Source organism: Channa argus, chromosome 14 (genome assembly GCF_033026475.1).
Source record: "Channa argus isolate prfri chromosome 14, Channa argus male v1.0, whole genome shotgun sequence".
Taxonomy (NCBI): domain Eukaryota; kingdom Metazoa; phylum Chordata; class Actinopteri; order Anabantiformes; family Channidae; genus Channa; species Channa argus.
Genome location: NC_090210.1, coordinates 24,705,947 through 24,777,820, shown reverse-complemented (window position 1 = coordinate 24,777,820; position 71,874 = coordinate 24,705,947). Strand labels below are relative to the sequence as shown.

The 71,874-nt window shown below is 41.3% G+C and overlaps 3 protein-coding genes across 9 annotated transcripts; 1 reads left to right on the top strand and 2 right to left on the bottom strand.

Moving 5' to 3' along the window:
* Positions 1-20,582: 20,582 nt before the first annotated feature.
* On the bottom strand, positions 20,583-33,418 carry LOC137098417 (prohibitin-2-like). Its single transcript, XM_067474641.1, has 10 exons — positions 33,274-33,418; positions 32,400-32,529; positions 31,801-31,885; positions 31,548-31,627; positions 30,015-30,199; positions 29,483-29,612; positions 28,054-28,157; positions 22,933-23,010; positions 21,533-21,609; positions 20,583-20,866 (listed from the first exon to the last, which is right to left on the bottom strand). Exons 1-10 carry the CDS (start codon positions 33,292-33,294, stop codon positions 20,848-20,850), a joined length of 909 nt encoding a protein of 302 aa, XP_067330742.1. The 5' UTR covers positions 33,295-33,418; the 3' UTR covers positions 20,583-20,847.
* A 4,365-nt stretch (positions 33,419-37,783) lies between these two features.
* Positions 37,784-50,396, top strand: LOC137098389 (CYFIP-related Rac1 interactor B-like). Of its 7 annotated transcripts, none has more exons than XM_067474602.1 (12): positions 37,784-37,967; positions 38,173-38,241; positions 43,134-43,207; positions 43,804-43,958; positions 44,160-44,265; positions 44,924-45,060; positions 45,168-45,245; positions 46,256-46,372; positions 46,962-47,041; positions 47,152-47,278; positions 47,439-47,509; positions 48,012-50,396. In XM_067474602.1, exons 3-12 carry the CDS (start codon positions 43,135-43,137, stop codon positions 48,079-48,081), a joined length of 1,014 nt encoding a protein of 337 aa, XP_067330703.1. In that variant the 5' UTR covers positions 37,784-37,967; positions 38,173-38,241; position 43,134; the 3' UTR covers positions 48,082-50,396. The 7 variants fall into 7 exon arrangements, with proteins under 7 accessions (XP_067330703.1, XP_067330705.1, XP_067330702.1 ...); XM_067474601.1 differs by having other exon boundaries at positions 37,785-37,967; positions 38,176-38,241; XM_067474605.1 differs by having other exon boundaries at positions 37,791-37,967; positions 38,176-38,241; positions 43,837-43,958.
* A 15,726-nt stretch (positions 50,397-66,122) lies between these two features.
* Positions 66,123-70,451, bottom strand: LOC137098747 (transcriptional regulator Myc-B-like). Its single transcript, XM_067475302.1, has 3 exons — positions 70,071-70,451; positions 67,839-68,484; positions 66,123-67,049 (listed from the first exon to the last, which is right to left on the bottom strand). The coding sequence occupies exons 2-3, from the start codon at positions 68,473-68,475 to the stop codon at positions 66,538-66,540; spliced, it is 1,149 nt and encodes a 382-aa protein (XP_067331403.1). The 5' UTR covers positions 68,476-68,484; positions 70,071-70,451; the 3' UTR covers positions 66,123-66,537.
* Positions 70,452-71,874: the final 1,423 nt, after the last annotated feature.

The following is a 71,874-nucleotide window of genomic DNA, read 5'->3' as shown; positions in this document are numbered from 1 at the left end:
AGAGCCTGGTTCTGGACAGGTGCTTGAAAGATTCCCTGACGTGTGGATGAAGTGACTCTGACTGAAACCTGTGGAAGGACTCCCTGTTGGTACAGACATCAGAACCATCTTCAGAACGGGGTGGTCTACACACTGTCCCCCCAGGGAACAACCTGTCCACAGATTCTGTACAAAAACAAAATACAGGAGAGACTCAGGGCGAGTATTAAAGTCATAGGTGAGTGTGAACTATCAGTCAAATATTAAAGTCAACTTATTTTTCTGGATCTTTCAAACTGTCACTTTCCATAAAAAACATAATGCACTTATTTTCTTTACTTTCTTTCATCATGTTTTTAATTCATGGTATTAATTAACACAAACTTATATATGAGGAAAACATTTAAAAAGAACAAGTTTGGTTTACATTATCACGATCTGTAAACGCGATGTACTTATTCTACATTTTCTACTTTATATTCATGACAATCAGTGTATGAATATGGAATTGTGATGGAAGACAAACAAACGTGTTCTCACTTTCTTTCCTGTGTGATGCTGAATGTAAATTCAGTTTTGAGCGTCTCACACAGCTAAAGGGGGACAGTTTGCAAACCTGCAGCCTGTGGTGGGTTTTAGCAGCAGGTTCACTGTGATCGTAACAGGCTGAACATGAGACAAGTTTGCAGTGTCTATATATTATTCATGTCCTCCAACAATGGACAGAGCAGCAGCTCTGAGAGCCTGAATACGTCCAGTCACCACAGTTTGTTTTACAACCGATGACTTTTACTTCTAACAAATGACATTTTATTCTGTCTCATAAATATTAAGCTTTAATAGTATGTAGAGAATGCAGTAAAAGTATGTGATTATCACAGCTACATGTTTGGGAACTGATTACATCTCCAAATGGACTTTGGGAGCAGTAGTGAAAGATGTACTTTATTATTTTATAAGTATAAAAAACTCTGTGACAAATGTATTCAGAACTACACTAAAAGTACTAGTAAATACTTGAAGTACCAAAAGTACTCAATAGTGGATCATGGTTGAAACCATGGCCCAGTCTGGAGCAGCTGTGTCTTAGAATGATGGTTCCACATGGTGAGTGTGTGTGAGTGTGTGTGTGTGCATCTGCTAAATGACCACAAATATAAAACAGATTGTAGATTGAAACATTGTCCTGTATAAAACAAACACACAGAAGCAGATTATTCCCACTGATACTCAGCCAGACGACCACATGCTGCCTCACTCATTTACTGTCCTCCGTCTGAATTTTATACTACATCATTCATATGTACATGTATGTACATGTTACAGCTGCATCCTGCAACAGACAGAACTAAATTAATGCAAAAACTTTAGAAATGATCATCACTCCTAGAGTACTCGAGTAAAAGTACTACAGTATTACTGCGCTGTGTGTGCTGAATGCTGCAGCCTCTAGATGTCACCAACACGACTTCTTCAGTCTTTTGTTCTGCTCTGCTGATAAATGCATGTGTGGGTTAAAGTACAGTGTTCGCATTCAGTCCAGTGGAACAGTGAAGGGCTGGTATTCCTGCCATTTACCCCCCACCCCCCTCCATCTCCCTCACCCCCATCTGCTGTCGTCTGTCTGTCTGTCCCCTCCCAAGCCCCCCATCCCACCCGACTTTAACCAACTGGCCCACACCGACTGACATCAAACACTCCTTTGATGCGGGATTGCCTTTATATATGTGTGTGTGTGTGTGTGTGTGGAGGGGGAGTTGCAGGCGTTTCTATACCATGGCATGTAAAAAGCTTTTATTTTTTGGGGGGGGAGGATTTATTCTGGTGGGTTCAGGTGAAAAAGGAAGTAAATGTTTTAATGAGCATCTGCAGGAAACAACTGTGTTCAGGGAGAAATGGTCATTTTAAACTGAACCTGTGGAAAATGGAGATAATATTCAGATACAATCAAACGTGGTCAAACTATTAAAGATGTTCGTGAGCTCAGTTCTATTTTCATGACAAGTTTGAGTTTTGTTTTGGAAATTATTTTACATTGTCATAAAAAAAGTCCAATAAATATGTGTGTAAATATGACTGTGTGTGTGTGTGTGTGTGTGTTTCTGACCTTTCCACTCATTTTCTACCCCATGTTTAAGCTTTTAATTATTTCAAAACCCTGACAGCGTGCTCGCCCGTCGCCGTGCACGTGTGTGCGCGTGCTGCACGTCTCTAAATGTAAAGGCTGCGTGTGGAGCAGAAGCTGCAGACAAAGACAGAGCTGCTTTTGTTCTTCCATGACAGAAAAGGCCTCTGCAGCTCCTGAAATGGCGGCTGCAGAAACCGGCTGAGCGGGGAGGATCCAAAGCCCGGAGCGGAGCCTCAGCTCAGGGTGGATCTGGATCCTGATCCGCTTTCAGGTCAAATCAACCTCATTTCTAAAAGCGAGGGACAAACAGATCCAGTGTGATGCAGGTCTGAGGGTCGATCCGATAATAAATAACAGAAAATTCAGAGTTTGGACAAAATCAGTGAACTGACAATTAATGAAATTGAATCACGACTCTGTGAGTAAACAGCTCCAAGGAAGGTTGTGAAATACACACACTACTCATGCAAATACTTCACAACATGTAAAACTCTGCATTTCTAATGAGAAAACTTTACTTTTCTCTAAATGTGTATTTTGCTCATTTTGTTTCCATATATTTCTACTGTCAGTAACATATGTAGTATTTTAATTTGTAGCCTGATGTACTTCAGTTTTATGAAGATTATCTTTATATCTTCTGACAGTTACAGGTTCCTGCTCAGATTCAGATTCATGGTAATAAATATGGTAAATTATGAAGCGGTATTTCAGATTAAGATAAATCAGACTGAATGTCCGATGCACCTTTATCCGTTGCATCATTAAAGTCACGTATCAGTGATTATTATCCAATAATATATATTACTCTGAAAACCAAATCATTTTACTTCTGGTTATACTTTTGTTATACTAAAATAAAAGTTCTTCTAGCAGCACTGTCACACGGTCCTGTTGTTTAGTTTGGGTTCAGTTTCTAGTCAGGTTTTAGATATTTTGGAGTCCTGATGCTGCTGAACGTGATGGTTGCTGGTTAAAGACAAGTCAGCAATGTCATCACTGTATGTACGTTATCTAATCCTTTAACGCAGCTCATTAAAGTTGTTATTATTTTACCCATCAGAAAGGCTGGATACACAGTTACACTCACTGATGTTCGGGTTTTAAGTCACTGTCAGGCGACGTCACCAACAACACGCTGCTGTACAAACAGCCCATAGAGCTGCATTTTCCACAATACTGATAACTCAGCCGTTGGAAAGTGTGTGTGTGTGTGTGTGTGTTTGCTGCTGAGCAGGTAGTGGACAGCTGCTTCCTGCTGCAGTGAGAGTGAAGCACAAACTGTGGTTCAGACACGGAACAATGAGCCAAAACTGTTGAAACTCATTAAAGCCGATCGACTCTTAGGTTACAGCTGCTTTAATGTCAGGTGAAGAAGAAGAACCAACTGTGACTCCGAGCACCTGATGCTGCTGGTCCTGCAGCCTTTTACTGTCACACACAATAAAAAATTCCAAATCAAAGTCAGACTGAAACAGGGATCAGACTCAGACCAGAGGTTTAGTCTGAGTGTGTCGAGGTGGATTTTAGATTTTAAAGTGTGAGATTTCACGCTTTCACACATTTTGCACTTTAATAAAATAAGAACAGTCGCAGCAGATTTTAAATGTGAACTTACTTTAAGAAAGGATTTAAAAACTCAAATGAGTATTTTTAGCAGCTCAAAGTGGAATATTTGAGGGTTTGAGGATGTGGCTGTTGGTTTAAATGTAACTGCTATTAGAAAGTCATTAGATTGAGTGCAGCTTCACTGTGGTAAAAATGCTGCAGGTGAGCGCTGCTGTGCAGAACGTTTGAATCGACAGGAAACAAACAAAAAACAGGAACAAATAACTACAGTAAACTGCTGAACTTGGGTGAGTAGAGTTTTTGTTTTGAACCTCATCCTCCAGCTGTTTCTGCCCTGCATTGCTACAATAGTGAAGGACTGTGAAGTTCTGACGACTTGTTCTGGTCCTGTTCTGTCGGCTTCGTACTGGGATCTTGGGCTGAAGACTCTGACACCACCTCTCTTTCTTTTCCCTTCTTCACATGAGCGTTCCTGTCACTTTTCACGTGATCGGCTGAGTTTACCACAATGAAACTGAAACAAGAACTTACAGAAACAATCCAACTGAAGATGAGGTCCAACAACTCTTTACGATGTCTCACTTAGTATGGGTTTTATCGACTGCGGGAAATTCCAAAGTCACTTACAGACACAGGACATTTTAGCTCATGTCCACTGCACAAGACAAACTCCATCTTGTCCTACGTGGCCACGACCGGCTCTATCAGAACAGGCGATAAAGACAAACGTATCTCTGCCAGATAAAGAGCTCAGCACAGTGACGGCAGCATTGCAACAAAGTTCCTTTTGTTAAAACATACTACGATGTGGAGCCCGTGGTTTCATATTCACACACTCTCTGGTTTTCAAGTTCAGTTTCCATTTGGATGCAACCAAAAGCTTTCCGTGGTAATCAGTGAGCAGCGTTTCTATGCACTTTAACCCGGTTAGTGCAAATCCATGTATACATGCAGCAGTAGACTGACCTGATTTCCTGACATTGGACTTAGTTTGGGGACCAGGTTCTCAGGTTTTAACTGTACAGAAAACGCTGCAGGGGGAAAGGAAAAAAAGAGGGAGACACACACGTCCGATCCACAACAGGAACTGTCTGAATTTAAAAATCTGCAGGGAAAAGTCACTTATTCAGACGTCTATGAAAGACTTTGTGCTAAATGATCTGTGGGACTTTAGACAGACTTTTAAAAATGAGGCGGCATCGCCTGGTTCAAAATCTCTACTTCCATTCATTCTTTCACTCAGGCGCATGTTACTGTCTGAAGCCACATGCAAAGTTGGAGAAACACTATTAGAAACCCGGTTACATGTTTACATGATAAAGAAATCTGCGTTCTCTGACACGAATCTACCAGGGAAACCAGGTTTCCCAAATCCCCTCCATCTTTTTCAGAAACCAGTTTTCCTGAGGAAGCCACCTGTAACCTGGTTCCTTAAGTCTATGAAAACAGTGAAAACACTACACCTGTGTGTATTTTCAACCAATCACTGGTCACACCCACACAGGCACCTCCCCCCTGCCCCTTTCAGGTTCCTGGGACTTGATTTAGTACCTGAACCAAGGGGGTGAATTTCAGATGTGGATCAATGAGTTACTGCCTTTGAAAAACCTGAGGCGCTAAAAAGTCCCAGCTTGAGGAAATGAAGTCCGAGTCAGTTTCGTCATTCGGGAAAAGAACTGTTTAATAAAACCTCTCTAATTACTTTTATTTCTCTCCACTTAGAACTATAAATATTTCCTGATGCTCCTGTTGCCGACAGATGAAACCTCCCACGTGCTCCATTCTGCATTGTTCTCTCAGGGGTGGGAAACTCGAAACTCTGATTTTGGGAATTTCCCTCGTTTCACATCAATGAAAGAAGAATTGAAATATTAAAAGCAAAAGAAACAAAGAAAAAAGCAGGCAACATGTCATCATTCTACAAATTACCCAGTAAATACAAATGCTTCAGAGTGTAATTCAAGTTTGTACAGCAGTGGAGTTTCTTATCACCTCTGCCTGTTCTGAAGCATCTGAATCAGCTTCAAGAGTTCAGCAGCCAGAGTCTGAGCTTCAGCAAACATGAAGAGACATGATGGTCTATCTATCACCGTCTCTCTCTCACACACACACAAACACACACGCCCTCTTTCAGAAAAGCCAGTAAGTCTGCGTTTCTAAAAATACAGGACTCGCCCTCTGAGACTCTGGGGAAGCAGATTTACTCCCCGCTGGAGGTTTTTGGCGGCTGGAGGATTGAAAAGTTTCCCCCCAGACCATACATGGAGTCCTGGCTGCAGCAGGAGGAGGAGGAGGAGGTGATGAAGGGCGAGGGAAGGGGCAGAGTCCTGAGAAACACACAACGATAGACAACACGAGTGTTGATGGCCACTCTGCTGCAGGTTGAGCTGCTTCTGTCAGTGAACGTCACATTTCCCTTCTCATTTCCTGTTTGCTTTTAAATTAAGGGTCAGAACCTCACCGGGCGTCTGTGTCAACGTGAGCATTTCAATGTGTGATGTCTAGTTTTCAGACCCAAAGACAAAGAGTCAAAACCAGATTTTGTCCCTCTGTGCAACACACCTCAGAACAGACTGTGGACTATTCCGTCTCTTTCTGGCTAGTTTGTGTCTCCGTATGGTCAATGTGATGGTTGGTTTTGTGTCTCTGTGATTATTTCTATTAGTTCTTGATTCATTTAAAGTTATTTTGTGTCCTTTTAAAATTCTTTCAGGCCTTTAGAAACCTGTCAAACTGCTCCTACACTGATCCTTGACAGCCCTCACACTCCCTCAGGAAGCTTGGGAACTAGAAAGATAAAGGATATCGGTGTGAAGGTTTAATTCTAAAGAGTAAAATTATTTTACTTGGACACAAACCACAGGAGAAACTGACGTTTTTCCTTCTTCTTTCAAATAAGTCACAAAAGCGTCACAGCGGATTTTTAATTTCTCAAACCTTTTTTCTTTCTTGTTCCACTTCCTGACTCATTTCTTGTGAAAAGCATAGATGTGTAGTTTTCCCACCCAGTGGCACAAACAATGACCCGTAGCGACTTTCTGGGGTAAATGTGAACCCACACATGTTCCAGCAGCTGAAGTCGAGCTCACGACGAAAACAAATATTTTCCCTCTTTTGGCTTCTGGGCGGAAATGTGAAGAATGAGGAAGTGCTGGTGTGTTTGTGAGACGGCCTGCAGGCTTTCCAACATGTCGGCCGGCCAAGATCCCTCTACACACTTCCTGTTTTTCTCTGCAATTTCGCAGTGAATCTGAAAACAGAACCCTGAAAGTCCCTGCTGAGATTGTTGAAGCAACAGCAGTGAAAGTGATGACGGACACGAACAGCCTGTCGATCTGATCCAGACCTAAAATAGAGCTGCACGCACTTTATTACCTATTTATATCACCTAAAACAATCTTTCACTAACAAGCCACAGCAGAGTCTGCTAGTGTTAGATTCTCTCAGGTTTTGTGTTTCCAGTTTAAATTTTCAGGATAATTAGGTGTGAGTCTGCGTTGATTTGGAGTAAATTCTGGACAAATTAACCTGTGGATGTGCAGGTAACCGTGTCCGATCTGCTGCTCCTCTAAACTGACTCTAAACTTCAAGGCACTGCTGCAGAACATTGAGGCAAATTTTCTCTAAAGCTTTAAAAAGATGATTAAACTGGCCCCAGTTCTCCCTCCATTCCCAGAGAGCCCACAGTCCGGCCAGTGCCTCCTACAGGCTGCAGATATAAAGACGCTGGACAGAAGGAACAACGTCCGGCGTATTTTCCATTTTAAGTCCGGTGGTAGACCTACAAGGAGCCTAAGGCCACCAGCAGCAGGCTGGGACCACAGTAGCCCCTCAGAGCCAGCTCTCACATCTCATCCTGTTAGAAACAGGAGCAACATCAATCAAAGGTTTTGTGTGCAGAACATTGAAGGTAACTTTATGGCTGGAGTTTAGGAGAATCCAGATTTTTCCCGGTTCCACAGGTCTGAGTTGGGCTCAGTCAGTGCAGTCACAGTGGCTGCACTGACTAACACCTGCACAAACAGGCAGCAGGTGTGTTGGAGGTCTGCTCACAGAAGCTGACAAGTGTTTCCATATGATTGTTTTTTCAGAAGGTTTCTGCGGATTGTTTCTTTCCATCCATCTAACACTCACTGAGATATTTCAATTTTAAATCAACCTAAGTCTTTAGGACTCTTCAGGAAAACATCTGTGTTTATGCAGTCCACCTAAACCCGAGCTGTGGTTTGATCAGATTTAAACAAACATGTTTGCAGCACAGTTTGTATTTCCATTCATTTTTTAATTTCATACATTGCAGTGTCTTCTTCACAGGGAAATATTGTCCAGCTGTGAACAGATGCCCCTCTGGACGTCAGGTGTTTGCTCGGGGGAACAGACTTTCGTAATACAGGCGCTGAGGGAAAAGGTCACGAGGTCACGACTCACATTTATTTCCTTTAGTGTAAAAGTCACATTTTAACGTGCGGAGGAACAAACTGCCGCTGCAGCTCGCATCACTGAGACAGAGCTTATCAATCGATACCATCTCCTTCCTCCACGTCTGTCTACACACACACAAACGATTCATGGTGGGGGGAGGACGTAACCTGAGATGCATTTCCTGAGTCCCGAGCTGCAGACTGAAGACCCCTGATTGTTTCTGCTGGGTCCTACCGTCTGTCACACACAAAGAAGAAACCTTCAGGTGACCACAGGGATCACTGTGCTTGGATCTCTGACCTCTGGTGTCTTCAGTCGGCTCAGACCAAAGTGGTTCTGGAAGAGGGACGAGATGTCGTAAAACTGCCAACATGTATTTTACTGACCAACAGTCTGAGAATTTAAATATGAAGCTAATGAAGAAATGTCTGTCCAGACCCTGAAGTCAGATAAAAAGATGGGGTACACATTAACTTAAAAATTCAAAAGCATATCATTCATTTCTTAAACTTGATACAAGTTTGGAGGAAAAAGAACATTTGCACAAGTTGAAACCTGAACTGCTTTGACTGACTTAAACAGACATGAACTGTCTCTATTTTGGCCAAAACATTTCAGTTTATTCCAGGAAACTAGAAGCAAATTACCAGTGGGGGAATGTAACTGCAGTACTTAAGTACAAATTCCAGGTATTTGTCCTTTACTTAAGGCTTTTTCATAAACTCCAGGCAATGTTCCAAGAATTGGGTCCAAACTTTATCCAGAGCTGTAGTTTTACACACGTAGCTCAATGGGAGATGGTCCAAGACCGAAGTTTCCTCACAATGAAAAACTCAGCCTGACTTCAGTGAGGGGAGGGTCCTGGCCTGAGCGTACAGGAAAAAGTATACTGAGGTCTGTCGCCCAGAATAACGACATAATCCAGGTTCATATGGGGATTGTAGAGGCCCCAACATACACAAGTCCAAAATCTCAACAAGCTGCTTTTCTACCAGCTGATTGGTTACTGTAGTAAAGTTGGGTCAAAGGTTACTTCACTGCAGTAATTCATTTACGCTGCTTCCTGTTTTATTCTACTTCTTCGGTAAATGTTGCTTTGCTAAATGCTACACTGCCCCTCTTGAACCCTAAGACTAAGGTGGATGTGAACTAAAATGAAGAAAACAGCTCCTGACCAGCAGCTGGATGGAGAAACAGCTGGAGGGGGTCACTCTCCTCCTACCACACTCCTATGGTGCTTAGTATGTCAGAGCTGAAATGTTGGCCTGGGACGGCTCAGAGCTGCCACAGCCTTTTGGTTGAGATGATAACTTATTTTTGAGTCAGACACAGAAAAACAAAGCTGGAGTTCTGCTGGTTTGAACCTTTGTAAAGTCAGAGGTGTTTGTGGTGTTTCAGAGTGAGCGCGTTCAGATGGAAAACCCCTCAGCCCACAAACGGGGCCTGCTGGTTTCCCCTGAAACCGTGATCTCTGCTCCCAGCAAACCTGTGTCACTTTCACCAGCGTGTACAGAAGCAAAGAGCACGACGAGACAACAGAAGTCACAACTTGTCCAACCAGTGCAGAGGAGCAGAAGTTCAGGTTGCACTGGAGACACTGGATCTGAACCTGAACCATAGAACCAAAGTTTGGAAGTTCTTAAAATATTACAATCCAGATTCCTGTTCCTGGAAACGACAGGGGACAAGACACACAGTCCTTATTTGTGCACAAATACATTTCAAATTGTATCTGATGCCAACCAAACAAACTGGTCCTTCATTGCAGCTCAGCAGGGAAACAGAGAGATTTACACTGAAAACACGTCCGTTAGACGTGATCCTCTCAGATAATAAATGTGGATTTTGTCCCTGTCACTTACATTAAAAGCACATTGTGAAAGGATCAGAAGGATTTGACGCCGCTGCTGCGAAAGGACCAATCTGTGAACTCGATAGGTTTTTACTCTTATGGGTTTGGATGAAGCCGGATGAACCAACCCGTGTCACATAGGTAAATAGATAAAATAAATAAATATTAGTGTATGTGCTGATTTATTCTGTTGTGTAATAAAGATCCTACATTTCCCATAATGCATCTGTATAGTCTTCACCTGCTGTTTGTTACCACTGCAGCAAAACGAGGCAAAGTAACACATTGACGAGAAGGTCATGGGTCTGACTCGCATCTCCTCAGTTTCCAGGCTGCTGTGTCAGCTGAAACAGGAAAAACAAAGTGTGAATTTGTGGCTTTGTGGTACAGCAGCTCACACTCTGCTGATCTGAGGTCAGCTATCCTTGTTTCCTGAGGCACGACTGAAGATTGGTGAGAACCAGAAACTCTTTTTAGAGAAAACAAAGTCAGTCGGACCAGTAGCTGCTGTGTGTGGATTAGATTCGTGTTTAATGGGTTAGTTACTGATGCATTTTGTTCTAAACAGGATGCACCTGAAAATGTTACAACAAGGAAGTGGTGCTGCAAAAAGCACTCAGATACTTTACTAAAGTAAAGTACTGTGCAAAGGCCTTAAGGCCGTGATACACCAAGCTGATGGTTGACAAAAAGGGGCAGATGGGGATCTGACTGTCGCCGACGGTGCAATTTCAACACTGGGCAATCGGTGAAGGGACCTGTCCTAATGGCTGTTCAGCATTTGGTGCACGAGAGGAGACCACAGCATTAACAACCACATTAGTTTTGGAACCTGACACATCCTCGATTAGAAGTAGATATAAACTGTCTGCTCTGAAAATGCTAAGCTAACGAACACGTGCAGAACGTGCAGCACTACCTGCTCATCAGCCCTGACAAAATGGAAGTGAGCCAATGCAGCAGTCGGTCTTTATTTGTCTGACATCAGATCGGCGATTAACAGCCCTTTGGCCAACAACAGCTTTGCTGTTTTATCAAGTCTGGAGACGCAATTGAAATTTTTGTGTGTGGGTGTGTTTTATTAAAATATAACCAGAAAATAGAAATATGAGAACAAAGTGGGTTCTCCGGTCAAAAGTCAGTTTTTAATGTCACAGGCAGTTAGCAGAGGCTATGAGGAGAGATCAGTAAGTACTGCATTCAGTACTTCCCAGAGTTCTCCTCTAGACCTGGGCTTTCTTTATTGTCTTCCTCTGTCCAGATGACCCCATGCTGTCTCTATAATATTCAAGTCTGGACTTTGGGGACCAGTCCAAGGCTGCTAGGTTGATCAGCGGTTTGCTCCCTGCATTTGCAGTTTACTTGGAATCGGTCCAGTTGAAAACAGTTCCCAAGCAGACGCTTTAAGAAGAAAGACATACTGAAATCCAGAAATGCAGCCCCAAAGCAGGACAGACCCTCAGCCATGTCACCAGAGGCTGCAAGCACTCGTCCTTCCACCTGGACGATTGGACCAAAAGTCATTATAGGGTGGAACATACCATCCTAGGTGACGGTGGAGTGTGGGAAGACAAAGTTAGTTGGTGTTTTCCAGCTTGTGACTGACTGAACACAGCTGTGGGTGCAGGGTTAGTTGGAAAACAAGCAGAGCAGAGGCTGTTGTGTTTTCTAAATACTGGTTATATTTTTCCTATATTTTCTATATTATGTTCTAATAAAGTGACTGAGAAATGTATGCATGCTTATCAAAGCACTGCAGAAACTATACATCTGACAGTGGCCTGAGACTTTTGCATATTACTGTATGTAAAACACCATTACAAGTATAAGTCCTGCTGTGTTGCTAAAGTATGACAAATCTGTGGACTCTATCATTGGGTGTAGAGATGGATGAAAAGGAAGATGTTGATGAATAAATACAATGATTCTGTTCCTGCCGCTGCACAGAGACGACCAGTCACTGCAGATACTGGTGATTTACAGTAGGTTTTTAGTCTTTACTGGACAAGGTTTGTGGATTATTCTGAACCTTTCCTCAAATTTTAGTGTGTAAAACCTCTGCAGACAGAGAAACAAAGGTTTATTTTACCTGAACACCTGTCAGCCACAGAGCAGGGATTTCTGAGTCTAGGACCCAGACTTGAATTCTCACACTGAGGCACAAAGTGATAGCAGCAGCCCTGTTTACGTGTCAAACGCACACTATTCAGTAGCTGCTGAACAGGACGGGAGCAGACATGCGTGACAGATATGCTGCCGTCCCTGAACTGGGACAGCGTCCCCGCGGACCTTGAGCAGAAAAGAGAAGCAGGTTAATTAGCTCAATCAGATCAGCACATTAACAGCAGAGCTCGGATTCAACAGGAGACACAGAAACAGACCTGGACTCATAGAATCTGATCACAAAGAAGCTGAGGTCTGAACTTGATGCACACTGGAGGTTTACGGGTACTGTCAGGGTCTGTGACCTTTGACCCCCCCTCCCCCAGCTGGTGGTCTGAAGCAGTTCTTCCTGCACTTTCAGGATCTTCACCCCTCACTTTGTTAGTACTAACTGTTACATACATGCAGAACTCATCCATTCTATTCTATTTGCTATTTAATTTATACCATTTAATGTCCCCTTAAAAATGAATGGATGAAGTATTAAGGGCCTCAAATGGTGATGTGAGAACAATGTTCCTGTCTGAGCAAACAGGTCTGCACATTTTGTCAACGAGCATCAGGGGATCGAGAGGAATAAACATAAGATATGAGCAAGTATCTACTAACAGCTGCAGAAATGAGTGAACGGGAGTTAAGCCGACCTGCAGAAACATTGTATAATCAGACTTTCAAACAACACTGACACTGGCGCCGATGTAGATATTTGCAGCCTGGTAAAAGGACAAAAAGAGAAAGTGGTGGAACTTCAGAAAGGATGTTAAAGTGCAAATATTCATCAAAAAGTACGTTGAGAAGTTGCTGTGCTGCAGTCATTGAACTTCAACTGTGAACCAACTTAACTGCAGCTCTCTGACGTTTAACAGGTCTGAAGTAAAAAAAACAAAAAAAAAACACAAAAGTTCCCAGCATAGAGTCGGAACAAGTTTCAATATAATCTGATGGTGACTTTTAAACTAACTAAATGTAAGTGGTTATTGTACGAGGTTTAGCCTCCTCCTACACATGCAAACTTTACATTATACCGTACAAATGTATAATGTAAAACAAAAGGCTGGTAAATAGTGAAGTAGTTTAGTAAGTTAGTGCAAAAGTTTGCATCCCCTCGGTAAACTGACTAAACATTGACTTTCATTTCTGATGAAACTTATAATAGCGAACTGTGCATCACATAATATGTTGATGAAATAAATTCTCTCTTTTCTTTTATAGGAGGAGCTGTATGTGTGAACGAAAATGTCTGAGTGAGACCCAGCTGACATTATCCGGATCATTTCCTTTGAGCCTCCATCGTGCAAAGTCCGTATTATGCACGTGAGCTTGTGCACGTTGCTCTGCCCCGAATCGTTTGGAGGATTAAAAGTGATAGAGTGGGCGATCGGGTGTTAATGATGTTTTTATCACTCGGCTGCCACTGTAGTTCAATGATTGAACCTTTTTATTAGTTTATAAAACGCTGTGTCTGAAATGTAACATTTTATATCATGTTGTGCCTCCTCTGCTTCTTCTCGAGTGATTTCCCACTGTGAGTTGCATGTCTGCAATTCCAATCCAGCTGGATTCAGTTTATGTCTGAAAACAGGCTTAATTTTAATAAAGCTTTTAAATGAACACAGAAAAGGTGGTTTCCTCGTCTTTTCTACTCTAGAAGAACTGAAGCACCCAGCAGCAGTGTTTAAAGGACCTTGGACTCCTTCATGGAACCTTGGATTTAGTGTGCTACAATTTCCTTGTGAGTTGGGACAAAGTGCTTAATTGTACACTAGTTTCAAATAACTGTAAAAACAATATTTCTGTAGATACAGTTCCCTGTGGTTGAAGGGACGAGGTCGGCAGAGGGTGTGTGGATAAAACCAGAGAGGAGCAGAGACAGCAAAGGCCTCTGGGAAACTGACCCTCCTTCACGCTCTGCATCGTCCACACAACACGTCCCCGCACTTCACTGTGATATTCATGTGTAGTCGTCTTGTTGCAGACTTAAAATGGTCCCCGTCCTTAAAAACTGCTGCAGTAGGGACGAACACGAGTCCAACTCTGCATCATTAGCTTGTTGTTTTCTCAGGCGACTCCTTTTATCTTTCTGTAAACTGAAAACATGGCTCACTTTTCTCTGACGGCGAATACACCCGTCGGCCTCTGTCTGAATAAAGGTAAATGGTTTTATGGACGGGGCCCAAAATTGTCTCTGTGAAATTAAGCAGATTAACACATACAGGCCACAACTGTGGTCATTTTCCTCAGTATTGACACATTGGAACTTTGGATTGTTGCATTAGCTTAGCTTTTGCTACAAAGTTAGTCAGGTTACCAGTGATAGGGGCCAATGCTGAATGAACAGACACTTTTTTTTGTATTTTTAAATTTTACATGTGCCCATCAGCCACAGCATTAAGACTGATGTTTTTATTAATGACATCGAGGTCAAGGTTCAGCATGGACACTGATCAGTCTGCAGCTACACAGAAACACAAGTATACAAACTCAAGACTCAAGTAGAAGTGCAAGTATTGACCTTGACATTAACCACTGCAAATCTGTTACGCACAGAAAAGTACTAAAGCAGATTATGTACATTTTGCTCCAAGGAGAAAACAATGTGTTTAAAACAATAACAACAAGTATTGTGATTATAACAAAACATAAACAGGTCAGTAAGGTCAAAGGTCACTGTTGTTAAAGATGGGGTTGATTTAAACCACTTCATGAGCTGATGATGAGGTGCTTAAAACAATGATACATCAGTATTTAGTACTTCATATTTTTATAAAACTAACATTTTTTTAAATAAAACAGCAGTGCAGGCTAAAAGCTACACGTCTTCTAATCAGTTCATTCTCCATCAGCCACAACTGCTAATGAGAGCAGGAAAACCTGCAGTAAACATCATAACACTCTGTGTTCATCCATTGTTCCAGTTACAGCAGCTACACAGAAATCATCGTCTGTATGACGCACGTAAAAACGAACACAACTCCCCGACAGTCAGACCCAGATTCCACCCTGAGCGCCCTCTGCTGGTCTGCTCTCTGAACACACTGCAGAGAGCCGCGGGCCCTGCTCCCCCCTCCGCTCCCTGGCAAGGCACGGCACGGCACTGGCAGCGGATTGCCATGGCGACAAGCCCAGATTGCCGGTCACCACAATGTGAGGTCAGTGTTTCCATGGCGATGGAGCAGATGAACAGTAATCCGTCCTTGTTTTTGCACCGTGGAAACAGGATGGGCGGGTGGAAGCAGGGACAGACGGGAGGGGAGGGGAGGTGGGGTGGACTCATGAGCATGTGGTAGCATGTGTGTGTGATCTCACTCACTAAAGCTGCAGCCTGCCCCTCCTGTCTCCCACCTCCTCCTCCCCTGCCTTCCTCCTTCCTCCCCTGCCTTCCTCCTTCCTCCCCTCACTCTCAATAGTGAGTCTGCAACCATGCACTGCAGATAAAACGGGAGCCAGCAGAAGATTAAAAGGCGCCGATGAACTGGAGCAAAAACGAGGTCACTGCACTTCACTGCTGCAGGAACCAGAGAGAGCTGCAGCACAGACGCATCACAGGACATGATGGGAAGGACACCAAAGGACAGACACATTAACCAAACACAGTGATGTGCAGCCTCAGGTCTCCGAGTTATTTCACACCAACATTTCCTCTTTCATATTTTCACTTATGAAGCACTTTGGTTCATGAACGTCACCATCATTTGTACTTCGTTGCTGCTTTTTCTTACGTTGTTTTCCAGTGATAAAAAATGTCTCAGTCACATGATGACGGCTCAGCTTTGAATGTGTCTGTCAAAGCAAAAATAATCAGGGCTTGTGGACCTGCAGTTGCTTGTATCTGCCACTAGATGTTAATAAAGAGTAATAACTTGCTAATTTACTTAACCGGTGATGTGACTAATGACAAAATGTGTGTGTGTGTGTGTGTAAGTGAGTCGTGTGATTAGTGCAGAAGCCCCAGAGACGTTTTAAAGCCCATTTTAAGCTGCAGAGTGGTGAGTTGTCCGCCGTCATTTTGAGTTTGTGTGTCCCCGATTAATCTGGGACGGTGATGTCAGAGTGGACCATATGGTGGAGACCACGACCCCTTTACAGCGTCAAGCAGCAGCTGCAGGTGTCCTCAGCAGGAAGGAGCAAATCTCCAGAACGTGTTTCTGTTTTTACAAAGTGCAGCCGCTGCACGTCGACGCCAGCAGCACATTCATCATCTCTGACTCCTCTGTTCTCCTTCACCCTCCCCCCTCCTTCTCTCCCCATCCTCCTTTACTTTTTCTTTTTTTCCTGGCATCTTTCAAATGGTGCAGAGGCTCCTGATTGGCCGGGCGACTGCCTTGGTGTGAGGTGTGTGGGGGCGGGGAGCAGCAGCCAATCACCTGCTTTCTCCGTCTCCCAGCCCCCTGCTTTTCCCTTTTTTAAACTCCTCCATGAATATTCACCCAACCATACCCTAATCCCCCCCCACCTCCTCCTCCCAGAGTTAAAAAATCCCCTCTTGAGATTTAAATCTGCATCCGCCCTCCCCACACCTCCTCCTTCCTCTTTCTTATGTAGACGAAGAACAGCAGCCTCTCTCAACATGGAGGGACGGCAGCTCGCTGTGCCGCTCATACAATGGACTCCAACACCCCCTCCCCCAGCCACTCCTCCCCTTCCTATTCTGTCACCCCCCTCCCTGGGTTGCAGTGCAGCAGGCTGGGCCAAACTGCAGCCTCTCTGCTGTTGGCTCAGGCTATAAATAACTTGGCAGCCATCTTCTCTTTTGTCTTTTTGTTGAAGCTCTGTAGAGGAGACGAGGGGGGGGAGATATGATGAGGGTCATGTGACGGAGGAAATTAGCTGAAGGCCTCAAATCATCAGCATTAGCGAGCTGTTAATCAGGAATAAATGGCTGAAAAACTGAACGGGCAGTGAGGAAGGTGCTGGGCCTCAGTCGCTTCCTGCTCTCAGCAATCACTTTATCAATACTTTATCAAGCCCAAAGGGAAACTTCATTCCACCTCCGCTTTCTGGCCACGAGTCTCTGCTGGAAAAACAACTTGACTCAGCGACTAAAACCAGAATCTGACATGTCGTACGTAGCGTCCATCCTTTTCGTGTCAACAGATTGGACTGGCATCATCTTGTCTTTGTCTCAGCATTTCCTGCCTTCTGAATTAAAGAAGTTTGCTCCTGCCATCATCTCCTCCTCATCACGTTTCCAGTCTTTGTTGCCTTCAGGTTCCTGACACAAACTGCTAATCACAGATGTTCCTTCAAGTGATCTGATGCCAAATTGCCTCCAAGTGGCAGATGAAGCCCTTCATGTCAGAATCCATTCTTCTTCCGACTCTTGGTTCTGATGGTTGGCTCATGTGAACTGCCCATCATCACTCAGTTTGGCACAAGCCTGTGGCCAGAAAGACGTAGATGCAAACAGCTCTACTGTTGTTTCAGGATGTTTTAGGTGGCAAAAAGCCCCTCTACCCTGCAGGAACTGATTTTTCTGCACGTGGCAAACTGCCCCTCACTCTTGCTTTTAGGCTGAGAAAAGATCCACATACAGCAGTTTGTACGAGAGTGTTGAGGTTTCACTAAATAAGCCGTCAAACGTGGTTTTGCTTTGTAAGCACATCAGCTCTAACATAAAAAACATCAGTTTGAGAGGATGCAGTCGCTCATGTGTAACCAGGTTCAAACAGCTTGTTCTGCTTTTACTAATACCGACATATTTTACGCTGCGCAGTTTAAGGTTTTTTCCCCCTCAGTTTCCAGTTGTGTTTGATCAGGACAGAAACATGTAAACAGCTGTTCAGTGTTTTCCATCTTCAAGCTTCTGTGCAAAGGTTTGTGGATTCATCCTCTAAATACACATAACTTAGTACAGCGGCCTGAAGCAAACCAGTCAACTCAGCATGTTGGATTTTTATTATGGTGATTCAGAGCATTTAGGGCAAAAATTTCTGAAACTACTTTGACCAAGCGTTTGGGAATTAAGCAACATGTCACTGAACAACAGAGCTCTGCATTAGACTAAATGTGAGCTTTAGCTTCTGTTTGGGGGGTTTGTTAGAAATGTGATTAATTTAGAGAATGACTAAAGTTTCTTAAGTTAAAAAATAGGAACTGATCTTATAACGTCCCTGCAGTGGAAGTGAGGGGACAAAAACGCACGTGTTTTGCACAGAAAATTATAAAACAAATATGCAATGTTTACTAAATCCAATGGATATTGTTAAAAGTAAAGCTAGAAAAAAGGGAACAGTGTAAAAAGAGGGAGTTTTGTACCAAAAAAGGCTCTGATGCTAGAAGACATCCACTTCCTGCACTGTGGCCCCTTGTTACTTACACCGAGTCTCTGTTAAAGACCAGTATGAGCAGGATGGATGATTACAGCAAGAAAGAAAGTGAAAGAAAGCATCTGACAGTTGCTTTGAAATTGTAACATTATAAAAGTATTCTCACAGTTTGCTTATTTGTACTCTTGATGTCTGAGTACTTCGTCCAGCTGGACATTCTCTTTAACCAAACAAACCAAAAATGGACACTGGCACAATGTTAAAATAAAAAGAAATCTATGGAAGGAATTTGTGATCAAAGTGCAAACAGCTTGTACCAAACAAACTGAGCTCGTGATGTCAGATCCTTAAGCTGATCCTCAGGGACCTAAATATGTTGTGATCACATCCATGGCTACAACTCCGTTACCAAGAAGGACTCGTGTCTTCGTCAAGTCTTCTGGGACTCTAAGGAGGAGGTTGAGGCCAAATCTCATTTTGTTTTGAGTTAAAGTCTTTGCATCTTACAACTAAAAGATAGAAACTAATGTCACTGATATGTTCTAACCTAAAATACATTTGTAGCTTTAATGCATCAATGAACTGAGTCTTTTGAATAAGCACAAAGTCAAATCCATTTTGATTTTCAGAGAAACTTATTTATTAGACATACATTTAATTAGTGCAGTGGGATTCTGCGTGTTTGTTTCACATCAGTGTTTTCTGGTGTTAACAATGAGCAGAGGCTTTACTCTATGTAACATTTCCTGAAATGTTTGAGTCCTGCGTCACTTGCAGCTTCTACCTGCTCAGATCTGAATTTCCCACCTGTGCTACTGTCCATCACACCAAACGCACCTGACATACCCTACTTCTACCTGCATGACAGCACTTACACTACTTCCGGTCCCATTTATGAGTATGATCTTATCATTACTACAGATTAAAGGAGCAGTTTTATTTGTCTGGAAACCTTCTGTTACTAGTTGAAGAGTAAAGACAGATTTATACATCTGCATCAAATTTATGACATTGTGAGAATTTCTATTGGTAACTCTGCAGTCACACTAACCAACCACTAGTTGGCTGTTTGTTTTTAGTTAGTGGAGACAGTCTGTTTGAATCATTGTAAGCTAGAAATGTGATGCTACCAAATTGGACCAATCCCAGTTGTTACAATCTATGGCAAAGTTCAATACAAACCATAAATCGAGCTTTAGATGGAGATACATTTAGCCTGCTCAGGTTTATGCAGTAAACGAGTCCAGTAAAGCAAAATCTACCTTCCAGCTACAGCTGTCACCGCAAAAGGTGAATAATCCAACAAAAACAAGAAACAAACGACAAAATAAATCAGGTTTTACAGGATTTTGTTGCCTTAGAACAGAATCAAGCGGTTTCCCTCCGTTTTCAGTCTTTATGCTGGAACAAGTGGCTGCTTTTACTTAATACTATACAAGCGTGTGCTGTGCATGTGATGCCCACAGGTGGAGGCTGCTGCACAGACAGATTAGATAAACTCTTTACTAGAAGTTAATATGAATGGTCAAAATGAAATGCAGCATCACACCAGTCAGAAGTGTCCAACGGATTTATCCATTTATATTTCAGTTACGTTTCTATGGGTTTTTACATACCAGGAAAAAAGCTCCAGATTAAAGCGTCTCTTTAATTATTATTCATTTAAAGGGCCATTTCATCCAAACCACTAACATTTGTTGGCTGTTGCACGTCAGAAGAAAATCCTGTAGTGATTTATGAAAACTTGTTTTTAGAAAAAAGTTTTCTCAGTTATTTCTGCAGGAAGTTATTTTCGAGTTGAAGCTTGAAGTTTGTTAATTTGCCAATAACAGAAAATAACCAAGTGTGCTAATTAAATCTTCTGAGATATTTAGGACAAAAAGTTACAAATACTATTTGCTAGTCTGAACCTGTTTGGAAGCACAGAACCACCATAAAGAGCATTTTTCACAGTTTGACATTTTAAAAACCATCAAATAGATGATGAAAATAATCACAGCTGCGGCTCAACCACATTTTTCTACAATACATGAAGATATAGGAACAATGACATGGTGGTTTCTTAAAAGGTCTTAAAGCGTTTTAGAAAGATCTCAGCAATGACCCTTTAAGAGAGTCCTGTGGTGCCTTCTGTGAACCAGCCAGTGTCCTGAATTTTATTGTGATTACTTTAACTTTTGAATAATGAGACTGGACAGAAAAGTCTCAGGTAAATAAATCATCTTTAATACCTAAATGGAGCTTACAGGATGTTGGTTTGATTGAGTTAATGTGTTGGAAAGAGATCATCTGTCTCTCCTAGTCTACAAGTTCTTGGTGAGAGAGCTCCATCAGCTTATCTTAGGTGAACTCGGATGAGACTGAAAACCTGATTAGCAGTGGGTGTGGCAAGAAATGACCGGATTTCCTTTCTGCAGGACTGGAACTGAAGGTATGATGATAAACAGATGACAGGAAGACAGGTCCTCTTACTTCGACAACAACAAACTGAAAGAAAGATGAGAGACTGGAGATTAAAAACACTTTACAGCTCATTGGTTCAGTATAAGATCTGACATTCAGGTAAATCCTCCTGTTCAGATCGACGACTTGGGTCCAGTGTGAGAGGGGTTAGTCTCAGAGGGGGGGAATGATTAATTTGATAAGGTCATGATTTCCAAATATATCACTATAGAAGATATTTTGCTGTGTAGAAATAAGCCAGGAACAGTACAGGACCTCTAGCACAGTCAATACAGTATGTACCACAACCACTAACCCACTAAACAAAACAACAATATGATCATGTTATCATGAGTCCACCAGCAGATCGGATTAAATCCAGATGCCTTTGCCATTTGTTTCTCAACAGAAAGCAAAAGAATTTAGAGAAAAAAAAAGTTTAAAGGTCTGAAACAAACGTTGGACTCAAAACTCGATACTTTAACACTTTGAGACTTTGATCAGTTCCAGACTTCAAAGTGGTGCAAATTTTACAATTGTGTTTGTTTTGGACACAGTTCTTGTTCCCCTCATGTTCTCTTAATTATCCCGTAGAACACCATGTTTATATATTTCTAGGGAATCGGGTGAGATGAACATCTAACAGGAACATCCCCAAATCTGGAGATGACCAACATGACACGTGATAAAAGCTGCTGTGTGAAGACTCACTTGAAGTTGTCTTTGTCCTGCAGGTTGAGCACCAGGCTGTCAGCACTCAGGTACACTTTGTTTTGGGACTGTGCCACCTGTAGGACACACACACACACACACACACACACACACACACACACACACACACTGAGCACAGGTGGAAAGTTTCTCAGCCTCACTAAGCTGCTGCTGTCGGCCACAATGGGAACATTGTCAGAGCTTCGACACTGAGCTGATTCACTGAGGCTCGTTCAGCATCAGTCCAGGAAAAACATGGCCTGGTCCCGATGATGTGACTGACCTGCAGAACCCTACACTGAGCTGAGGGGTCAGGAGAAAGCTGCTCAGAGAGCAAATTAATTCAGGTAAAGCTGCTGATTCTGAGTCTGAGCACAAAGCATCACGAGACAACTTCATCCAGGCCCAACACTCATCAGGTGTCACACTGCACCTGATGTCTCGTTTGAATGCTGACTGTTTCTCACAATAAAACACTATCTATTCAATGAGAAATTCATTTTTTTAAATTTATCCTGGATGCAGGTGGATATGATCAGAGGTCAGGAGAGAATTCAAGGAGGTTCAGTGACAGTTTGGTTCCATCTTTGACATTTCATGTTCATTTGGCGCCATCTAGTGACGCCCTCATTCACATTCCCTGATAGCATCTGATTTCTGGATGTTTTCGGATGATAAAAAGAGATGAAACAGACGCTCTTTACCGAGACGTAACTCAATTTGTCTACCTGAAAAGAATCAAATCAGGGTTCTGTCATGTGTGTAACATGTCTGGGGTTTGTCACAGGTTCTTTTATGCAGCCTTGAGGCAGCAGAGTGTTTGCTGTAGTTAGAGGATGTCACAGCAGAAGCAGCAGCTGCGAGGTATATCCTCAGTGTTAAATTACAACCTTTAGGTTGTCAGGATCAAATGTCCTGTTTCTGCTCAGGGTTTTGACCAAGTCATTGACTGTGTTAGGAAAATAAGTGTATGTGCATATGTATGATCATTACATTTGTGAGGTTTCCAATTTGATTAGTATTGTCCTCCATGCATGTTACAATACATTTTTGCTCTCATGCTGCAGAATGTCAGACTTTAATCACTGTACGTGTTTTTACACAATCTTTTAATCTCCATCAGATCCCTGAGCAGCTACTGTTTGTTCTCAATTATGGTTATGAATGTGTGTGTGCAGGTGAGTACGCTTGTTTGCTTATAAAGGGCAAGCATGTGCATAGACTGTGGTAATATCAAGCAGAAGAGTAGGGAGAATGACTGGAATGTGCATGTGAAAGATTTTAAGTTTTGACTCAAAAGCTGGACACAAACAGGAAGTAGCAGTTTAAACTGTAGCCAAATTCCTTCTGTTTGCACTCATGATACTTGGCGCTCAAAGTAGCTACAAATAATTTCTCACCGTCTTGGCGATGTTTTGTGCTGCCCGGATCTTCCTGAGTTTCAGGTAGCCTGGGTTCTTTGTCAAAGCCTCGCCCAGCTGCAACAATCACACAAACATTTACAGTGTCAGTGTATTCAGTCAGATATTGTTACACAGGTACAGTAGACAACATAAACCAGCCTGAGGCTGATTAGCAGCAGGCTGAGCCAGTCTGAAAGTGATGATCTGTGCTAAAACAACAGCAATGGCGATGAGGATCAAAGCCGCAGGCGTGTCGCTGCACAGCTTTAACACTCACGCATGTTGACACACAGCAAAAGTCATTACTGCATTTTTGTGTGAAGTGTTTGCTTAACATCAGGAGGTGAAGTGTGTTCACATCAGCAGGAATTTACTGGGAGGTAAAGGTTTGACGTGGTTTCTTGTGTTAATGAGCTTAAATTAGATCGTTTTACATCAGCAAAATACAGTAAAGCACTTTATCACTGTGCTGTACCCGCAGACACAACATACGATATATCGATCGGCCATAACAGGGTTTATAATTGAACTTTTCATACCACATGCTACTTTAGGCAAGTTGCTGCTGAGATGTTGTACTTCCAAAGTCAAACCTGCTTTTCCAAATTAAAAAATGTAGGCCTATTAAAACAAACATACATTTTTTTGATAGGACTTCGCTTTGTTGTTTTTTTCCCTTGACTTAAGATTTTTGCTGCTTTGTATCTCACTTGTAAGTCGCTTTGGATAAAAGCTTCTGCTAAATGACTACATGTAGTCATTAACATGTGACCGGAGGAGCTGGAAATTTAACCAAAAACCCTGGTGGATAACTGCTCTACCTCCTGAGCCACAGATGGCCAGTTATTAAACAAAAAAAAGTTGGGGAAACTGACTCAACTGGTAGAAAGCGCTGTCCACTAATATTAAGGTCATTAAAGTCAGTGTGTCAAGTGTTACAGAGGTATAAACACTGATGACTGGTCAGGAGAAAACCAGAGAATGAGATAGAAAATGAGCAGAAGACATAACATGTTAAATGTGTATTCAGGTAGGAGTATTATTCCATTGTTTTATCTAAACTAAATTAAGACCACACTGAAAATTTAAGAAGTTAATAGTAACAGGAAAAAAAATGCATTCTTGCTGATTTGTTTGCAGGTTTTTCATCGTCACAGATCAGTAAATAGCAGACAGTGGTCCTTACTCGATGCAGGCGCAGAGACACCTGCAGGTAGCGCCTGAGTAAAATAACTTACTGGATAGTCAGTAAAAGTATAATCAGTCTGTTATCTGTTAAAAATCTCTCATACTTTAAGGAACTTGTTTGTGAACTTTTGGAGTTTTTACATTTTGGTGGTACATCAGGTTTTTGGGAGCTGCTGTGCTTGGGTCATCAATTCTCGTCACATCAGGAAAATCATCTTGTATAATTTACTAGTTAACTTGTAAGTGATATTTAAAATCGTGGTAAATGTAGTAGTTTAATTTTATTGATGAGCAATAAAAACTTTACTCATCAACATTAATGGTGACACACCTCCTTTATATATCTTTAACCATAAACAGCACTTATCAGCAAAATGTGAAGCTACTCCATTAATATTTTCTTCACTTTGATAACAGATAATTTTCACATTCACAGAATAAATGTAACTGGCAGCTGATGTCACATTATATGCAAAAACAGGGCTCCACATTATTACTACTTATGATTGCTCATACTTCCATCCACTTGGCAAAATACTCACCGACTTTTGCCTACAGGTGTCATTTAAGTCATCTGTCAGTGATCAGTACAGTGTTAAATCTGACTTTGTGCACATCTTTAACCTTCACTACACTTGTAACTGCAGTATATTTGTGTTATTGATCCACTTGCTCCAATTTAGCCATTTAAAAAGGTTTTATTTCGTCTTATTGATTTGTTTTTTGCTCGTTTTAAAATGTGTTCTCTTCTCTCTGTGTGTATGAAACGCTGAATCATCTCAGTGTTTGAATGCTATTGTATAATTAAGCCACCTTGTCCATCTGACACACACCTGACAGATCACAGCAGGTAAACCTTCTGTTCATACAAAAACACCTCCGGGACACAACGACAGCAGCACCAGGCTGCTGCTGCCTGGAAACACAGCTGCTCTCTTTAAACAATCTGTTGATATTTTTTTATAGCTTTTCTGAGTCGTTGTTTTAATGAGCTTTAACAACTCTTCGTTTTGTCATCAAAAAGAGACCAGACTGACAGGAATGATAATCGTCATCTAAAAATTAAGATTAATAACAGCGATTTTATGGATATTCTGTGGGGCAAATCAATTATTTGTCAGAGTGCAGTTTATCGGAGGCATCTGTGTAGGTGTGTACAACTCTATTGTGACACATTTCTCCCAGATCTACAGTCAAGCTGTCGATTGTCCATTTTTATACTCCAACAAAGAAAGTGGGCTATTTGATAACTACACTATTCTTCTACACTTTTCCCTGAAGGATCTACATCATAGAAACAGAGAGGAGAACAATGACATATCACTGCAAAATTACATGTAGAGCATGTTAGAGCAAGTAGGATATGATGTATTCTTATAGAACTATTCTGTGCCTTGAGATGACTGTTGTGAATTGGTGCCATGTAAATAAAGTTGAATTGAAATCAATATAAGTACTACCACCACTACTACAGGTGACTTTATTTGTAGAACAGGTGAAGAAAGTAATTACATTGAGTGCGACGATATTATACCAATAATTATTTTAACTGGTGTGGAAAATGGAAATATTATGTCACAGTTTAAATATCTTTATTTTTTTAAATGAAAGAGTTTCTAAAAGACACTGAAGGTAACTTCACAGCATTGATTACTTTACTATATCATGTGAACTTTTAGGCTGGTTGGGGACTGGATGTGGACAAATCAGATAAATTATATACCATTAGGGACATTTGTAACAAATATTCTTAATTATAAACAGACAAAACTAGAAAGGTCAAGTCTTTGTTTTTGCAAATAGCTTATGAATGAAGGTTTTTTTTTCTAACCAACGTTTTTACTTTATTGGAAGATGGTGTAAATGCAAACAGATTGTTTGCATTAGGCAGGAAGATTCCTGATTAATAGGCCCGTGTTTAAAAAGACTTCGCAGCTCAGGAAATTACAAAATATGTAGTGCTTTAAAATCAGTTAAGAACAACAGGTAATGGGAGGGGCTTGAATATTTACGTCACTGAGAGGCGAACATTTAAAAAAATGTTACGCAATAGCAAGAAAAAGCAGAATTTATATATTTTAGATAAGTTGTGGAAGAAAGAGTATTGCAAAGTTCAATGAACAATCTAATAATATTTGTGAAAATTTGATACAGATGCTGATTATATGTTTTTGTAACATTATGTAAATAACCATGATGCTGAAACTTCTAATTATGTGGAAACTCTAGACAGTGATATTATTTATGATGAAATCTCTAAAACCATTATATTAATGAGTGATAGAGCTCCTAGACAACACGGCATCATTGTTGAGACGTTGAAAGCGGCATTAAACGTGTTATGTCCCATCATGCCTGCTTACATAACTAAGTTCTTGACGCAGGTGACTATTCTAGGTGTGGTGTGAGGCTGTGGCCTGTCCATTAAATAAGAATAGTGACAGGAATGACGCTGGAAATTACAAAGCAATGTCACTACTTAATGTACTTGGTAAAATGTTCACCAAAATCTTAAATGGGAGGTTAGTATATATTGCATCTCTATTTTGATTTTGCAGTAAGCGCTTCAAAAATATATGAAAGGCAAACCACCATTATCTTTTGCATTCTACTCTCATTAAGAAAGGCATTGGTGGAAAAGTAATGGTTGAAATCATTTTCATGTTCATGTCGTTTCACAGGAAATAAGAATGAAACATTTTTTAATTGATGAGCAGATTTAAGTAGTTAATTGTTATAAATATCTGCGTATATAGTTTACACCACAGCCGTCATGGTGGAAGAATCATCATTGAACAAGTCAAGGGAAGAAGGCCATTCTGTCCTTACTAAGGTTTGTTCGTAGATGTAAACTCATCTACCACCAGGCTTTGTTTCGGTTTTACCTTATGGTTGCTTGCATTTTGTGTTATGGAATGAAGAAACGGGGCTTTGAGCCAGTGGAATGTAATGAGACTGTCCAGACATCGTTTTGTAACTTCTGTGTGCCAGCATAAATGTGAGGAACGGGGCTGTATTAGTTGATTTAGGAAGGTTTGCATTGTCTACTTGATATATGAAGAGATTTATCATGGATTAGATAAAATTGATTTCCATGCCCAGCTATTGGTATTCAAGAAGATGTTATATTGGCTGTTTCAGCCAGATGGCAGAAAAACATTGGTTGCACAGATTAAAACTCTGTTGTATAATTAGGGTTTTGCAGTGTTTGAGAAGCTCAAACTGTGGGAAATATAAGAATAAAGACATGTATCCTATGATGCATGGGATACACTGTACTCTCAATTCAAAACTATTATAGAACACGAATGCTACTTAATGTCTATACATAATATGCAGTGGTAAAGATCATAGTTCTTGTTAGATGTTCAGCTCATTATGTAGCATGTATGTGTATCAGAAGATGGAAAACACGACAAATACCAAGACCACAAGGGGGAAGAAAAACACAAACAAAACAAAATTTGTCTACTCAAATGAAATAATCAAAACAACACAGCCATCTCCTCTCACCACAGTCATGGTGATAAATGTGCTGCTCCAACACAGAATGTTTTTAAATTGTTATTATGAGACTGTATTGTATTGTGTGTGTTTGTGGCCTTACTCACAGCAGTAAGTATTATCACATCTTGTTTGATGTTGGTTTGGTTTAAAAATAGCATATTATCTACACATTTCCACTGCAATATTGTTCTAAAAACAAACATCTCAACTTGTTTTCACCCCCAGATGGTTCGGCCCAAGCTCCCGCTCTTCCTGATTTCAATCTTTGCACTGGATGTCTAACCAGCTGCAAAGACCTGCCCACACGCAGACTCAACAGCATCAGTAAGATGTGAAAAGAGTCATTGATAAGTGTGTGCCCGATTTCTATTTGCACTGCACAAACAGCTGCAGCTCCTGCTGTAACACATGACATCAGCTCACCGTCTTTGCAGCCTGAGCTTCTCCTTCAGCCTGGATGATCTTCTGCCTCTGATCCTGTTTGGCCTTCTCCACATAAAACTGAGCTCGCTGCGCCTCCTGCTGGGCTGGAGACAAACAGACAGACAGATTTTCATTCACATATAATGAATAAAACATTACTAACTCATCAGCTGGATGCAAAGTTGAGCCTCCTCTGGGAATATTACACATCACCTGACCTGAAGTTACTTATTTCGTTCAAAAGTCACAGCTTCTTACAGCGTCCAAATAATATACACTTAACAGCTAACAAAGTTCCTAAACGTAACTTCTCAGCAGCAGGATAATAAATATGTATCCCTGATCCTCTGTGCATACACAGGGGTCTATTACAATTTCCAATATTTGGGCATCTTTTAAAGCATGACTGATGCTGTAGTCTTGGATCATGGTAGGGCTGTAACCATCATTTTCATTCTCACTCGATCTGAAATGTTGTTGACTTACATTACATTAAAAAGTGGGACAATAGATGGAAATTAGCCTTGGGCTACAATCTGGAATTTTTAAATTTAAGTGATAGGTTAATGTAATATTCATTAACATGCAATGTCCCTTTTAATTAAATAAATACAAAATCCACTATGAGCGTTATTGTTGATCATGTTCCAGCTGAGTCTAATCAGTGGAACAGTTCAGCTACTTGACCTTGAGTTTCTATTCATCACAGTTCAAAGTTTTCAAATTTTGTGATCTGTCAGGTGCAAACAGATGTGTGCACAGGTTAACAATTTCTTAGAAAAACTACTTAACATTCACGCATTAATTATAACAAAGCGACAAAATGCACACAAAGGAAAGTCATCTTATGAGCAGGAAAAAATCCTGTTTACTCCAACGTAGCAGATCTGTTGGCATACTGCTGAGCCCTTTGCCACCTGCTGAAACAAAAAAGTGCAAACGGCAAACCAAACTGAAATAGTTCAAGTTCAAGATGAGGTGTTCAATGATCTTCAAAGAAGTTCAAAGGTGATACTTCTGGTGCCATAGACAATAAAGTCTGAATAATTTGGCCTAGAATTATAAACTGGGCAAAAGGTGCTTTTGGGTTCTCTGCTGTGCTGAAAAGTCAGGATTGTTGGGCATCCTAGACACCAGTTGTTCGCAGTGTTACCTGCTTTTACCACAGCCTGCTTGTAGAAAACAGACCACACAGCCTTACATGTGTTGGAACACCTGAACCTGTAACTAAGTATCTGTACCATGACTGACCTCTTGTGGCGTATTTCACTCACTACACCTTCCATTAAAGAGTAAGACATGTAGAAGTCAAACTATGGATTCTGTGATAGCCCCAGCTTTCTCAGTAACACACTTAATAATAGAGGTGGAGATCGAATGAGCAGCCGTGGGTGAGTGCATGACAAACCATCTTCCTGTGAGTACATACCAACTTGTTTGGCCTCCACAGCGGCTGTGTACTCTCGACTGAAGCTGAGCTCAGTGATAGCCACGTCGTCCAGGATGATGTTAAAGTCTTTGGCGCGCTCAAACAGCTCTCTGCGGATCAGCAGGGAAACCTGCAGCAAAGACATGTTTCATTTAAACCCGGACGGAACAATCTTCACCACTCAGTCAAACATCTAATGACAGCATGGAGTGATGCCTCGGTGTATTTCACTCATCTGTCAGTCTGCTCTTCTTTTACATCACTTGGGGCTGGGCAATACACTAAATTCACTGAATAATTAAAATCTTTGTTTTAGATCTGTGCGAAAAGGGCCAAATTTCCACATTAGCTCTTCTTCTGCTGTCACTCAAAGGGCAGCACCAGCTGGAGTTAACACAGTAATGTGCCATAAGCAGTTAGCGTTTCCATGAGATCAGTCAATAAAGTTGAGTAGCCAACAGTGATCTGCTGCATGTATACGTAAATTTACATCACACAGGTTACTACAGTGTGAGCAGGTGTGTCTTTTTACCTGTGCTCTTTGTGTGATCAGCTGTGAGGCATTGAATTTTGCCACCACGCTTTTCAGCACCTCATTGACGATGGAGGGCAGCACACGCTCATCGTAGTCTAGTCCCAGTTGTTGGTAGAGGAAGGGCAGGTTTGATGCCATCGGTCGGGACAGAACCCGCAGTGTGATGCTCACCATCTGAAGGTCTGTTAGAAACAAGGGAAGGACAAAAACTGTCAGAACCAGAAAATGTGATTTTAGCAAATGCTCTCCTTTCCTGGTTCATTGTGTGTTTTCACTACTGAATATTTTTAATAAAACTCTGAGTTTGTATAAAAACCATAAACATTTGACCCTGTGCTCTTCACCTGTTCCCAGTGCTCAGTCAGTAAGTTATTTTCAGACTCAGTAAATCTATGAAACCTAGTAAAAAAAAAAAAACAGAAAAGCCCACATTGTCTACTGAAACTGTTCTGGGACCTGGGCTTTTGTTCTTGTTCAGGGTTGGAGGCTGGAGCCTTACCCAGCTTTTCTAGGGTGAGAGGTGGGATCCATGCTGGTCAGGTCTCCAGTCTGTCTCAGGGCCAACACAGAGTGATATACACAAACCGACAAGCACTCACATTCACACCTATGGGCAGTATAGAGTCACAAATGGACCTAACATGCACATCTATGTAGTGTGTACGTATATGTACGAGTAAACCCACAAAAGTATGGGGACAACATGCAAACTTCACACAGTAAGACTGCAGCCAGGAGGTGGATCTGAACCAGGAAGCTTCTAACTGTAAGGCGGCAGTGCTAGCCACTCCACCACCGCGCTGGACTCTGGACAAAATGCAGTCTTTACTAATAACAAACATATAAACAGAGTATGAAAAACCATGAGTTTGGGAGTTGAGCTTTCTGGTGAGTTGCACAGAGATTCTCCGCATCAAATGGTCAGTTAGTTATTTTTCTCTACTCTCTCATGTTTTTTTCCCCAACATTAGTAGTTTAACTTTTGCTGAGTGAGGCGGGGTTTCCTGTGCTTGGCTGCTCCCAGGCTCTAGGGAGGAAGCTTGCTGCTGGAGGTCACCCAACCTGAACAGACCCAGTGGGAGAGAGTCTGTTCTTGTGGGAATAAGCTGTTTTTTTTTCCTTCCTCTTTTCTGGTTGGTTTAGTAGCCTAACTATGAACAGGAAACTGGGGGTACAAAGATATGTGATATGGCTTCATGTTGCTTTCACACTTACCAAAAAATATGAAATATTTTATGAAATCCTGGTACTTTTACAATCAAATGACACTGTACTAATTTGTTTAGACGCCCCAATGGTTAGAATAATGTTTTGGGACAATTTGGGGGGGGGGGGAAATAAATAAATAAACATCCCCTAAACCTTCATAAGGCTTCATCAGATTTTAACAGTCTCTTCAACTTTAAACTTTTCACAGAATCTTTCCATCTTTGAAGCAGACCAAGCTTCCTGTGTGTGTGTGTGTGTGTGTGTGTGTGTGTGTGTGTGTGTGTGTGTGTGTGTGTGTGTGTGTGTGTGTGTGTGTCTCACCTTTGCTTCCAGTGAGTGAGGAGATCTTCCTGGGTCGGGCTCTGATGTCGTAGATAATGGGATACTGGACCCAGGGTATCCTGAACATAACAAACAGTGTCAGAGTAAAGAAGCAGCAACTCATCTATATATTATTTAAATTAACAGTTTGAATAAACATCCCATGAACATCATGAATTATAATATATTATATGACGTATCTGAAAACTTACTACAAAAAAAGTGAAGCTACCATGGTAACACTGATAATTACCTGAAGTGGAGACCCTCAGTGAGAACTGTGTCCATCTGCATCCCTCCGATTCTGTTAAAGACGATTGCTCTGTGTCCTCCTTCAACTGCAGTATGAGTACACAATGACTGTCAGCTTCATGTACCCAATGTATCAGGTACAACAGAAACAGTTTTATTTAGTTAGTGTATCAGCAGTACAAGTATACAATAACTATGAACTTAGTGCAGTTTAAGGGGTAATAACATTACTGCTGCACATATTTTTTTTTATTTAATCCATTATTTTCCCTTTTCCTTTCAGGGGTCGCCACATCTAACCCTGTCCTCTGCATCCTCTTGAACATCTTTCCTTTCATTCTCGCTGATACTCTATCACACAACACATCTGACACTTTTCTCCACCTGTTCCAACCTGCCTGCACTCGCCTCTTCACCTCTTTTCCACACTCTCTGTTGCTCTTAACCGTTGACCCTAAGTACTTAAAGTCCTGCACCTTCTTCACCTCTGCTCCCTGTAACCTCACTGTTCCACCTGGGTCCCTCTCAATGACACACGTATTCTGTCTTGCTGCACCTTGAACTCCTCTATCACACCTCACCAGAGGGGGGGGGGGTCACCTGTGTATGTGGCCTCCTTGACTCCATACGCCAGAGCTCCAGCACCGATCAGCAGTTTGAGACCGAGTCCTGCCCCCCGAGGTCCTGACGACATCCTGCCTGCGATCTGCCGCAGCTGCTGCAAAAAACCCTGCATCACCAGAAGCAGAAAAAGGGGCTCGTTAACAAGGACACAACACACACTGGGCTGACTGTCGGTCAACACAGACACTCTCACACACACACACCCCTTCACACTTTAACTATATTAAAGGCTGGTGTGTAGAAGTTTGTATCCAACTGTTTCTATTTGTTGGCTTCCAGACGTCAAATGGAGTCAATAACTATGCAGCTTGGTGGATTCTTGCAGCTATTAGCATAAGTGACATTTACCTTAAATGCTCAGTAACAGATGGTAACAAAATTCAAGAGTCAGTTCTTCTAACTTTAATCAAGTTTTAGGTGCAATAATGAAAGTGAACTAATGAAGGAATGAGCGGGGGACTTTTAATCTTTGTATTTTTAAATGAAAGCTGACGTCTCTTCCAAAGCTTGCGAACAAACTAATGCATTTGTGCAGCAGAGTTACTAGAAGGTTAACAGAGATAAATTCGTTTTGACACCTGCTCCACCTTTAACATCTGTCTTCAGCTTTCGCTGGAAACTTAATAAAACTTAAAATAACAAATTGCCCAACGTTACTGTAACGTGAGCTAGCTTAACGTTAACGTCGCTTCAGTCAGCCTGACTCACGTGCACGTTCTCTTTTAAAATAACTTACTATGTGACGAACCGACGTGGAAAGAGCGTGAAACGGCAAGAAGATTCCACCAAACTCAACGCGAATACATGACACAAGACCGTTTAGAACAAGATAAAAGAATAAAAAACTTACACCAGGATCCTTATTCGCCATTCTTCTTCCTTTGCGCCTGTTACAAACCAAGTGAAGAAGAAAGCCAAGGTCACGGGTAATGACGTACTTCCGTGCGCGCGAAGTAACATGGGAAATGTCTTTCTCCACCTGCACTGCGTTCTTTTTAATGAAGTGGATTTTTCTTCTTGTTCTTTAATAAATAAGTGGATACAAGTAATAATTTAGCATTTGCATCCAAGAACATATATGTAGTTTGTGACGCAAATTAAAATGATGCAAAGACACTTTCCTACCCCGAACTGAAAAACCGGGGAACCATTTATTGTTTTATTTCTGTGCCTAATCACTTCTTTTTTTCTTTCTTTTCAAACACTCTCATCCTCCTTGTTTGTATTTCTGCCTCCTTAAATCTTTCCTTCTTCCTTCCCCTTTATCCTCTCTTTGAACATTTCTCTTCAATTCCCTCCATAGATGTCATCTTTTTTTTAGCCTTTTCTTTTTGGCATCTTTGCATTTTATTTAAAAAAAGTTTTTTATGTCATGAATATCATTGTCAGGTGCTGTGACATTTACAGCCAAAAGCTGGGCACGTATCTAGAAAGTAATAATCATATCTTACTTTTAGCATTTGATGTGTTGTCTTTGCACTATTTTATATTGGATGTAAGCTTTTAATGTCAAGTCATTGTATTCAGCTTTTATTTACATTTCATATATAGTGTCTCAGCTTTTCTAGAAACGTGGTTGCACAGTGGCCCACACTACAAACACTGTACATTACAGTAGGTCACACTCACCTGGATGCAGTAATGCAGCCCTGTGCAGCAGGGGGCAGCAGAGCTCTGAAATCATGTGCAACCACCTGTGGAATTAAAATCGGCTGTTTTGTCAGTGAAGTTTGGTACAGTGGCCTTTAATGTAGCTGCCTCACAAACTGCTTAGAACTTTCTTCACCTTAAGTGTTTTAATATTGTTTAAAGAGTAAAAATGTGACTCTGTACCCGAGAAGCAAAGAAATGTTCCCCTTGCGAATTATTAAATTATTTCTGATTCTGAAACTTGACAATAATCACACATCATGTCCATTTTTACACATTTCACCAACATGTGTGAAAACTAACGAAAACATATAATATTTCGATTTTTAATTCTATAATAAACTGACTGAGACATCATAAAGAAACTGAAAAAACAAAATGATATATTACGTTTGATAATTATACAAATTACTTTTCACACTGCTAACTTTACCCTTACACCATAGTTTGATTGCAATTTAAATGCTTATTAAAATAATAAATTACAATTTGTTCCTTTTTTTGAATTTTAGTGTGCCATTCATGCATATGTGAACAGTTTTTATAATACCACTATCTTTCTGTGATTCATACACTACGCAGTTTATTGCCTACAGTATTGTAGATTTTTTTTTTTTTTTACTTCTCTTATCAACAAGAGGATCATTTTTAGTACTTCCTCTGCTGCCATGACACTGCTCATGAAACCACATTAATTTCCTATTTTTGCATAATTTTAATGAAGTCAACATGTAAATAAAAGAGTGTATGAACTGCTGCAAAGACTGTATGTGTACAATTATGTGTAAAACATATTTAACTCAATTTTGAGTGTCTTGACCAGATCTTAAAGACACTACTATTCATGAAAAAACATTAGAAAACAGACAAACATGATCATTGTGGACAAAAATGAGCTGATTTTTCTTTTGTTTTATTCTAAAGCTGAAATTGATGCATTTTAACTAACTAAAGAATTAAGATAAAAAGATAAGAATCATAAACAAATGTAACTACAGTATTATTATAGTTCCCATTCATTTAGGCCAAACAGGCCTAAATTACATGAGATATTACACACTTACATACTGACTTGAATAATATGAGTTAAAAAAATTTGCATTTATTTCAATAGGTATATGAACTTCACATACTGTAAAAAAGAAATTTACATTTATTCCTGATTGACCTGTAAATTGTTTTGTCTTTAGGATGTAAGTGAGAGAAAATAAATATCTTCTTACATCTCGAATTATCCATTGAAGAAGCCGTAATAGCTGTGTAATGGCCCAACGGGAGTTTTATATTATGCTATATATAAGATAAAATATATAATGTATAATATTTTTATTATAGCACTAATTTTATATAGGACACAAAAAGCCTTTATTTTCATTTTGGATAGGAACATTTTTTACTTTTGAAGCCAGGATTCTAGGACACTTTACTGTATTAGTTTTTAATTAAAGATTAAACGATAAAGATATAATTGACATGGCCTTTGTTAGGGTCATTAATGGTCTGATAATAGCTCTTGATACTGAACTTTTAACCTTTCTTGTCCTGTTTGGATATGTGGATATTTGTACTGTTTCACATCAGATCTTGATGGACTGCTTAGTAGCTGCAGCCATTTCTGGCATACCTCTCTGATTGTACCCACTTTGTACAACTAACTATGTTTTCTTCGCAGCCGTCACTATTGGAGTCCCACAAAGCTCTGTCCTTGGCTCTCTTGTTTCCAATTGCCTCCCAATTTGGTTATATTTTCAGGGAATTTGCTGTTCGTGTTCACTGCTATGCAGATGATACTCAACTCTATCCACTAAGCCTGTGCAATAAATGCAATAAAGTATTAATAAAGTAGTGGTTTACTTTTAACTTTCTTCACCTTGATTGTATTAAGACTGATAGGCACCAGATCCACCCTAACTTTGAGACTTTCTCGCTTCTCACATATGGGTTCTCTGTCTCCTCTTTTCTCCACATTAAGAATTCAAGTGTTTTCTTCAATAGAACCTTATCTTTTAAATCCCATATCTATAGTATGACAAAAACCTGATACTTCCATCTTTTAACCATTGACTGCTTTCTTCCTTTTCTCAACCAACAGAAGACTTATTTTCTCCTGTCTTAACTACTGTAACACTCTGTAATCTGTCATCTCAAACAAGCTTCCCAATGAACTTCAGCTAGTTCAGAATTCTCCTCATCAAGTATCCCATCAATTAAAAATATCCCCCTTACCTTTAAAGCCCTTCATAACATTGTTCCACCCTTTCTTTCAGAGTTATATACCCCTTCCTATACAGGTCACACACCTTCTGCAGGTTTGACTATTATGGACTCTTAGTTGCTTCTGAATTTTCTCCCAGGCAGCATTCATAGGAGACACTCCTTCTCTATTCAAATCAAAGATTAAGACTCATCTCTTTAAAATGGCTTATTTTTGGGGATTTCTCACTGTAACTTAACTACAACCTTTTTTACACCATCTTCATTCTTTAGGTAGTTTGATTTGTTTGTTGTTGTGCGCTTTTCATATTGTAATTTGTTGCTTTTTGTGTGTGGTGACCTTGAGTGACTAGAATTATTATTATTAGTATGTTTTAATTATTATAAAAAAGGAAAAGGTAAGTCAATCTTTTCACTTTTTAAAAACAGGGTTGTGTTTTTAAAAAGTGACTACTTTTAAATCAAAGGTATAGCACAATATGTAAAAAACTATTTCGTATGTTACAAGATAGTAATTGAGATTTAGGACTGCAACAATCAAAGAAGATTAGCTATTAAATAAACTTTTTAACTTTTAAGTTCAAATTACAAAGTAATCCTGTTTCCTAGTTGCTGCACAACTGTATAGATTTTATAGGACACATGTCTGGATTATGTTCAGGGGCAAGTTGGTTTTTTTTTTGTTGTTTGTTTTTTGATTAATGAAGAGCTACATTTATTAACAGCTACAGAGTCATGAAGAGGTGGTTGGTAAACAACATTACAGACCTGAGTTTAACTCCAGACAGCTTGAAATCTAGGCAACAGAAACTTTGAAGGTTAAAGTTTGAAAAAGATGGTGGTTTGATTTCAAAGCAAAATAAATACATTGTGCCTGAAGTCACTGTGTTTTTTCTGCATTAACCTTAAAGTCTGTGAGTCTGAACAGGACCATAGTTGTTGACATTTACAGTAATCCTCAACATTTTATCGCTAGAACCAAGAATTGGCTTGCAAACATTTTACGAAACCTTCATGTGTTACCGTTTACTTAAAAAGAAGTTTAGATTTAACAGGATTGCACAAGATTTTATGTTTTTAGTCAAAATTATGAGATACTAAGTAACAATATCTGACTGTACATAACATTTAAAGACCAAAAGTTACATTTCTTTTAATTTTCATCCTGAGATACACCTCTATTATTATTACATTTGTTTTAAGAAATATAATTTGACTTTAAAATATGATTAAGGATTAGAAATTTTGATTCTGGCTTTGCCTAACTGGTCCTTTGATTAACTACTGAGCTTCTAATTATGACTTAATAAATTAAAACATTTAAAGTTTTAATCTAACCACTTTGTTTTTAATAGTGAACCTGTTTAAACTTCGCCACATGGTTTTTTACTTTTGCCGGCAGTGTTGGTCCTCCATACACCGGCCGTCCTCCTCGCTGGTGCAGCTCTTGCCCCCCACCCCCCAGCTGCTGCCTTCACGGCTCATCGATTGGCTCAGCCTTCAGTTCCTCTTGAGGAAATCACTCCTTATATAGTTAACGGAGCGCGGAGCGGCTGTTTTCCGGGTTCGCACTCACGCAGCATGTAGAGGAGGCGGCACCGGGAGACACCTGGACCACCAAGGACACTCCGGAGCCGGATACACCCTGTCGATCCGCAGACATCGATCAGCGAAGCGAAGGTGAGAAACAGAAGGACTTGGGGGGGGGGGAGCGAGTTCTGGGCAGGGGAGGACTGGTGGATCAGCAGAGGCGGAGGGGGTGGGGGGGGGGGATCAGTTGTCTGGGTGGATCCTGGTCTCAGACCAGACATGTCAGGTCCTGCAGACCGCTGTTGCTGCTGCAGACTGTCCAGGAAAACACTTGAACTTGTTTTCACTCTGTCAGCAGCAGTTTCCACTGTGGTCCGGGATCAGATCTTTGAAAGAGCGTCCACATCACGGAGCTTCACTGAAGGTACGTGACCACATGCGTCTGGACTGTGCGCGGAACCAGCAGCCAGCCAATACTGCAGAGTACTGCGAGCGGTACACGCTGCATGTGGGAGGTTACGGAGCAATACTTTAGTAAAAATATACATACCCTCCCAAAAAAACCTAAAGTATCTGTGACAGTGTAGAAATACTGCGTTCAAGTCGTGCATTCAAAAAGGAAAAGTATCAGCTCAAAGAATCCTTGAAGTACCTACAGTGAAAGTACTTTATGCGGAATGATTTATTGGTTGAGGCGTTAATGTGTACATCACTTGAGAACCGAGCAGATTTTACCATTATTCTCTGTTCTGATCATCGCATGTTCCAATTTAATCATTAGAATGTGAAGTACTTCATGTACTGCTGGGTACCTGCTGCATTTCACAGTAAATATCGGATGATTCTACTGAATTTTGTTTAGTAATTACAGCTATCATGTACTAAGTAAGTGTACTGTAAGTGCACTAGGGTAAAAGTGCAGTAGTTGGCAAGCAGCAGATAATGAAAGTACTAGAGCACAGTACTTGAGTAAGTGTACTAAGCTACTTTCTACCACTGAAATGAAGAACTGTAGTTCAGCGTTTAATGTGTGAAACTTGGTTTGGCTCCTGCAGGAAGCTGCTGCTGCACAGCTTCACCTCCTGTTCACAGCTAAAACTCGTGAATGTAAACGGTGCATTATTGTTACTGTAACTGGACTCGAGCTCCATGTGCAGCTACAGAAACAATCAAATACTCATCATCAGAAGTGGAAATGCTACTACACGATTACAAGTCAAGTGAGAGAGAGAGAGAGAGAGAGAGAGAGAGTCCAAACCTGAAGATGTTCAGCTGGAATCCGTCAGTCTGTTGTCATGAGATAAAATTAAAATCACTTCAGATTTGGAGTAAGGTTCTGTGCATTGACTAATCTATTGAGTAATTGCTTCAGCTATAAATACCACAGTACTCTGTCACAAGTACTGCATTCCTTATCACTCAGACGAGGAAGGAGCTAAATGATCTGTAATGACTGAACATAATGGATCCTGTCAGTTGTGCATTAGTGTTCTGCATATTATCAAACAGCTGAAACTATAATTGACTGGCTGATAGAAAATGAAATTAAGAACAAATGTGCAGATCCATCCTCTTCGTCGTCGGTGTGAGGATTTGCCATTTTCCCCTCTGTTTTCTGTTACAGTAAACTGAATATTAACACTGAAAAAAGGGTTTTCAAACATTTTACAAACCAAGCTCTCAACGAGAAAATAATTATGGTCCAAACAATCAAAAAACAGATGTTTAGCTGTGAATCAGTCTGACTCATTGACAGTTTATTCAAACAGCCTTATTCGTGCATTTATTGCGGGAAATAATCTTAAATATTTGTGTGTGGCAAAAGTATGTGAACCTGTAGAATTAGCAGTTAATTTGAAAGGGAAATTATGAGCAGGTGGATTAAACAATGTGGTGACAACCAGGTGAGACTCTGGGAGGTCCTGTCTCATGTTACAAGGACAAATCTGGGTCTTCACTGTCGAACTTTGATGTTGACAGCCCAAGTTTGTTGAAGTGCGTCATGGCTCCAACAAAGCAGATTCCTGAAGAGGCTGTTGATGCTCATCTGGCTGGAGAAGCACCAGCACTTCTTACCATCAGAAGTGGTCCAGCAACAAGGATCATACCAAGGGCAAAGTGTGAAATAGTGCAGGAGGTCACACTGAAGGCCCGGTGACGTCCAGGAAACTAAAAGCCTCCATTGCACTGGTTAATCTCAGTGTTCATGAGACCACCATCAAGAAAACAGTTTGTTTCACCAAATTTCCACTTGCTTTCTGTGGCTTTAGGGTGTAAATGTACATTAGTGGTTTTAAACTTTCGTCTGACTTCCGTATATTTAAATATTCCTCTGCTTGTAGCTGACAAACTCCTCCAAATGACATCACCCGCAGGAGTTTCATCATTAGGAGTTCAGATAATATGATGTAGGGGAGCTCTGGAAAAGCAGTTTGACCACGATTAGAAACTACAAACGTGTGAGATGATCTGAACTGATGGTTCCTCCAAGTGATGTCATCTGGATGCATTTTTCAACTAAAAGTAGAGAGATATTTTTGATATAGGAAAGTCAGTGGAAAATTTAGCGGCAAATATGTAGACGTACCCCTAAAGTAGAACCAAGTTCACATCCTTTACCACAAACAGATGTTTGAGGCTATACAATCTGATGTGTCTCTGATGGAGCTGTTTGAAGACTTCACCATTTCTGACCTTTCAGAAACAAATGGGTCACACTCTGTGTCACATGTAGGGAGCTATTAATTCTTTATACATATAAAACTGACCCCACACTCATTATGTCTAAAATCACTTAATGAGCCTTAGAGGTAGAACCCAAATAAGGACAGAACAAGGAGGCAGGAAGGTTTGGTACAAGATATAAATGGATTCTAAAAAGGAAAAAACTCAAACTGGGCAGGGCTAAAGAAAAAGAGGAAACACAACAAATCTCTAAGCTAAATGCACCAATGGGGATGGGTCCAGTCCAACAGAGGAATAATCCAAACCCAAGACTCTGAAAACGCCGAGGCTTTAGGCACAAACAGAGCAGAGCAGCTGGGCGAGTGTAGCAGAGCGAAGGCAGCAGGGTGTGAGCCTGAGTGTGACTGAGCGGAGCTGACACAATCAAACAAAACGTGAAATGAAACTAAACGGTGCCGCATCAGACCGATTCCAGCTGATCAAACACGTTTTGAATAACTTTATTTGAACATTTTCCACAGACAAGGTGAGAAAACTTGGCCTCTGTATTAAAAAATGTGTTAGTGTAAAGGGCACCGTGCACGTTTAAACAACAAAACTAACCAGGATAAGATTATTTAGTCTGTTCCACAGGCCTAAACCTTTTTGCATTTCTCCTTTCATTGCTGTCCTCTGGTTGCTTCACAGAGGAAAGGACACTTTGCCTTTAGGGCTTTGGGCAATTTAAACAAAATGGAAAGTAACTAACAGGACAGAAAAATCCCCTAAATCACCAGAAAATGTCACATGTTCGTTCTTCCAAAGACGCTGTGGCATTTGATCTGAAAAACAATCAGAGAAATTAAAGATGATGAACTCGGTTGTTGCTTCTAATACTTTTATTTCTGTCCAGGTTCTTTAAATAGTGGAATTGCTGTTGTACTGTCGCGAAGACACAAACCTGTGGTACTTTTTCTAAGCTGCTGCTGAGTCTGCTTTACTTCCTCTGTTTTAAATTTAGGCCAAACTTTCAGAGACTTCATCACTTCCTCTTTTTTACGGTTTTTAACACAAAGCTGCTGCTGTGGAGGGCTGAACGGATAAAGGTTTTAAAAGTTCTATGGGACGGAATTGTGTAACAGCTCGTCCTCAGTGGGATCACACTGTGGAGGAGAAGAGGAAATTTCATTTTTTTTTTCAATTTTTGTGGGGAATTTCCTCCACATCATTGTAGTATTTACAGTAAGCTAAAACTGAAAAAGAAGTCAAATAAATAAGACAGAAACATTAGTCATTCATGGGTTTAGGAAGAATGTTGTGATGATGGTGCAGCATCAGGATCTGCTCCTGCTTCTGGAGCAGGACTGTGTGAAGTGAAGCCCCACAGGAAGTGGATCATGCAGCAAGACAAAACCGTTCCACCAAAGAAATGGTTAAAGTAGAAGAAATGTGAGGTTTTACAGCAGCCCCACAAACGAGTGAATGATTGCTGCAGAAAGATGAAGGGTTCACATAGTTTTTCTGCACCAGATTGAATTCAAGTAAATGAAAGTGTATTTTGGATAATTGGGTTCCCTTTATGCATCCTGTGTTTGCATGTTCCTCCTGTTATTTTTACCTCTGCTGAGTTTCACTGTTACTGAGTATTTTGTCCCATTTCCAGTTTGCGACTGTTTTTACCAAAGCGAAGAAAGAAAGTGAGGTGTCGTTGTTGCTATGAAACAGAAGTGTATTTTTGTCACATGCAGCATGTTCTCAGTCCTGTTGGTGCCTAACAGCTAAGAGACGACCTGCAGAGAAAGTTTAGACCTGTGCAGGCTTCTTTTCTAAAGTGGTGATATTAACCAATCAGTCCCTTTGTCATGAGGCTGATCAGCTGCAGTCTTCTGTGTCACAAAGAGTTTAGGGAAACAGCAGGCAGAGAGAGGACACACACATTCAGGTACACTGGCCTTCAGTAAATGAGAGACAGACTCACCGGAGTGTCCAAAACCAGGGGAAGGTGAAAGGTGTCAGGAAGCAACAGGTTCAGGTTGGCTAGAAGACGTTGGAAGAGAAGACAGGGACTGTGTCCACAGGGAACGAGCTGAGGAGCTACAGGTGGGAAAAGGGGGGGGGGGGGGGGCAGGGCAGAGAGGACAAAGTAAGTGTGAGTACTTTCCTAAAAAGTACTCCATGGTAAACCATTAGCTCAGGATGAAGTACTAAGTACATGCTCCAAAATTGACTTGAAGTGCAAAAGTACCAGTACTCCAACTACTTTCTGTGGTCTCTGCAGTATTTCCTAGGCAGTAGTAAAAAGAACTTTTTAATGTTCAATTGAAGTAAAACTATAATTAAAACAGTGAAGAAATAATCTCTAAAGTGAAAATCTGGTATCAGAAACTTTACTCAAGTAATATTGCAAAGGCATTCAGTCAATTCAGATACAGTCATTATGTAGAGTGACATTATTGATTATTCTGTGCTTTTCCTGTGTGATCATGACATCACAGAAACCTACCTCAATAAATTAAGTTTATTTATTTTTTTAACGTACTTTAGTTAAAGTACTCTGTTCTCTGACGTAAACTAAACTACAGCCCATGTCTTTACTTGTTTCCTCTGTGTGGCTTCATGGTTCATGTCTGAAACTGTTCTATGTGTTGGCAGCATGGGAAACCTGATCAAGGTGTTAACCCGGGACATCGACAACAATGCTGGAAACTTCTTCCTGGACTTTGAGAGTAAGACACACACACACACACACACACACACACACACACACACACACACACACACACACACACACACACACACACACACACACACAGTGGCTTTTCTGTGAGTAGTTTGTGTGTATTAGTGCTGACTGTAAATCCGCGGCACATAGGACAGATTGTCTCTGTGTATCACCTCTGTAACACACTGTCCACCTGTCCGTGTGTTCCCGGCCTCTGGCCCGATGACGTCTAAGACTCTGAACAGGAAAAGGTGTTAAGATATTGGACAGATAAAAAACAAAGGACAGAAAATGAGCAATCAAATTGTGATTGTAGTGAGAGAAACTTTTTTGTGTAAAGTTCCATCAGATGACTGTTGTTACAGTTTGTTACACTAGAAACGAAAGAAACACTTGTTGTAAACACGTTTTAATTTAAGACATCTATTTAAGTGTCTTCAAATGAAGACACATTGACACACTTCCACTTCTTCTTCACTGTATCAGACTCACTGGACACAGCATATTGAAAATGTGAATTTTTAATGAGGCTGCGGAGCCACAATAACCCGGATGTTTGGAAACTGAGTTGATTTTTTTGGATGAATCTCGTTAATTTAGCTCAACCTTCTGATCCCGTGTGTCTCCCTGCAGACGCTCAGCCCTCGCAGTCGGAGACGGAGGTGTGGGAGAAGGTGAACCAGATCCTGACGGAGGCTCAGGTCATCCTGGAAGACCTGCAGTCGTACCGAGGAGCAGGAGAGGAGATACGACAGGTAGTAGGCAGCATGAGAGGATTGTACAGGAGGTTCAGTGTACAGCTCTGCTGTGGGGCTTAAACGCAATTTAACAAAAGTAAAACAGCAGTTAGTTTGATCCCGGTGGAGCTGTAAAAACAGGCTTTACTTTCTCCACAAAAGTTCAGTCAGTTCTAGTGCTAAAAACTAGATGCACACTGGCTCTGTGTGTGTTCTCAGGCGATCCAGAGTCCTGGTGTGGAGCAGGTGCAGGAGAAGGCCTGGTCAGCTGTGGTCCCTCTGGTCACTAAACTCAAAACCTTCTATGAGTTCTCCCAGAAGCTCGGTAAGAACCCGAAACAATAGTAGTTTTACGCTCTTTTTTTCACGCTCCCAACACAATAAAATGCTAAGATTCAGTTGGTCAGTCGCTCCTCTGCTGCCACCAGCTGTAAGAAAAATGTAAGAAAAGCAACAACAGGTGGAAGTGTCCCCAGGTCCATGTGGATTTTGGTCAAAGTGTCCCCAGGAACAGCAGTTAAATTGTATATGATCAGTTCAGACAACTACAACTGGATGTGAGTAATATGGAAGAAAACATAATAATTCTCAGGCAGCTTCTGCAGTTAGGGGAACGTTTCATCAGCATTTAGTCCTGACAGTGGACAAAGATAACATGTCCTTTTTAAAACAGTATCTGCACCTCTACCCTGGTGACACCCACAGGACAGACTTTACATTTTTTAGTTGTCCAACTGCTGAGACTTTAACAGTACATCAATGATTAGGGCTTCTAGATGTTACAGTTTTACTGCACACAGCAGATTTTAAAAAGTCAAAGACACAGAAGACAAATCAAATGTTTTTCATGTCTCTCTCTGTCTCCTCCATCCTCCTTTTCTCTTTCCATCTACACTCTCCTCCCCATCTCTCTTCATCTCCCCCGTCCTTCGTGTCTCTTTCTGTTTTCCTGTCGGTGACTCTCTGTCTCTCCCTCCCCTCAGAGTCCAGTCTGCTGTGTCTCCTGGACATCCTCACCAGCTCTGATTCGACTCCCACTCAGCACCTGGAGCAGAAACAGGCTCTGGCTCGTCAGTTCGCTCACATCCTGCACTTCACGCTGCGCTTCGACGAGCTGAAGGTGCGACCCGCACTTCCCCGTCCTCGTCCTAGTCTTCCTCCTCCCGAGCTTTATGTCTCCTCCTCCTCTTTAAGGTCTTCATCTGTGCTCTGGTGTCTTTGTTTCAGATGACCAACCCGGCCATTCAGAACGACTTCAGCTACTACCGCCGAACCATCAGCCGCATGAGGATCAACAACCTGTCGGTAAGACACAAGCGCACAGTTGTACAGGTCACAGTTCAGCTTCAGGGTCGACAAACAATATGTCAAGACTTCAAGAACTTTAATGGTTATCAGACTAGAATGAAAAAATAAATTAAACTGATATAAAATGCAGAATAAGGTCAAAGATCTAATGAAAAACTACTTTGGTAAGTGCTTCTGTTTAGAACATGTGGAGTCAGAAAAGATGTTTATTTGTGTGGCTGTGAGGTGGAGCTGAGGACTCACTGTCTAAGGAGAGGCTGCAGTGTGTGTGTGTGTGTGTGTGTGTGTGTGTCCCCTCTTGCCAAACGTCCTGTGGTTCAAACTCTGCAACACTTAATGCTTGTTATGGCTGCAGCAGTAATCACATGGAAACACTGCACATGTCTCTGCATTGGTGTCGTTTCCCAACACTCAGTCCCACACGTCTGATTCTGTCTCTGCACAGACGGGAAAACAAGGTTGTGTGTGTATGAACATAAACAGGGACAAAAATATATCACATTATGAAATAATTGATTATGACATTAGATACTTACTTGGAAACGGGTTTACCTGCTCTGTAGTAGCCTGATTACAGTGAATCATTTGTAAGTAATCAGATTACTCCTCTACATCCAACTTATATTGGAGCATCACAGCCGCTTTTTTTCCATTTCAGTTTTAGTTCGAAGCTTCGCTCCCTGTAACCGTCTCTTCGTTCCCTGTCTGCAGACCTTTGTCCTGCACATGTGAACGTAGAAAAAGCCTGACCCTAATCTGACCGTGTGTACACGTGGCCGAGATTCCGGGTTTTTAGTTTACATGACGCTAAAGAAATTGACTGCTGCAGAAGTCGAGTGTAATCAGATTACTGAGCGGCCGGTAAACGCAGTGAGCAGGTGTGTGTGTCAGTAACCAGTTAAACATGTTTATCTGAGTGGAGAAAGTTCAGAATAAAACCGTAAATACTGTATGTCATTATAACGGTCCTTTGGTTTCCTTGGCAACCTGTTACTTTCCCCCCCCAGGCCGACACAGGAAATGAGGTCAACAACGAGCTGGCCAATCGGATGTCGCTGTTTTACGCCAGCGCCACGCCGATGCTGAAGACGTTAAGTGACGCAACGTCAAAGTTCGTCTCAGATGTGAGTCCGTGTTTCATGTGTTGATTTAACACATTTGGGAATTAATTGAAATGCTCACAGACTCATGTTTTTCACCTTTAACTCCAGAGGACAAGTAAGACATTTCACAGCCAGGTCAAAGCTCGGAACAAATGCACAAAAGAAGTGTTAAAACCTCTAGACACAAGATGTCAGTCTCTCTACGTACGTCGATGATGAAACGGGCCTACAGGCCACAAAGAGACAGAAAATGAACAAACCAACACGATGATGTTAATCGTTACACAAAGTGACACATGGCTCTTGGACATTAACATACATTGAGAAAACAATTTTAAAAAAAGGACTAATTTGTGCAGAGCTTAAAGATGATTTATTGCTGTGAGGAGCAGATCAGGCTGCAGGTGTCACCAGCACAGCATCAAACTCTTCACTGTGTGTTTTCACAAATCGCCAGCAGAGGGCGACGTCACACAGCTCATTGTGACTCAGCAGAGTGAGCTGCTTCACTCTGCACATGTCCTGATGGTTAATGGGAAGCTGACGTCATCCATGTTTGTTAACCTGCTGCTTTTGAATTCAATTTTATTGTCCTGTTGTCTGTCTACAGAATCCAGATGTCCCCATTGAAAACACAACAGTATGTCTGAGCACGATGGCCAGCGTGTGTAAAGTGATGCTGGAAACACCGTGAGTCCTGACCTGTTCCTGAACGCATCATCACCATTATCAGCATCATCATCACAGTCCATCATCAGCTCACAGTGTGTGTGTGTGTGTGTGTGTGTGTGTGTGTGTAGGGAGTACCGCAGTCGCTTCACCAGTGAGGAGACGGTGCTGTTCTGCCTCCGTGTGATGGTCGGCGTCATCATCCTGTATGACCACGTTCATCCGGCCGGAGCCTTCGTCAAGACCTCCAACATAGACGTACGTTTACTTCAATGACACACAGTTCAGCCAGGGGGTAAACAGTAACCGAGTACATTCTCGGACACTTGTACTTGTGTATTTCCGTTAGTCTGCAGAGACAACAATAATAATTGATTTGTGAAGAAGAATAAAGTTTGGTTCCTTGGGTCATTTGCAGATGAAAGGCTGCATCAGAGTCCTGAAGGAGCAGCCGCCCAGCAGTGTAGAGGGATTACTCAACGCTCTCAGGTGTGGACACCTCCTCACATTCTACCATGTCCCAGTACTAGTGAACACCTTTAAATTAATGTGCCAGTAGAATGAAGACCTTTTCTCTACTGTCTGTACTTGGTTAGATGTGAACTTTGAATTTGAATTTGAACTTTGTCTACTGCTCACACACAGGGGAATTATGAGGCTTCACAATATTTGTGGGCATATTTGTTTAAAAATATCACAATCAGGCATTTTGGTGTGTGGGGGGGTTGTAGGAAGTGGCATTAATGCAGAAAATGACCAAGTATCACTGAAGTATCAAATGAAATGATGGTTAAAAGACTTTGTTCTTTTAACCTTTAAGGTCTTTATGGTCACAAGCTGAAAAACAATGGTCAGATAATATAATTGTTCCCATTATTGTGAGTGTGAGTTTAGGAGTTTTATTTATTCATTACAGACTTGTAAAGTCATGCCCCCTGTTTTGACCTGACTGACCTTTAACCCCCCCCCTCTCCCCCCCATCCCTCTTCAGGTATACAACCAAACATCTGAACGATGAGACTACCTCCAAGCAAATCAAACACATGCTGCAGCCAAATTAACTCAGCGCTTCTTCAGCAGAACAGAAACTGGAACGATGCACGGAGACAAGGTGTTGTGGTCCAAATTTCAAAAGAACTACTGAACAAATCTTAGCTAATGTTTCTTCGTTTAACCTCACTTGTTGTTTAACTTGATTGAAAAAATTTAATTTTTTGTTTTGAGCAAAGGTGGTCTTAGTATCAGCTGTTCAGCTTCTGCTCAAGTTGTATTTACGTCACATCAGATTTACACACGTCAACTTGCAACAACTTGATTCAGACTCAAACTAAGTTATTGAGCATCAAACACAACATAACCAGAAATGAATGTGGTCACAGATCCACAGCAACTTGTGTGATGAGAAACTGAAGGAGAAACAGGGAAACTCTCTGGGAAGACTGGGATCAGGTTCAGCATAAAAGCACACGACTTCACCCAACAACTTCTACGCTGTAGTCTTTCCTTTACCAACCTTCCTGTTTCTCCTCCAGTGTAGCTGAAACACGTTGCCCAAACTATTTCATTAATATGTTGTATACGATCCATGACCACTTTGGTTGAGTCTGAATCATGTGGTAAATGCTGTTTCTACTCCTGTGTTGTAGGGTGAGAAACTGTTCTTAGAACCCTACGTAGCCTGGTTTCAGACCTCAGAAAGAACTGAGGTCAACATAGCAGTTCAGGTAGTTGTAAGAACAGTCTTAAACTGACATTTAAAAACTTCACATGTGCCACCGTTATCACTGGTTGGGGCATAAACACGTTAAAGTACCGTGAACAACATGTCAAATACCTTGACCCTGATTGCCATGATCAAGATATTGATATGTTTCAAACAACGAGGGATAACCAAAGGAACGAGTCCTCGGGTTCTGTCGCCACATGAAGCGACAAGAGCCACATGATCAACTTTAGCTGGGTCTGTTTGACTTGACAGGAACTCTTTAGTAAATCTGCTCTTCATATTCCCAGATCAACGATCTCTAGTCCTATCGACTGATGGGTAACTCATCAGGACGTCTGATGTGACGTAAATGCAGCTTTGACCTTTTGTTGTAAGCAGCACTGATCTGCAGGATCATCACTTTAGGCCCTTTTCCACCACAATAACCTTCTCTAGAACTATTCTCAGGAAGCCACCGGAGGAACCTTGTTTTAGTTGATTCCTCGGCTGCAGTTCCTACCTCAGAAAAAGCCTCAGTAGCCGAGGTCGTACTTAACGATAGGCTGAGCTGCTGGACAAACACAAACTGTGTTAGAAGGAAAATGAGCCTTGTCTTAGGATCTTGAAAGGTGGCAGCTATGCTCACAAGTCAAGAAATAGGCAGTTCGGTTAAAGTTCTGTTTAGTGCTGTTAAATGTCTGTTCTTAAATCTTAAAATATTAGCTTTTATGTTTTGAATATTATAACATCAGCATGGAGGAAAGTAAAATAACAGAAATAAGGCCAAGTTTTCATACACCAAAGTCCTTTAACGTAGCATTTATTGGCATTAAATGTTACCTGAATCCTAAATGTGTCAGTATCAGTTACCGGGTTCTGGAACAGCAGTAGGTATCTTTAACTGTGCAGCCCTGCATGGATGAAGCTTGAGGTCTGCCTCTGCAGAAGTACACAGAAACACCAGACAACCCAAAGGTCTCATGGGTAATCCCAGATCCTCTCCAACGGGCATAAACCAAGATGAGTGGTAGATCCAGCATTTGAAACAGTCCGTGTTCACTTCTCAGAAATCCCCAACATCCCAAAGCAGTTCCTACGTATTTGACCGTGGTTTCATTAGGTTCTGGGTTCTTTGGTGGAAAAGGGTCAAAGCCCTAAGGGTGGACTGAAAAAGCTCAACCCTCCTTAAAAAATTAGTTGTTAGTGTCACTAACAGGTGAAACTACTGTGCTTTGTGACCAGGAACCAAACATTTCAAATAGCGTCCTCATTTCATATTTGTTGTGAACCCAGCTTTACTCGTGTTTCCACAGTTAAAACATAGACCGAGCTGCCTGAGAGGTAAGAAATCCATCTCCGATCTGAATATCTATATGTACCAGACCAATCAGGAGAAAATGTGTGTAAAGGTTTCTATAATAAACTAGCTACTGAGGGCAAATGGGAATTAGCTAGAAGAGCAGACTGTGACGAGGAGGACGTGGTACTGATACGATGTTGTTAGTGTTGTTCAAACTGATGCGATCAGTGGCACTGCTCACTGGAAACCTGTACGAGCTTTTTGTTTTTGCTTGTATGTTGATGTGGCGCTGTCAGGGACTGTATGGCATTAACTGTTTGTAATTATGTTTGTGTTGTGGCCAAATAAAGTTTTTACATTTTTAAAAAAAACTGGCTTGTTCTTGGTTGGAGTAATCAGATGGGTCTGAAATTCACTGTCAAAAGAATCTTTTAGCCAACATAAAAACAAGTTTTGCTTCATGGAGTCACCAGACTGGCTCTCATTACACCGAAAAATACATAAAACATAACAAAACCTAATAATAACAGTAAACCACATAAGGTAAAAATGTGAGTTTACATGGCACAAAAAAAAAAAATTCGCTTCTAAAGATGCAGTTTACATTGAAAGTAAAGGAACGTGTCCCTTGTGTTCCTGTTCTCATATGTATTGTTCTATTATCAATTTGTTTGGTAAACTGCACTAACTTTTAAATTTATGGAATATTTGCTAAAGTTTTAATTGAAGTCTCAGAGCTGTAGTTGGCTCAAAGGTGTTTTTAAACTGGTAGTAATGAGATTATAGTTCTGTATTTTTCTTCAACTGTCATTCTGAGTCATTCAGACTGTGGTTTAGCTTCGATTTGTATCTTGTTTTGACGAGACAGATTAGTTCCCATTTGGATTGTTAACTTCCTCCTGTGGAGAACCACAGGGACCTATTTTAGTCTATTTTATTTTTTTAATCGTATATTCTTTTCTTTGAAACATCTACCACTGTAATTGTCAGCAACACATTGCACGTGTTATGTTATTTTTGCATTTCAGTTGCAGTTTAAGAAGAGTTGCAATCGACTTTTACCTGCCCTCCAATCGACCACAGTCTGGTATCAGCGCACAGAAATGTTCCAAACATGTTGAGAAAAAAACATTGTCTGTGTGCACTAGAGATTTTGGGCTGTTTGCAGACATATGCTCATTTTGCAACTCCTAGTGGACATGTGGACACCGAAGAGACAAATTGTCCTGTGAAAATTCAAATGCTGTGCAGCACAAGTCCTACCTCTGTTATGTGTCAATAAAACTGTGCTTCACAGACATGGAGACAAAATCGGTCACAATGAAGCAGTTACGTTTTAATTGAGCTGACGCTGGATTTATCTGTCTGGGACTGAGGAGGGAAGCTTCTCCAAAATAAACCAGTAAAGTGAAGCAAAGACTTCATGGTGGTGGACTGTCTCTGGCAGGTGACATTTGTTTTTCTGTCACACAGGTCATTCTGTCATTAAAGGCCGAATTGCTAAAAGCTTCTCACAGATTAAGTCTTTTTTTTTTTGGACTGATGCTTCTGGGGCCTGTTACCTCTTTACTGGTTTTGTTTCAATCTGCCAAATACTAGCAGCTAACTCATCTCTTTACTTCTGCTTTTCAGTCTGCACAAATGTTTGACGCCATGCTGGGTTTACTCCGTCTGTCAGCTTCCTGCTGACTATTTTCTGTGTATTAATACATCTTGCTATTTTTGTCAACACACACATTTGTACTTCCATAGCTGTAGGCACACAAACAGACATTATAGCACATCACTATAACTCAGTGTACTGTGGTGAATGAAGGAAGCAGGTCCAGAAACATGTTAACGAAACACAGCATTTCTGACCACTTATGGTTTTAACCTGAGAGACAGAAAAATGAGTGGGCAACAACATGAGGGAGCAGAAGAGGTTAAACTAAAGTAAGAAACATGAAGATGCGGATCAGGGACTAGTTAGTTTAGTTGGTTCAGACGTTTCAAAAAAATCTCTTTCTCAGACATTGTCTGGGACCAGACCAGAACCAGTTGTTGTGGTTCTAATTGATGTGTTCAGAAAAGTGCAAACGAAGCAAATCAAGAGGGAAAAGGAAGCAGAGTTTGACTGCATTATAACAATAGACCAAACAGGGGGGTGAGTTTGAAAAGTCTCACTCATAAATAAAACCTCCTGTTACATGGTGAGAAAGTTCAGGTTTCACAGAGGAGTTGATAAAGTCACTTTGGATGATGCAGTTTGTGATGCTATAACCTGAACTCATCAGTGTTCTTCAGCTAAAACCGCTAACTTTGTAAATTTATGTGTCCCAAACACATACACACACACACACACACACACACACACACACACAGTGTGAGTTGTCCTAAGATAACAGAACTTTCACACACACACACACACGCACACACACACACACACACACACACACACATTCCATTGACTTACGTCCCGTTTTTAGATGTAAGTCAATAAAATGTCTATAATCTATATAACTATAATCAGTATATAACTAACACTGACCTGAAACCAAGTCAGCATTGTAAAAGGCACCAAGTGGACTCATAGGGACTGGATCCCGGCTCACAAGAGAGTGTGGAAACAACTTTTGGGCCCCTAACACACACACTCACACACACACACACACACACACACACACACACACACAGAGGGAAAGTATTTGGATCCTTTGGAAATGAGTAAATTCCAGGGAAAAAAGCATCTGACAGGAAGCTGTGTGTGTGTGTGTGTGTGTGTGTGTGTGTGTGTGTGTGTGTGTGTGTGTGTGTGTGTGTGTCTAAGTTATCAGTTACGATAACATTTTCCCTCTCTGCTTTCATTCCTGAGGTTATGGACACAATGACATCACAGAGACCAACAAAACCACATCATCAGCCTCTGCTGAACCCCCTACACACACACAGACACACACACACACACACACACACACACAGTCTCATGTCATAAGGAATAAAGGAATGATGACTCTGCTGGAGACTCTGCTGAGTGTCAGAATCAGGATCAGAACCAGATGCTGGTTCAGCCTCCAATTCTGCTGATGATGAACTACAGGGTAAAAACATCCAAATGTCCACTGTCTCCTTCTTCAACTGTCCCCTGTGATGCAGGTAAATAACAATGAGGCCGTCACATCGTTTGTTTGTCTTTTCTTTAATTCGTTTTGGTCATTTTGTGTCGTCTTCAAATCAAACCACCTTGTTGAGAACAGAAAGACAAACGGGAGATGCTGCTCAGTCTCAGTCAGACACAGGCTCAATAACTGCAGTGATGTTAGAACAAACTGATCATTGATCCTTCAGGTGATTAATCAGGTGTCTTCAACTCAAACTGAACAATGGGACAGAAAAGCGAAGAAAACCACAGTCAGACAAAGAGCAGACCACCCACTGTCCTCTTTATCTGCATCTGCTCTGCTCAGCAAACCTGAACTAAAAATGAGTGAATACAAGAATCTTCTAATTTTCCTTCTTCCTGCAGTGACTCACAGACTGAGCTCAGTCACCAGTTGATCATCAGTGATACATGCAGCAGAGCAGTGGTTTCCTCTTCTTTTAGTCAGTGAAGTCTGGACATGGCTCTGACTATCTGTCCTCAAACCAGCAATGAGGTCTGTGTCCAAAGACTATTGAAACCCTTTTGCTCGTGACAGATTTTGTTACTACTTTCAAAAATCCTTAGAGACCAAATGTGGGTTCATCCTCGGTTCCCCAACAAATGCCCGGCGTCCTCCTGGTTGATAAAAAACTACAGTGAGCGACTGTGGACTGTTTTTTATTCAGGCAGAAAGTGTGAGTCTGAGCTTTACGTCTTCAGTGGGAAACTCTTTACTGTTACTGGTTAAAAAAAGCTTTAAGAAGGAAACTAATGACTAAAACTGTCACATACATAAAAATATCTGCAGGTTGTTTCAAGAGAGCAGCTGCGTTTCCAGGCAGCAGCAGTGTGTTGGTGCTGCTGTTCTGTCCTAGAGGTGTTTTTGTGAGTAGTTTCTGGATGCACCTTTTTCTCCTGATGACTTTGTGAAAGATGCCCCATGATTAAAGATGATCATCATTACTTATTATTGTGCTTTTTCTTGTTCTTCTTGTATTTTTACTCCTGTTCCTATTCTTGTCTTTAGATCAGCATCTCTGTGTATTCCAGTGCATTTCTACTGCGTTCTGTTGTTATGTGTTGTGGGAACTTTTGGAAAATCCAGTGCACTATTCGTCCTCCAACCAGTGCACGTACAGTTTCAGTGCACGTCCTAATCAGTTCATCTTCCAGTCAAAGTGGACCTCCCCTCAGATATTGTGTTGATGAGAAAGGGACAGTCCTCATGCCTCCAGCCACATCTGTATCCGGTGGAGGTAGAGAAAGTGAGAGCGTTTTGTGAGACGCACTCATGCTGCATAATTATTAACTAAACGTCCATTTAGTGGTGAGAACAGTTTCTGCAGTTTAATTCATGTACAGATTAAAAGAGAGAACCACTTAAAAAACTAAGAAAAATCCTCAACTTTATTTTCTTTTGTTCTGTTGACTAATTGGCCCTGGAGGCAGCGGTTGGGGGCAGCAGCCTCGTAGGTTGTGTCTGCAGACACACACATGTTAAAGGTGTGGAGCTTATCAGGACTGTTCTGTTTGAATGGAATCTTATCCTTATAATAAGTGTGTTAAGATTAGATGTCAGAGAGTGTGTGTGTGTGTGTGTGTGTGCGTGTGTGTGTGTACTCCAGGAATTCTCCTGGGATGCAGGGAACCCTGTGGTGTGTGTTGCATGTATGAGACGGCTCGTCCTCGTCCTTGCTGAGGAAACACCACAGACTGTGGGACCAAGTGTCACTGAGCACATTTACTCAAATACTGTACTTAGGTACAAATCCAAAGTATTTGTACTTTACTTCCTGCATTTTAGAGGAAAAGTTCATTTATTTTAAATTTACATTCTTTTCACTTTTACATTTTACTCCATTACGTTTGTCTGAAAGCTGGAGTTACTAGTTACTTTTCAGATTTCTCATACTCTGTCTGTCCTGTACAAAACGCCTTTCAAGAGTTTGAAGTTTTTGGGTTCTTCGTTATAAAAGGAAGGACTGAATGTACCTTTAGAGCCCATTTTCCCGTGTGTTCCGCTGAATAAAGGAATGGCTGAGGGCCACCCCTCCCCCACCCAAACACTGAGTAACATGTGATCAGAGAAACTCTCCACTGCTGTAAAGATAAAGTCTGAGTGCTGTGAGTTCACATACTATTATTTCCTCCACCTGCAGCAGTTAAAAATAAACCCTTGTGTGGTTTTTCCTCTTATCACTGATTATAAAACCCTCACACAGGTGGATCAGCTCTCACTGCTGTTTAACCTACTTCTCATCCCTGTCTGCAGGCTTCATCTATTTAAATACCAAGCATCATTCTCTTTATTTCCCGCTCTCGACTGATTTGTTTTCCTTTATTACTCACTTACTTTGCAGACATAGAAGCAAACAAAGGAGGTGCAGATAGTGTTTTTATAATGTTGCCTAATTTTCACCTGTTCACAGACCGATGACGGCGGCTGCCATCCAAGCTGCTCACCTGATCCTCTGGTGTCCAGCGCCCATGGACGCTCATGGAGCTGGGGATCCAACTGTTGATCCCATGATTGGTGGATGACCTCTCTACCTCCTGAGCCACAAACAAACGAGACAAAAAGGGGACACAACGTCACCACAAGGAAGGTCATTTTAACGCTGCTGTGTAGTGTCTGCTTCAGGTGAGGGAGGGGCTTTTAAACCTGTCTGTCTATGGAGCTACTTCAACCATGTTCAGACCCTGTGTGTCACTGAGACAGCAAAGGTCACACTGACCCATAATGAGTCACATTGTCATAAACCAATCGGCCAATTAGTGATCGTGTGATCTCCCTAGAACATTGACATTGATAAAGTGGCTTATGTAGGTGATGAGGCCTGGCTCACAGTCTGAGCTCCAGGTTGTGGATGGGGTTGAGGGAGTAAGAGCTATGGTTTCCGTGCAGACCTGATGTTGTCTATGCAGCAGGTTTTTAAAGCCAACATATAAATCTGTAATAGTAATTATAGTAACTGCATTAAACATACGATTCATGCAAAGAAACAACCATATATAAACAAGATTCAGGAAACATCAGCAGCTTCTCTGAGCCCGAGCTCATTTCAAATGGACAGATGTGGTCTGAATCTAAAACTCATGTTGTGTCCTCCATGCTAACCGTCCAACTTGTGATTACAACATGTGATGGCATATTACAGCAGCACGGCTCAGTAACAAAAGAGTCCAGGTGCTAAACCTGAAAACATCTGGAGCATTATGAGGCAAAAAATACAACATACACTGATACTTAGAGAGTGTTGTAGTAGCTGAAGCTTTGTTTAAAATAACTAAGGAAGTAAAAAGTAACTAGTTCCTCCTTTATAGTGTAAATATGTAACAAGATGTAACATATTCAAAAACAAATACCATGAGTGTGTATGTGGACAGAGTTCACTATTAGTGGCAGTAAAACAAACATGAACATGTCGTCCTAGATTCTCTGTTATTGAAGCTTCATGTCGTTCCACTGATAGGGTGAGGTGACACACCTGTGGTCTATATATGGAGTTTCCTTCCTCAGGGTCGGAGGGATCAATGCGGGGAAAAGCAGGAAACCGCTCCTTTGTTTGACTGATAACGCCACTCGGCATCATGGGTAAACCAGCGGACCAATGTGGGGTGTTATCAACGGGCAGTTTGCAGCTTTATCAGCTCAGCAGTTTGAGTTGTCAGGTGGGGAGTTTTACTGTGAGCCGTCTTTCGTTAACCAGGCAGCAGCTGCAGGATTAGATTAGACTAGAACTGATCACAGAGCAGAGGTGGAGGAGAACTCACAAAATGTACAACATGAAGTTTAACTGGGTCACTGCATTATTCCAAATAATACTCAGGTAAAATAAGTATTGACAGGTGAATGTACTTAAAGTGTGCTCTATGTAAAAGTACTGCTGTAAGTGTAATACTACACACTGTGATACTGTCAGACGATAGTGGTGCCTTAATGAATAATATGCATCATTTTACTAATATTTGCTCGATATTGAGCTAATGTAGTGCATTAGATATAATTTAGGTGGAAGCGGGTTTATTTTATTGTTCTAAGATAAAAGGAAACTAACTCCAACTAAATAAATCACTGTGATAAACTCTTAAAAAACACAAAGGAACATGATCTTAATTCAATCCCCACTAATATGTTCTCATATTAAAATTGTAATTTTACACACTGTTTCTTTAATGAATGACAACACATCACGTGAAGTCCCCTTCGTAACTACCTACAGCAGACTGATAAATGTACTGGAGTAAAAAGTGAAATGCATTAAATTGACACGTTTGTGGTTTTCCAGATAAAAACAGTACGTTTCTGGGTGTATTTGACGTCTGTTTCCTGTTGTGTTTTTGAGTTGTACGTGTTCTGGCTTTGTGTTGCCGTTGTTTTCTGGTGGTACATGGTTAGTTTATCATTGTTATTATAGGATTTACTCTAACTGAGAGCATTTTGTTGTTCGATCTTAGAGTGGACGCGGGGGACAAAATGCGTCCTGAGCATAAAGAATGGTCCTGTCTGTCTCTGCAGGAACTGCTCTGTGTCATCTCACCTGAGCTGTGAAAACAGTCAATGACAGAAGCCACAGCAGTTGAAGCTTCTCAGAAAACACAATCCGTCACATTTGAGGCTCAGGAAACGCTGCAGTATTTATAGGTTAGCGTCTTCCTGAGCTGTGTGATGTTCTTTTACAGAAAAGATTAGACTTGGCTTTCATTTTCTTTCTCTTCGCTTCTCTGCTGTCATGAGCAGAAAAATCAGCTTCAGTCATGAGAATAAACGATCAGTTTTTGTCTAAATGTGCAAATTTGAGTGAATTTCCAGAAAATGGACAAAAGGAAAGTGGAACAAATGAAAAAACAGTAGGAGCTGGTTTGTTTTGCAGTTTGTGGCACATAGCCCCTGCAGAAGAAGAAGTTTATTAAGAGATCAGCTCACATACTGGACTGCTATCCAATGCCGACACCAGTATCAGGCCCCATCCTGCCGTTGCATACTTGCATACTCGTAAAAGTTCTCCGATAGATCTGTGTAAAGATAATTGATGAGGACAAAAGGACAAAGGACATCCCTAATCTTGTTGACGTTTTCTCTGGAGCACAATCTGGATGTTCTGGTTTTGCGCTGGCTCTGTACTGGACACCTTCAACAATCATCAAGTCTGCATTGAGTATCATTACAGTTTGCCACTTCAGAAGGTAACAGGTTACTGCAGAGTCCATGAAGACAAATTCCCTAAACTTAAGATATTACACTGACTCAAGTGAGACATCTCTAAGTTGATTTATTTTTAAACCCTAATCTAATAATTTGAAAAACTCTGTTTATTTATTTAATTAATTAGAATTTAAGTCAGAAGACATACTAAGAACTGCACTACTCTGCTGAGAGTCTGTTATTTTTATCATGTAATAAAGGTTTTTACAGTCTGAACCTTATGAACATTTATTTAAGTCTGTTTCACTTTGATTTGTAGCAACACAACTTTTAGAGCTTCTACAAAAACACACTTTTTACACTGACCTTTGTTTCTGTATTTTCGGCTTTTCCACTCTGGGCTTTTTAGGCCCAGAAACAGGTTTCACCTACAGTAGAGATTCATCGGCATAAATACGTTTCTGAAAAAAGGATGTGATGTTTACAGGCACATGGTAGGTGCAAACACACATTTAAGGCTTTTTGGCGACTTGTTCTCTGCTCTCTGAGTATAGTGTTAAACACTTTTTGAACTGATGTATGAGCATCAGTGCTTCAGTTCAGCTCAACCTCAGGCACTAACAAGCTGAAGGGTGTGATGGAGCGTGGGGGGAAGTTAAGGGGGGTAGACACCGGTGACTCACATTCACTCGCACGTTGCTAAATTCTGTGTCTTATGACACACTTAGACTTTCCAAATTTAATAACATGTTTCTTTCTTTGTTCACAGATTTTTTCTCTGATTGTCGAGGGGAAATTCCCTGAGACCTTGTTCTACTCCCACAAACCATCCACATGTGATATTTTCCTGTAAACTCAAATCTTTCATGACTCTTGCTTGTTTTGGGTGCACTTTGCTGATTTTGTTTAGTGAGGTATTTTACAGCTTTCACTTCTGTCTTTTCCATTGCTTGATGTTTTGCAGCTATGCACAATCAAAGCTCAACGTACAGTTCTCACAATGTGGGTGAACTTGGGCCTAATTTGAATCATTCCCATTTAATTCCTGCTTCTTTATCTGCCACTTTTAGCTGTCACTGCAATATTTAGGGATATTTAGTCGCAGTTTTATTACTTCTAACAGGCCGTGATGTGAGTTTTCCTTGAGATATTGGGTGATAATCAAATTCTATGAAATTCTTATTTCTTATTTCATAAAGTCTTATTTCATAAACATGTTACCAGTCTGCTCACGTTTAATCGAGATGCTTATTTAATCAGGATCATCACCATGCCCTGACCCACCACAACAACAGAAAAACCTGTTGTGTCATTAAACAGCATCTGTGGAAAGTGAACTCTGCTCTGTGGTCGGCAGGTTTTTCTGCCGGTGGTCTGCTCAGAGAGAAAGTTTCACTTTCCGATCAGTGTAGGGGGGAATTTGACGCTCTGGAAAACCCTGCTGCACTGAGAGGGGGTGGAGTGTGGGTGGTGTCTGGGGTAGTATCATCATGATGTCCCATGGGAGCTCAGCAGGATGGGTGGGGCAGCACCGGGCTGTCAGTGGTTCTACCTGTGTTTACAGAGGCATTAACACATTCAAACCCATAGGAAACAGTTTCCTGCACAGCTGCACTCAAAGTTTAAAGCTGTGAGTCATAAAGTTAATAGACAAAAGACTGTAACAGCGTGTCCAAAGTGTGCAGGTGAAGAAAAGTGACAGGGAGAAGATCACAGGTGAAAAGAAAAGGCTTCGTCCTGCTGCACCGACAATCTGTGCGTAAGAGAAACTTTTAACATCTGCAGCAACTAGTTCCTCAAATATCAGAGTTTCCTAGTTCTATTTCATGTTATCTTTAGATTCTTGATCTTTAAACACACACACACACGCACACACACACACACACACACACACTGCACCTTCCGGCACAATATTTATCAGAAGCATTTCTGTTTGTGCATCAGGTAAAAGGAGTCTGAAGATGAAGGACCACATTCAGTCAGTTTTCACTCCAGCTCAACATTAAACACAGTCCAGCCCATTGGAAGCTTTCATCCTGCCTCCGGTTTTCTCTCAGAGCCGTTGGTTAGTTCTGCCCTGCAGGCTGTGAAACCGGCTCTGACCTGACGCCGACACGTTGACATCCGGACTGATTTGCATATTCAGGTTTTAAACGGAGCTGCAGGCTGATGTTTGCTTTACCTCAGAAACTCTCCTGCACACTGGAGAATCCACACACACTTTACACCACTGACTTTAAAAACACAATATTTTGCTGTGGACTGTGTACTAGAAGCATTTGTGTTTCCTCCTTTTTTATTAGTGTTTTACCAAAAGCTCCTAGATTGAAGCTGCAGATTGTAAACTGATCTTTAGCTGCCTGATGTTATCAGATTATGCAGGCTGCTTGTCAGTGAAATGCACCCTGGGAGTCCTGCTTTACTTCTGTCCTTTAGTTTTTTTGAGCTTCACCATTTAGTGGAGCTCAAAAAAACTCCGCCGCTTTCCCACCTCACACGTTTTCACACAACACAGCAGCTGTTAGGACCTGGTAACTGGATAAAAACCACATTTCGATGTTTGGAGCACAGACATGAAAAATAAAAAAGATGCTAGAAATCCACCAAAGGCTGACATTTATACTCTTTAGACAGAAAGCTCTTCAACTGCCCAGAGAAAAAGTTATGATTCTCATTTTAGTTTCTACTTAGTCTAATATCTCTGATGTCTAATATTTCTAAAATCCACCAGGAGAAAATTAATGAGACAGTTTGAGGAGCTGATGAATGTGAGAGAGAGAGGAGGAGACATAGTAAAGCAGCATGTGCAGGCAGTTAGTAAGCATGAAGACAGAAAGGGCAGTTGGTCCACATGACAAACCACTGGAGACATGGAACTGTTTAGGAGAGATGTCAGTGGAATGGAGAAGTGGACTTGTTCTGATGTTCAACAACAAGGGAGATGTTCAGAGCTGCAGCAACTACAGAGGCATAAAGTTGATGAGCCACAACATGAAGCTGTGGGAAAGAGGAGTGGAAGCTCGGCTGAGAGGAGAGGTCACCATCAGTGACCAACAATCTGGTTTCATGCCAAGAAAGATGCAATGTGTGTTCTGAGAGTGTTGATGAAGAGGTACAGGGGAGAAGGACTTACACTGTGTGTTTGTGCACTTACAGAAAGCATGTGACAGATTGCAGAGAGAAGAGTTGTGGTACCGTATGAGGAAGACCCTGTCTGTGGTGGACAAGCCTGTGACAGTGGTACAGGACACGTATAAGAACAGTGTGACAGCAGTGATGTGTGTGGCAGGAACGACAGGCTGGTTTAAAGTAGAGGTGGGTTTGCATCAAGGATCGGCTCTCAGCCCCTTCCTGTTTGCAAAGGTGATGGACAGATGGACGGACGAGGTCAGACAGGAATCTCCATGGACAATGATGAGAAATGATGCAGTTACAAGGTGGTAAAGGTGGATGAGTTTAAATACTGAGGGTAAACTGTTCGAAGTAACGAGGAATTTGGCAGAGAAGTGAAAGACAGAGTGCAGGACGGGTGGAGTGGATGGAGACGAGTGTCAGGACTGATCTGTGATAGAAGGGAATCTGTGAAATGAAAGGGAAGATTTACAAGACGGCAGTGAGACTCGCCATGTTGGACGGCCTGGAAATAATGGTACTGACAAACAGGCGACAGGCGGAGCTGGAGGTGACAGAGTTGAAGAGGTGATTTTCATTGACACTGAGAAGGATGGACAGAATTAGGAATGAGTTTATCAGAGGGAGAGCACAGATAGGACGGTTTGGACATGTGCAGAGGAGGGATGAGTGGTATATCAACACTGAGGAGATAATGGATGCGGTGAGACAGAGGAAGACGCAGAGGACAGAGTGAGCTGCAGTGAGTCTCTGTGGTGAGCAGCTGAAAGAAGGAGATGATCTGCTGCCGTTTGTCTTTTCTTTGTTTGGTTTCTGCTCCAAAAAACTGAAACAAAAATGAGGCTGAAATAAGAATCACAACTTTGTCTCCTGAGTTTTGAACAGTGACATTCTCCTCTGGCTCGACTCACCCGACCGTGTGAAAAGTTATAAAACAAATGTTGGAAGCTGCCCCGTCTCTGCCCCCTCACACCATGGCACCAACGAGCAGAAACAAAGTGAGCTCCTGGTTGAGTCCACAGGTTCCTCGCCTGAACCCCCTTTGTTCCGAGGCCTTTGCTTGTGTGATTGAGGAGACACGAGCAGAGAGTCTCAGGTGCCGCTCGTCAGCTCGTCAGCCTGGGAAACGTCACGTGACCGTGTTGTTTCCTCAGGTGATTTAAACACAGCAAACACACCTCATCACTTCCTGTCACTGACTTTAAAAGCAGGAGTGTTTGAATCATCTTAACTCACTGCAGCTCTAAACCCGAAAAAGACACAGGATTTAGGGTTTGTGCTGTTTGGATTGGACTGATTTCTACCAGCTAGAAATTTGTGCACAGAGACACTGTGTAACACACCTGGACATATAACATCTCATATCATTAGTTAACTGCTTTTCCAGTAAACTTTCCTTCCTGTTACCTGAAAATCTGGATTCACTCACCGTTATGCAAATGACCCTGTGAAATTTCCTCCGAACGCTGTGGAGCAGATCTCACCTGCTGACCTGCAGCCAACAGGAAGTCAGAGGCTGTTTGCTCAACTATGTGATCAAACAGAGTTAGTATGAGGAGGAAGCCGGATGTGAGGAACAGTGCTGTTAATTACATAACCTGCACTCAGGAGGGTCACTCACCTCCTGTTTGTCCTTCACACACTTCAGCAGATCACCTGGATCCCTGTGCTTTCCAGGTATTACACGGCATCATCAGGAACACGAACTTGGTCTGTGTGTGAGACCTCAGTCCTAAAAACCGTCGTTGCTGCACTGCAGTAACAGATACTGCTGGAAGGTTTTAGGTGTCAATGTTGTTTGGCGTGTAAACAGAGCGACTGGGACACTCCACAAATATCACACCGATCAGCTGATCGAGACAACTATGTAGACGGGAGACACCTCACAGCAAAAAGTCTAAATCGGCTACAGTGTTTGTCTAACGTTGTCCACAAAATGCTCAGGATCCTGTCTGTTGTATTGATTATAACCTGATATAAGACAAGAATGTCTTTGCTGTCTTTGCTGTCTTTGCTGTCTCTTCAAAACCCAGTGAGAGTGTACTGTCACCTCTAAGCATATACAACATTGTTCAAAATAAGAGCAGTGTCTGCCGACTGTACAAACTCCAAACTATTTCTTACAAACGTTGTTGTTTCTAGGATTTAACATCCTGTGAATCACTAAACTCATATTTAGTTGTATGACCACAGTTTTTTAAAACTGCTTCACATCTGTTTGGCATGGAGTCAACCAACTTGTGGCACCTCTTAACAACATTCTACAATTCATTTACATTTCTTGGTTTTGCTTCAGAAACAGCATTTTTGATATCAGCCCACAAGTTCGGGATTGGATTAAGGTCCAAGGATGAGCTGGTCACTCCATAACATTCATTTTGCTCATCATTGCTCGTTTGCTAGTGTGTTTGGGGTCATTGTCTTGTTGAAACACCCATTTCAAGGAAATGTCCTCTTCAGCATAAGGCAACACGACCTCTTCAAATATTTTGACATATGCAAACAGATTCATGATCCCTGGTATGTGATAAATAGGCCGAACACCATAGTAGGAGAAACATGTCCATATCATGATGCTTCCACCACCAGGCTTCACTGTCTTCACTGTGTACTGTGGGTTGAATTCAGAGTTTGGGGGTTGTCTCACAAACTGTCTGTGGCCCTTGGACCCAAAAAGAACAATTTTACTCTCATCAGTCCACAAAATGTTCCTCCATTTCTCTTTAGGCCAGTTGATGTGTTCTTTGGCAAATTGTAACCTCTTCTGCACATGGCTTCTTTTTAACAGAGGGTCTTTGTGGGGGATTCTAGAAAATAGATTAGTTTCACACAGATGTCTTCTAACTGTCACAGTACTTACAGGAAACTCCAGACTGTCTTTGATCATCCTGGAGCTGATCATTGGCTGAGCCTTTGCCATTCTGGTTAATCTTCCATCCATTTTGATGGTTGTCTTTCGTTTTCTTCCACGTCTCTCTGGTTTTGTTCTCCATTTTAAGGCATTGGAGATGATTTTAGCTGAACAGCCTATAATTATTTGCACGTCTTTATAGGTTTTCCCCTCTCCAATCAACTTTTTAATCAAAGTACACTGTTCTTCTGAACAACGTCTTGAACGACCCAATTTCCTCAGGCTTTCAAATGCATGTTCAACAAGTGCTGGCTTCATCCTTAAATAGGGGGCCACCTGATTATCACCTGTGTTTTCACTAAATTGATGACCTCAGTGACTGAATGCCACACTATTTTTTTGAACACACCCCTTTCATCTAACTGCCCAATTGCACAGCCGTACGAGCTGCACATCATGAATGCTGGGTCGTTTGTTTTCTGAGAATCTACTGCACCTACTGGTAACTTGTTTGCCATGTAGCAATAAAAAATATACTAAAAACCTGGATATTCTATACTGTACCTGTACACTTGGAAATCCAATAGAGACATTAATGTTTGAGTGGACACCTGGAAGTCTACTGGAAACATAGGGGTTAATAATGGTCTCTATATGGACTGGCAGGGTTTGTCTTTTGTCTTTGGAAGGACACCAGGAAGTCCGATAATATCGGTGAATGGACACGTAAACATTGGTTACTGTCCAAAAGGAGACACTCTGGAGTCCAGAGGAAAAGTTCTGACTAAAGCTTAATGGGTTTCAGTTTTTCCCTCATCAGAGACTTGACTCTCAACCTGTGAGCCACAACACAACAGGAATCTGTCTCTCACCAGTTTGGTCAAACCCCTGCGGCCCAGTTGAGAGCTGGCACAGATCTGTGGTGATGCTCGCTTTGAGGACCCTGAGGTCTGTGCTGAATCTTCCTGGACGATCTGAGTCGCCTCAGCATGACTCAGCAGAGAGTCACAGTGACTCATCAGAAAACCGGTTACAGAGAGAATGTGGAGCAGCCTGGATGAGCAGAGTTTGAAAAATGTGTAAATGATGACGGTTAAGGTTTTATCTGTACTTCGTTTTCCTCACCCCCCCAACAAATACACTGCTCCACCATGTTTGTTCTGTTTTTCTTAAACTGATGTGTACTTCACCCTGTTCATTTTGTTAAGAGCTTTTACAATTGTGTTTTTTTTTTTTTTTTTTACACCCAAATATACAACAGCCTCTAAACATCACTTAGGATCAGTTAAGGGCTGTTTAAGAGAATATTTCTTCAGTCATATTACAACTTCTGAGCTTCAGTGGTTCAACAAAAAGTGCAATTTTCTCAGATTGAGAAATTATAAAGAAACAAGAACAAACAATTTCCCAACCCTGCAACAAATAGAAGTCCAGTAAAGCCGGTCCATGAGTGTTTGGCTTTATACAGTGTGAAGCTGAACTTTCACCTGGTTTCTGAGTTCAGTCTAAAGCTACATCGCTTCGAGAGCTCAGAGAGGACGAAACACTGAGCAAATGACAAAGACAGAACCAGCTCTTAGCTTAAGTTCTCTGAAATCTTTGATCAACGCTCTTCTTTCCACTGTACAAGAGGCTGAATTCCCATGGCTTTAATGAGAGAGGCTCCTTCTGAGGCCATGGCTGCTGTGACCTCTGAACTCTGGATTCTAACAAACTAGTTAAGCAACTTAACTGGTGTTTGTGTACACGTCATAATGAGAAAAACAATGAGAATGACTCAGCTTTCTTTGCTTGCTCCTAAATGGGAACTTTTCATGTGAAAGAAACAAATGATGGAGTTTGTAACATTGTTGTATGAAGGGCTTTTATTTTGAAGAATCTGCAAAGCTTCTGATGCACTTCCTCAACAAGAATCAAAAATAAGCAGAAAAATATAAAAATATAAACTGAACAGTGAAACCTGAACAAATCCAAGCTTTATGCAGTTACTCATAATTAAATAAAGTGAAAATATTAAATTATTGATCAGTGGTTGTTGACAGTCAGATGCTGCATTTAAACACTTTCCTAAATCAGACATCTTATTTTTGTATAAAACTACAAAAACATTTTTTTTTCCATAAAAACAGTTTCTCTGATCACAGATCAGCTGCACAGGTCAGTTATGGTCCTTGTAGCTCCTGAGCCAATCAGCTGATCGGGCTGCATTCAGGTTACATTATTTAATAAAGTCAAGATTATTAACTATTTGCAGTTTTAGTGTCAAGTCCTGAGCTGCTCCAGTCTGAGTCTGAGCTCTCTGCTCCTCTTCCTCAGCTCGTCCTTTGTCGTCAGCAGCCTCCTCTCGTCCTTTCGCAGCTCCACTACAAACTCTGTCGCCTTCTTCAGGATCACCACCTTGGCCGCCTTGTCATTTTTTGCCACAGCTGGGACTTCGTCCCTCAGAGCCAGGAAGCTCATCTTCAGCTCGTTGCGTCGCTGTCGCTCCAGCACGTTGTGAGTCTTGCGCCTGTCCTCGCTGTCCTCGCCATCCGACCGAGGACTCCAGCACCTGCGGCCGTTGCTCTGTTTCAACGCGGTGCATGACGCCTCCGACCTGACCCGTTTCAGAGCTGGCTGTTCGTGGGGTGCTGAGGGTTGCTGGGCGGCGTAGTTGTGCTGGTGGATGTTGATGTGAGAGCGTTTGAGGACGAGTGGGGACGTGTCAGACCGCCGGTAGGCTTTCCGCCTCTCCACTGTAACCACGTCAATCTCTTCATCATCCTCTTCCTCTTCTGGGTTAAGAAAAAATAAAAATATATATAAAATTAGCTTTAAGTTCTCAGGTCACAACCAACTTATCCTACATCAACACTCAACAATTACTGCAGTACTTTGACGATACAAAGATTTACGAATCCAGGTCTGAGGGAGCAAAATAAAGTGCAGTTCTCTGCTGAACAAGCTTAAAAAAAAATAAAAAATAAAAAAATTTCTGTAATGACATTTAAAGCAAACTGTGGAGTTTAACTACTGGGGGAGATGTGGAACCACATTTTTACCATTTTTTGCATCCGACCATGTGAAGCATGTCTTTCACATGGTTTCTGTGCTGACTGAAAGTAGGCAGTGAAGTACTAAACATGAATGTCAACAAAGCAGAATTTGAAATGCATTTAAATTCTGTTTCTCTGGCAATTTATAAGAAGCAATTTTATTGAATTGAAGGTTTTAGGACTAATTGGAGAAATGATATGGTGAACATTGATGGCATTACAGCAGCCTGTTAGGGACAAACTTGAACCTCCATGTCTGGTTTGTAACAAAGTCTGTTAGAAGTGTGTCATCGCTGAAGCAGAGGGCAGGTAATCAGGATTTCATCAGCATTATTCTCTCATCTGCAGGTGCAGTCGGTGAATTGCAAATGTTTTTTCTAACCATCATAAGAGAAAAATTGGTGGATTTCCCCTTTATTTAGTCAAAGTTTCATGTTTTTCCTTCTTAAACTATAGTTAGAGGTGATGCATAAATTAACTAATGCAGAATTAGGCCACTGACATTCCAAAATAAAAGCCTGCTCCCACCTGATTCACTGTCACTGCTGCTGAGAGGAGGAGAGTCCAGACATCGTTCTGACACCACCTCCACTGCTGCTTCGTCACCGCTCTTCTCGTTGACTGTGGTATATGGAAAAACCACAGAGGGGTCGATACAGTCCGTCGCTGCAGAATGGAGGTCCTGCAGGTAACCTGGACTCATCTCAGACCTGGTCCCCTGCTGATCAGCTGCCTCGGTGGTGTTGCTGGTGGTGGAAGAAGAGGAGTTCTGGCGGGCCCGGAGCAACGCCAGCCTCTCAGACACCACCTTCTCCAGCTTGGTGGTGGCGGCGAAGCTGCTGCTCCACATACAATCCTGGATAATGAAGGACTGGAGGAAGGCTGCGGACGGGTTCCGGTCCTCATCCAACAGTTCTGACACCACCTCCAGGTGGTCTGAGGCGGACAGCGGTATATCCGTGTGGGACGGGCTCCGGCTGGGGGATAAAGGAGGTGTTGGCAGCAGCTCAAACTTCTTCCAGATATCCTCGCTGGGGCCCGGGAGGAGCTGGCTACGTGGAGGGGGGTAGAAGTCCTCCTCCTCACCATCCAGGAAGAAGTAGGGCTGCACCGTGTCGTAGTCGTAATCATAGTTTTTGCTGGACATGGTCAACACGGGTGGCATTATGGCAGCCTGTTAAGGGACAAAACAGGAGGTTAGGCCAAGCAAACGTCACCAGACAGGACTGTGAGTGTGTAGCTTCCATTTTGAAAAATAATGAGCTCCAAAGCTTAAAAATATATATACACAACAATAATAAGTGATTATACAAAAGATTAAAGTACAGAGTAAATGTGCTCTCAGGGTGATAATAAATGTTAAAAGAGATTTTATCCATAAAACTAAAAATGTAATAACTACAGACAGAAACATCCTAATTATGACTATTAACTGGTAGAACCGTGATATTCTGTGGTTTCAATAGTCATTTCGCTAACACAGCTGTTTAAATGGAGTTTCAGTTCCATCCATACCACAGCAGAAAAATCACTGCCAGTTTAAATTGACTGGTTACCAGAGTATTTGCATAGAAGGGGAAAAACCACCCAGCTGTCAAAGTCAGTTTGTGTATCAGAGCCCAGTCATACAACAAGAGCGGAAAGCGTGTTCATGTCATTTCAAATGAACCACTGAGCATCTCTGACAAGGCAGAGGAACCAATAACGATCAAATAAAAGGTCAGGAACAAACCTAGAACTGAGCTGGTTTAACATTAAATACTCGCTGCAGAAGTTTGTGCAGTACATGCAAATATTTGTACCACACACAATACTGCTGGAAAATCTGCTACCGACATCAAATGAGAAGGGCGCAGTTGGAAAAGCATCAAACTCAGTTCACAGTTCTCATGGTTCTCTGATCACAATGGAAAGTCCTCATCAGGACAAACCGCCTGAAGGGGTTGTGTGACTTTAACAGGAGAAAGTACGTGTAGTAAATGTCAGTTTAGAATGTGGAACAGTAACCCCACCCAAAAACCTCGAGAAACTGGTACTTTAGTGTTTCTCTACAGTCTAAGAGTAATATTAGCATATTTAAACCAAGTACTACATGATCTGTATTTGCAGTTCTTCTTAAATGGGTTAAGACCTCGGTACAAACTAAAACTGAAGGAGTAAATTCAGCACTGATGGGAACTTAACTGTCGGGTAGACAACGTCCATTTCTGATTAGGACCAAATTTCACCAAACAATGAGACTCACATACAAAAAAAAATTTAAAAAAAGGCCGTTAACAGAACGCACCTGAACCTCGGCAGGATTTTAAAGGCTGTGATAAACTTCTGGACAGCTCGTGCCCATGTGTCACACGGATGGAAACTACAACATTTACCGCCCGAAAGTTGAACATATTATCAGGAAAGAAGGAATTTTACGATAAATATAGTTTAATATTCTGTCCAACTTGAGTTGAGGCTGAAAGTCAAACGCTTCCCAAAGTGACAGGTGACAGGTGAGGTGCTCTGCAGGTGCACGACATCCAACACTAACCTCGCCCCTCTGGTAAAACATGCAACTTTCTATTAACGCAATGATTTCAATTCTTTAGGCAAAACTTATCAAAATATAGTTTGAACCAAAGGAGGAATATAACTACAGGGGTGAATTCGGCATATTTAAAAAAGTTTTTTTGCGCTTCTCTGAGAAAAAAACAAAACAAAACAAAAGAACAAACAGAGACTCAGACTCCAGTAACCGTTAGCTGCCATTAAACTCACCGTAATGACGCCGCTATAAACTTATAAACAGGAGAAAATGAGTAAAATCCAAATGTCCCGGCGAGAGAAAGTCTGCAGACACTTTAATCCAGCAGAGCGTGTAGACTATCTGAAGAATAAGTGGCCTCTCAGTCACTAACCGCTAACCGGGATGGATTAAACTCCGGAACCGCCCAGCTGTGAGTGACTCTCTCCACACTGACTCCGTCCAACAGCTGCTCTCAGACCTTTAATACCAGATCCTGCTTGTTTGTTCTTCATCCGCTCGCTGCAGTTTTCGCGCCAAATGTGAAGTACGTAGTAAAGTAAAACGCCTCCTGAGAATGTTGGAGTCAGGCTGAAAAACATCTTCCACTGCTTTCCACCGAGAAATGGTCCGTTAGATGAAGACTTTGGCTAAAAAGTGGCCACAAAAGGCGTTGATGTGGGAACTGTTTTTCTCGCGGATGTGTAGTCAAGCTGTGACGTGGCGGTGGTCCTGCTGACTGTAAATGATGCAAAGGAACAAAGTTCCGGGAAATCCGCTCAACTCAGTGATGAAGTCATGACAACAAACCCCCCCAAAAATAAATAAAAAAACAAGCAAATAAATAAATAAGAAGGAAAACACGTAAATGTTCAATTAAAAATAACATACAAACAAACATTTTTCGATAAAAAAAATTAAGGATTAAATTAAAAAAATAAAAAAATAAATAAATAAATATATATATATATATATATATATATATATATATATATATATATATATATATATATATATATATATATATATATATAATTTTTAAAGGCAAATTAACATAAAACAAAAAGAAAAATTACATTCATAAAATAACAATTTTTAAAAATAAAATTATCAATTTGAAATTTAAAAAACATTAGGGAATTACAATCATAATTAATTAATACATTCAAAGGAAGGAAGGAAACATATTCACTTCATGTCCTGCTCCTTCAGTGTTTATTTCTGGTAATTTCCTGTTTGTGCATTTAAAGTCATTCTTTCATCAACAGGAAATATTTCCCATCTATAAAAGAGTAACATTTAACATATTAGTAAAACATATTGTGAGAGGAACTAACACTGGACAACAACTAAAGATGAACTTTGTTTGGCACCTTTGAAGGTTTGTTTTATGTCAGTGATGGCTGATCAGCTGACACATCTCTGTATTTTTGTATTAATCTTCACATTTGCATTTGTTTCACACTTAAGTTTATGCTTCACATCTTTATCATCTCTTAACCTCTTGTTGTCAGGATTTAATCTTGTCACTGCTGCTCCCTGGTGGTTGAATCAGCAGACTGCATCAGTCTGCAGGCCACACTCATGATCCTCATGATCTTCCTCCTTCCTCTTCTTTGTCAGATTAGATGCAGCTGAGGCATTTTTCTGCCCTCAGCTGGTCATTTGCAGATGTTAACACATTACTGTCATGTAGAATCCAGTGCTGAATCCTTGATGCTGTGAACTGATTTCAGCGAATAACCTGTAAAACTCTTTTTTGACAGATCTGCTCTCATGATGCTGATTCTTATTTCCATAAGTGGTTTTTCTTCATGTATGATGTTCTTACATTCAGTCCTTCCACACAGACTACTTCCTGTCTGTTAATGTCTCTTTTCATTGCCCTCTATACATCTCTGAGTTGGCTTCTATAAACCAACAGTGTTCCCCAATTTAATTACACGACTGAGTACAGACATCATACAGGTCACGTTTCTCTTTACTTTGATATTTGTATTTTCACTCTTGAATATTTGTGTTTGCTATGTTTGGTACAAACCGTTTATCCATTAGGAT

Excerpts from the sequence above, each read along its gene's own strand:
- LOC137098417 (XM_067474641.1), bottom strand. The coding sequence starts at position 33,294 with ATGGCGAATAAGGATCCTGGT. Across the intron at positions 31,886-32,399 it reads CAAGGAGGCCACATACACAG|TTGAAGGAGGACACAGAGCA; the intron begins GTGACCCCCCCC and ends CTCATACTGCAG. Across the intron at positions 21,610-22,932 it reads CACAAAACATCGCCAAGACG|GTGGCACAGTCCCAAAACAA; the intron begins GTGAGAAATTAT and ends TGTGTCCTACAG.
- LOC137098389 (XM_067474604.1), top strand. The coding sequence starts at position 43,135 with ATGGGAAACCTGATCAAGGTGTTAACCCGGGACATCGACAACAATGCT. Across the intron at positions 43,959-44,159 it reads CAGGAGAGGAGATACGACAG|GCGATCCAGAGTCCTGGTGT; the intron begins GTAGTAGGCAGC and ends GTGTGTTCTCAG. Across the intron at positions 44,266-44,923 it reads TGAGTTCTCCCAGAAGCTCG|AGTCCAGTCTGCTGTGTCTC; the intron begins GTAAGAACCCGA and ends CCCTCCCCTCAG.
- LOC137098747 (XM_067475302.1), bottom strand. The coding sequence starts at position 68,475 with ATGCCACCCGTGTTGACCATGTCCAGCAAAAACTATGATTACGACTAC. Across the intron at positions 67,050-67,838 it reads CAGCAGTGACAGTGAATCAG|AAGAGGAAGAGGATGATGAA; the intron begins GTGGGAGCAGGC and ends TTCTTAACCCAG.